Here is a 72,089-nt window from a genome sequence, read left to right as displayed (position 1 = left end):
ACATACGTAGTCACTAGTAGGGAGTGCTTGCAAAAATGTACGCATTATACCTTCCACGTGGCACATACCAAATCAGTTGGAGGCCAAATATTGCATGGATGTATGTCTAGGGTAGCCTAAGAGCCGTGCAAAGTTTCATCTCCAACAGATAAGTGCACGTGCGTATTTGGTTAGTACGTATGCCATTTTTCATGCGTAGTCACTAGTAGGGATTATAAAAATGTACGCATTATAGCTTCCACGTGGCACATACCAAATCAGTTGGAGACCAAATCTTGCGTGGATGTAGGTCTAGGGTAGCCTAAGAGCCGTGCGAAGTTTCATCCCTAACAGATAAGTCCATGTGCATATTTGGTGAGTACGTGCGCCATTTTTCATACGTAGTCACTAGTAAGGATTGTAAAAATGTACGTATTATATCTTGCACGTGGCACATACCAGATCAGTTGGAGACCAAATCTTGCATGGATGTAGGTCTAGGGTAGCCTAAGAGCTGTGCAGAGTTTCATCCCCAACAGATAAGTCCACATGCATATTTGGTTAGTACATGTGCCATTTTTCATAAGTAGTCACTAGTAGGGAGTGCTTGCAAAAATGTACGCATTATACCTTCCACGTGGCACATACCAAATCAGTTGGAGACCAAATCTTGCGTGGATGTAGGTCTAGGGTAGCCTAAGAGCTGTGCGAATTTTCGGTTAGTACGTGTGCGAATTTTCTTAGTCACATTTTTAAAATGTCCTAAAGCACAAAACACAATTACAACATTACTACTAATAAACAATTTTGTGTTTTACAAAAGCAACAAATCCCATTGAGAAGACAATGGACATCATGTATAAAATAGAATCTAATACAATGATGTGTATGAACGTGTATCAAATCATCATAGTGAAATACAAAATATGAGTCCATGAAAATTACAAAGGTACGGTCACACATTGAGCCTATACATATCGAATACAAAAATATGTAATCAACTAGTGATACCCAAAAAAAATCTATATGTATCAACTGATGATCCCAAAACTATAATATGTAATGTGCTACTCCTCAGGATCGGCTCTCATGCCAATAGTTGCAAGTATGCTCTCGTGATCCTCCACTGCAAGGCGCCATCGTGGAGTGGACGTCGCCTTGCGAGTGCGAACACGACTCAAAGTAATCTTGATCGCAACAACAAGATGAGAATACATGTATGCCTCCTGATCCGCCATATACTCCTGGAACTCAATATAATGACCACGCCTCTGTATTCGCTGAAAATAGTGGCCACCTACGATCATGCTATGAGCATTGAAGTGCATCCCATGCCCATCCACTGTATCCTCATTTAGCACACTCTTCACCATAGAGCATTGCAACAAGTAATCATCCACACCCTCCTCATTGCCCTCCGAAGCAATGACCGCGAAGATATCACCAATACACAAATTATCTGTAAGCTGGTCATAATCTCTAGAGGAACTGAATCCCGCATCCTGATCATCATGTACCTCCTCCCAAGGCTAGAAGGGAGAAAGCACTCGCCATGCCCATGGATCAGCCCATGGTATCATGGAGCACACTCCCCAATCATCATCAATGCATGCGAAGCAAAAACATGCAAACCGTCGACAAAAGATCGCAGGGTGAGACTCACCTATGCTCCTGATGGAATGGAAATCAAGAGTGCCAGACACTGAATGATGATCAAAAGGCCTAGACCGATCAAGACTCCCAATGTCCACGCACCAAAAATACCGGCTCACCACCCTATCATCATGTGACTGAAAGGAGGACATAGCACTAGTGGATAAGTGCTGGCTGCACCACCGCACCACATCGTGTGCATCCTTGAAGCGATCGAAAATGTGATGCAACTGGTATCGATGCAAAGCATGCTTCACGCAAGCACTTGCACCATCGTGCTCTCCCTTACCGTGCCCTGTCTTGAAATAGCTCCATGTGATCGAAATGCCTGTCTCACGGTGCCATCTGCAGAACTAATAAAACTGTCTAGCAGATTTGAATTGATCACCACAGTCGTCTGACTAGATCCAGTGCCGCTGCCATGTGACACCATGATCCCTCAAGAAACTATCATGCAAAGTGAAGCAATGCTGCACAAAATGGGCATCATGTGATCGATCATCACTAATGTAGAAGTGATACTCTCGCACAATGACACGTGAGTCCATGGTGCTATCAATGCCATCCACATGAGCCTGTGCATAACGATAGCCAATGTACACAAATATAGCAACCTGTAATATGGCATTGAAAATATGACTATTGAAATAATTCAATATAATGAGGCCATAAAAAAACCAATAACTCAATCACACGTCACCTGTTTCGAGAAATAATACTCTGATTAGATCTCATGCTATGGTGCAAAGGTATAATTCTCCACAAAGTCCACCACTGAGACAACCACCCCTATAGGAAATGTCCTCAAACATGCACGGAACTGATGATCCTCCCACTTCGCAGTGTGCGAGTGGCGTATGTAGCCGTACAACTTCCCTTGAAAAGTGTCAATGAATACAACACGTGGTGTCTCCTTCCCCACAAGCTGCAACCTCCTCGACTGTGCACCACCATCTAAAGTTAGGGTACTGTACTCGTACTGCTGCCAACAAACCATCTGCACATCACAAGTATCTAGTGCAACTCGTGGCACTCTAGCAAAGTCACCACACAAAGTACACCTGCCTTCCACACAATCAAGGGAGTGGAATAAAGCATCGCCATCTCATGTACACAATATGAAATGAATGAAGTCGCGAGGGCTAGTAGGAACCACTCCCCTATGACCATCAAGGGAACGGAATATGTCATACATCAATCCAAAATCCACATGGTAGCGACAATAGCACGTGTCACGCTCCTGAGAGCATCACACAAACCATGGCCTACATCACTCAAATGACCTCTGCCCAATCCTAAACTCTAGGTGCGCCTCTACAAACTGAGTGTACAACTCAATCTGGGTACACTCCAAAAAACATGCACCATGCTCAATGTACACACCGCGTGACACCCTCTTCCACAATGCCTTCTTAAACATCGAAGATGCTCTGCAATGCTCTGCCCAAAACTGTTGTATGAAGGACCTAGTGGAATCATCCAACAATCGACCACTGCGAGGTGCATGACCACTCGAAGCCCAAAGAGCATCAGTCTCACTATCCTCTAGACTCTGCCTCCTAATCATGCTTGCTCACAATGTGTGCGATACAATCTGAAGAAGACGTGAAGCGGTACGCACATGGCCTATCATATGAGGTCTACTAATGGCAGCCACAATAGCAAGACATGCTGCCAAGGCATCACTGGAGTTCCTATGCTTAATAGAAGCATAGGAACGTCAAACACTGCTAAGGACCTCGCTACATACAACCTTATCTCTACGTGCACCGACCAGCAAGCCTCCTGCACTCTACCAAGTCAGGGTGATCAATCAGGGACGTGAGGAGAGCAGACTACGAACCTGGCATGAGGTCACTAAAAAAAGATTGCACGATCTTGCTAGTACGATGACGGATAGTGGACTTCGGCAAGTCACGTCCTGAAGCAACACTACTGCTGCAAGGTGGGGCAAGGGGATCAATGGGAGATGGTAGGGTGGAGGGGGGAAGGGAGGCGCCAAGGGGAAGGGGGGGAGGGGGACGGGGACGGGGAGGGTGGAGGGGGAAGAGATAGAGGTGGAGGGCAAAATGTAGGTGGCTAGGGGAAGGGCGAAGGCTGGAGGTAGGGGAGTAGATGAGGATGTGAAGGGGGGGACAATGGAGGTGGGGGTGGGGGTGGAGATAGAGGTGGGATGTAGAGGTGGAGGTGGATCGGTGGTGGCAGTGCAAGCTCTAGCTCTAGAGGCTCTCTTACGCTCACGAGCCTTCTGCTTGCACTCCTCGTCAATGAGATTTGGGGGGGGATTCCTACATCTTTCACGTCTACTAGCTCTACGGCTTTGAGAACCCATTCTTAATAAAAGTAGGATGGAAGGTGTGACAAAGTGATGGGGAGGCAAGAATGGCTAAGAATGGGTGAAACGAACCAAAATGTGGTATCTTATAGAGAGCCTCAACTCATCCACTAGATTGCCCTTCATTATTATTGGTGGAGAAGGTGCTAAGATTGAAAATAATTGGCTACTAAATTACGTTGGACTTTATTTTGAAACTAATTTTTGTGGTTACTCCAAATACCTCGATCGTGGTCATAAACCTCGATCGAGGTATTCTATGCTTCGGTCAAAAACCTCGATCAAGGTATTCTATGCACCCCGTGGTCATGTGGCTCACCATCATCATGATATGTATACATGTGGCTGATGTGGCACCATGCATGGTGGTGATGTGGCAATATGGTGTGGAATATATGAGTCTCTTCCATGACGTGGAAATGTGATGTGGCATGATGAGTTGGCATTCATGAGGTGGTAGATTGACATGGCAAATTGAGGTGGAGGGATTGGTGATGTGGCAATGTTAACGAGGTATGCCAAGGTGGCAAGGTGTGATGACATGGCTCCAAGAGTCCCTATGATGTGGAATGATAAGGTGGCACATGTGGCTGATGTGGCAGCACGTGTGGCAATCTAAGGTGGCATGGCAAGGAGTGATGTCACATCTCGTTGATGACATGGCACCATGCGGTCTAACAACGTGGCATGGTTGCAAGGCAAAAATAGATGACTCAGCCTTCCACATGGGCAAGATGCACACTCCAATGGCTTGACACTAGGGTCAGTGATGCTCCTAGCCTACCTCACCAAGCCTAATACCAAGCCTATCTTGTCTTGGTATTAGGCTTGGGTGGCCCTTTTTCCCCCACAAAAGGGAGATTTCACTCTTGGAGGCCATACTGTACATTTCCCTTACTCAAATTTAACCAAATTTTTTTCCTCTTATTCATCATTCGGAGGACTAAAAATATTGACATTTTTGAAATGTTTAGTCATGTTTGAGAATTACTAGATTTATTTTTAATATTCTTTATTGATCCTCTAAGGAGTAAAAGTAAAAATAAAACTTCAATCTTCCTAAATCTAACCGTTGGATTTGGGATTTGATGATTGAACCACACACCCTTATGTGCCTACTAACCTTCCACCGAATTGGATTTGCTTAATTATTCAAAATACTTAAAAAATGCATGTATTTTATGACTTTATTTATTTTAAATAATTATTTACAATTAGATAAATCATTCAAATAATTACCAATAAATCAATTTAAGCTCTACATAATGTAAAGAGACCACCTACAAAGTTTCAATAACATTTAATCTAAAATGAGTGAGAAATTTAGAATTTAATATAACACTCTCTGTTCGTAAGGTGTGACCGCCTTGGAACCATGCGCGACACAAAGAAATTTTTTGTGTGTGCATCAAATTTTCGATTAGGCTATACCATTGTGTGCACAATAGCATGTGTGATGTTGTGTCTGAAGATTTCAAAGACTAGATCCATAGGAAAGTACATGAGATTTGCATTTTTGTGTGCTAAAAAGCTTGTTTTACCACCTCCTAAGGATTGGGGAGTGAACAAAAAGTGGAGACCCTTAGCTTGCTACTTCCCTCAAGTTAGCTTTCAGTGAAAGAAACGAGTTGAAATTAATTTGCTTCACAAAGGGAATAAGCATGGAATGAAATAAAAAACTTAGTTTGTGGTACTTTAAAAAACATGACAAAGCATAAGTCTAGGGGCTAACCTTTTTATCTACTCTAGTAGTGATTCATAGTCACGAATATAAAACTTGTGCTTCTTTTGAGATGGAGCTTGGCCTACAGTAGTGATGGGAGCCATGGTAGGTTGAGGGATCATTGAGATCTTCTTCTTCATTTGCAGATGGCGTTTGGCAGTGCGTAGTCGTCTTGACTTCACGTGAATCCCTCCACAGCAACACACTATATGACCTTGGAAGTCAAGCAAAATGTTAGAACAAAGAATACCCCTTACAACTAGATATTTCTCAATCAGATAGTTTATGCACTCACAAGGTGGCTCAACATATTGCATGCTTCCTATTAGAAATGGGCAAAGGAAAATATCCCAGGCAATGGCACTTTCACCAATTCTTATACTTCCTCAAGCCAGGGTGTAGCTGGGAAGATCCAAGTGCTTGCATTTTGATTGGTTGCAACACAATCCAATGGAATGGACTGTAGATTTTGCAGAGAAAGGCTTTGGAGACGTTGATTGTTGGTGGAGAGAGTGAAGGGCTTGGAGATGGATCAATGGTGGAAAAAGTCGAGAGAATGTTGTTAGTAAAGCGGTGGGTGCACTGGTGTTTAAGGGAGTTGATACGCATGAGATAGATGTACAATGACACCTAATGCGTGGGCAAGAAGTTGGAGGCTAGTTCGGAAGCTGCATTTTGTTGGTGGCCTTGTTGACTTTGGCGGGTGCCCTTTTATCAGCTCGCTTACCCTAGTATGTCCAATGTGTGATGAATTTGTGGGTTTCGTAATGCATTAACTTTTGTCCAGTTCCACAATGTCTATTTAGCTATATGCACTTCCTTACTAATAATAAATTTTGAATTTTCTCCCCCAAAAAATTATGGGTGTTTGCAAGAGGCTTTTTTGAAGGCAAATGATATAAACTTAGGCACTCCTTTGGGTTTGGGACAAAAACGTAGGGACCATGGCATTCTTTTTTTTTGAAAAATCTATGTTGTATTGCCAAAATTTGCCAAACTTTGACAACGTATATCTTTTTCTTAACAAATGCAAATGGGGTCATGATATATTCAATATGTTGGTTGCACCCATTTAATAAAGTTACACGAGTAGAATGACCCTTCTACGATGGGTTAGAGACCCGCTCTGTTGGGTCACAAAGTTAGGATCATAGGTGGCCTTCAATTTCAAGGAATAAAATTGATTTAGGGTGTTTAGTTGGGAAATTTGATTTTTCTAGCATTGCATCTCTCTCTCTCTCTCTCTCTCTCTTTCTCTTTCCCCCCCCTCGTGAAAGCAACTGACTATATTTGACTTAATAAATTTTCTAATCAAATTCCAATGAAGCCATAGCCGTGCAATGTGATCTATATTAATTAAATTAAGTCATCAACTCTAATCAATCATCACATCAATTAACTTAAATTCAATTTTCATTTGAAGCTATAAATAAAACTATATATGGTAGTATGTTTTCTAGAAAGGTCGTTGTCCTTCAAAATATATATATATATATATATATATATATATATATATTCCCTTCTTGAGATGAATATGCAAGTAGATCATTGACCCATATCACAAAGACAATAACGGAATCTTCATAACCATTTAATACTTAGGATTCAATCCTTGATTTCATTAACTTATCAAAATTTAACATATAAATCTAAAATCTTGACTAAGATCCATTATATACACACGTGATCAATTCACACACACACACACACACACACAAACGCGCACACACACACACACACAATAATTTTGATTTAGCAAATGTATCTCACACACACAAACACTTCACACACACACACACACACACACACACACACACATACACACAATAATTTTGATTAGTAAATGTATCTCACACACATACAAACACTTATTTCTTCACACACACACACACACACATGTATACTTTCCCAACTATGAATTATTCTTTATATAGCCCCCGTGAAATCTCCCCTCTACACTCTCTTTCTAGCCACCCCACACACCAAGCACACTAATCCTCCCATACCTCCTCTAATCCCTTCTCAACCCATGCACTCATTTGCTCCTTACTCCACTTGTGACTTAAACTTCACTTGTGACTAAAACTTATTTTAAATTCTTCCAAGAATCCATATGGTTGTTTATATTCCTAGGTAAAGCGATAACAAGTCGGGAAAAACAAGCATTACTTGTCTACCAAATGTAATTATAATGTTCTTACACCTAGTATGTTTAGATCTCGTTTGGATAGTGGCAGATAAGTGGACCCTGACCTCAGAACCTAGACTACCTGAAGATTCAACATCTTTTTTCAATATTGTGTTTCTCAAATTGGAAAATTTTGCAAACTCTAGTTGTTGCATTTTTTAACTTAGATGTCTCAACATTTTGTCCTTATATGTTTTCCTTTTTTTACTTTTAGCCAATTGATGGAATTAATTGTATGGCTCATTTATGGATGGGAATTTTAAATCTAAACACACTTTGATTTCCCAACTAGCCTTTGATCGAGCTAGTGCCATATAGTTAATTCACATCCATTGGATAATTCTTTAGCATATATAATCCCTAGTATTTTTGTGATCCGCCTCATTTTTTACTAAACTTTATGTCTATTTTGTAGAAATGGTTTATGCATTTACTATTGGCATCAATTTTTCATTTTGACACTTATCATACAGATCCACTTTTGTTCACTTATTTTCAGTAGGTGGGGAATAAGTTCCACATTGTGGACTTACTCCCCACCATGTCATCTTACCCTCTAGGTTGGGGGTGGCCACACACACACACACACACACACAAAATAATTTTGATTAGTAAATGTATGTCACACACACAAACACTTATTTCTTTACACACACGTATATACTTTCCCAACTATGAATTATTCTTTTATGTACTCCTCGTGAAATCTCCCCTTTACACTCTCTTGTTAACCAACCCACACACCAAGCACACTAATCCTCCCATACCTCCTCTTATCCCTTCTCAACCCATGTACTCATTTGCTCCTTACTTTACTTGACTAAAAGTTTTTATAATTATCTAAGAACCCATATTGTTGCCTATATTCCTAGGTAAATCGATAACAAGCCGGGGAAAACATGCATTACCTATCTACCCAAACATAACTATGACATTCTTACACCTAGTATGTTTGGATGGCGGCAGGTAAGTGGAACCTGACCTCAGAACCCGGACTACCTGAGGATTCGACGTCTTTTTTCAATATTGTGTTTGTCAAACTGGAAATTTTTGCAAACTCTAGTTGTTGCATTTTTCAACTTAGATGTCTCAACATTTTTTCCTTATATGTTTTTCTTTTTTTATTTTTTATCCAATTGATGGAATTAATTGTATGGCTCATTTATTGATGGGACATTTTAATCTAAACACCCACACACACACACAGGCTTCACTAAGATATCTGTTACACACACCACAACAAATGCCACAAAGAAGAGCCAAGATCAACTCAATACACCAATTGATTCTCTAATACCATAATGAAATAAGATCTTATGGTGGAGCAACAAACACTACTAACAATATGTGTAAGTGGTACTATAATCTTGAAGTTAGAAATGTTATAAATGGTGACTAAGAGACATGAAAGTGGAATGTGTTGTCATACTCTCCCTTTGTCATGCTCTCCCTCTATCGCACTGCTCATTGTCCCTCTATCAACATTGCTTTTGAAGCCTTCAATTGTTTGATGACAATGTGATGTTGCCCATTTGGAGAGTAGTCTTAGGAGGCCTTCCCTTTAGAGAATGTTTGGGAGAGGGGTGTTTGGTGGTTGACAAAAAGACTTTAGATCTACAGTCTCATCCATAAATTCAAGAGCCTATGCAAATTTAAGAATCTTTATAGATGTAAACACTGCCAAAACTAAGTAAATATGAAAATGTAAATAGACATAAATTCTACGAATGTGAATTCTTACACGATGTTTTTTGGTCAAATGCCTCATACTTGGGTAACTGTATGTGTTAAAGCATCATTCATAAGATATTTGCAAAGATGTAATTCACCAAGCAAAGGGCCCACCATTTACCCTATGGATTACCTACTTGCAACTTGATAATCACAACATTGCCCCAACATACCTTTAGTTTCCTTTATTTCCTTGACACCTGTCCTCCTCCTCTTGATTCTTCTCCTCTTCCGAATTCACCCTCACCTCTCTTGCTTCACACTAGTCACAAAAAACCCCTTCCAAGGGGAAAACCATCAAAGGTGTGGAGTCGAGAATTGTAAGAATGATGCACAAAAGACAAAATTGAATGAATCTACAACAATTTGGGCACCAAAATTGAATTAATCTACAACAATTAAAAAGTGTTGGCATGTTGGGTAAGGAGGGCATGTTGGGAAAGGTGTCTCTTCTCAGCATGTTGGGCAAGATAGGGCTAGGGCAAGGAGCGAGCATTGCATGGCACTACCCTCTTGATGCCAAGTGGTGCCTCACAGATAAGAAAATATAGAGCAAGTATGAACCATCTCTTGTGCATTTGGACCAGCCTCACTAAAGCAACACTATGAGCCTTAGTGACAATCTTTATTTTAAACGCATCCAATGGTTGAGTACAAATGCACACAAATGTAGACGCAATGAGTTGGATCCAAGTGGGCACCATATTGTCACATAAAAATGCTACCATGAACTCACCATGTGGTTAAAGCCTACTCAATGCAAGCTCTATTTCAAACTATAATTTATCTTGACCCTTGGTCCTTGGGAGGATCCTTTGATTTTGACTTAAGGCTACCTTTGGCATGTTGATGATTCTTTATCTTCTTCTCTTCATTGTCTAACAACATTATCATTAAAAAATCAATACAACCTTCCATACAAGTGGGGTGTTTCCAAGGACTCCTTGAATGGATTAATCTAGATTCCATGCATATGTAAATGCTTAGATTTTCTAACTTTATTCACAATTGGAATAGAACCCATGTTTCTTTATTACTACAAAAACATCCCTCCCCAATGATTCACTCTTACATCACTCTAATCCAACTAGTGAAGTAAATTGATCACAAATTCATATTTTGGTGCATGAAATTTTACTAAATGGGACAAAAAGTCATAATAATCATCTAAATCATGCCTTGCCATTTGAATTGAGATACAACATGACCCCATTTGGACTTGTAAATCAAAAGATATAGGGATGTGAAAATGTCATGTTTTGGGCCAAAACAGGGAGCACGTTAATGCGCTCCCTGTTTTGGCCCAAAAGATGACATTTTCACATCCTTGTATCTTTGCAAGTTGTCTAAATTTGGTTGTTTTGGACTAAAATACAAAATTTGTCATCCTTGCATCTTTTGATTGTCAAATACAAATGGCATAATGTTAGATATTAAATCAAATGACAAGGCATAATTTAGATGAATATCATGCCTTTTTGCACCATCTAAAAAAATTGTCTAGATCAAAATATCGTCCTCTATCTTTTAATTGCACTTGAGGGGTCACTCTTCATAAACCCATAAAGCATGTGTAAGCAAGCATGTGTTATCTTAAAAGTGTGACACCCCTTCATAAATCAACACATATAAATTATGTTAAGCTACTATGTTATAAATCCCCTCATGCACATTAACGACATGTAAGTCACCCCATTAAAGAAATACCTCTAAGTGCTATGTTACATGTTTACCCCTCGGGGCAATTGCTAAACCCAAATGGGGTAACGTTAAAATAGTCCTTAATTTTAAACTACTCAATTTCAAGAAATGTGACACATAAACCCCATTTTGAATACTTTCTCCTTCGAGCAATTATTTTATGGGACACTTAGATTCTTTCTTTGATTGCTTGATTTTCCTACTACTTCAACAAATTGTCGCTCCCTTTTTCTTGCTCACTCTATCAACTACCTCAGCACATGGTTCCAATGTGTGCATACAGCAAAATGTAGCTTGCTACACATTACATCAAATTTCTAAATAATACATGAGATAAATGAATGGAAATAAGCTCTAAATAGACCATCAAATAAACTCTAAATGGACGATCAAATATCTAAATAATGCATGAGATCAATGAATGGGAATAAACTCTAAATGAAACATCAAAGCTAACAATTAATGTCCATATAAGGTGGAAGCCTCCTAACCAAATATATAGGTGCCCATCACAGAATCCTTCTCCATCCTTCATGAATTGTGCCTGGTGTATCAGACACAAAATGCATGACAAAAGGCTAAAGTCAAAGTAGATAAACCACCCATCTAGCTGAACTAAAAAGGAAAGTGAGGTACAAGTACAAAGCCAAAAATAAAATGAAGAGCTTACATAGCCCCATGAGCCTCCTCTAATCCATTGACTTGTCACCCTCATTGTCATGATCGCCTTAGGAGCCATCATGAATCTTATCCACTGAAGCCATCTACATTGGTGTCCTCATCCTTAATGTCATCAGTCTTAAGCTCCTCATCCTCATTCTTTGTATCCATCTACCCCTCATTGTAGCTTGGATCATCATGGGAGGAGATAGAAGAAGAACTGGACATGCGGTGAGGCCCTAAATTACCTCCACTAGACTTGATCAAGCATGTATCGATGAGGGTGGTGGAGGAATAACATCCTTAGGAACATTAGTAAAGATGAACTCCTCCAATGTGTAATCCAATCCTAGGTATGCACATCAAAGGTGAGCATCTAGATCAAATTTCCTCCTAGTGGCATGAAGTGTTAATGACTTCCCATCCATGTAGGAGCTTTGTAGTATGTGCATCTTCTGTGTTTTGTGATTACAGTGTTTGGATCTCGGTCTCAAGGGTCTGGAATCAAGGCTAAGTGCTCTAAAAGTGTAGAAAAACACTATGCTACTGAACCCAAATCTCTCTCGCTCAGTGTGTATCCATCATGTGCCCTTGATAGCTCATGAGTGAGTGAATCCATTAGGCCCAATCATGTGGAAGAAAGGCATGTCAATGTAGAGGGTGAAGTTCGCTACGTGGAGAATGTAGCAAAAATTGATATTCCAAGTCCACAAATTTATTAGCACTAAAATCATGATCCAACGGACAACACAACCATGAACAAGGAAGAGAATAGAGCGATGCAACATGGGGTCCAATTTGCCCCCTCTAGATGGTGGCTTTTGCTTACCATCTAGAGTATTTATAAGTGTATATTCCAAAAGCAAAGAGCAAATTATAGTACATCCAAAAGCATATTTTTTCCCCAAAGTAAGGGGTTACTTTTTACAAAGCCCTCTTGGGCTTGCTTTATCCAAAAATGGTTTATATCTTCTATTACAAATATTAGCCAACGTTTACAATATCAAGGAAACGCAATAGCTCAATCAATAGCCTTGAACTAACTTAAATCCTTGCCATTTGTTCCATCAACTATACTCAAGCCACCAATCACATTAGTTATTACAATCAATTGAACAAACCACCAAATGAATCGATCCCAATTTAATTGTGCTCAAAGTACAATAATCAAACACAACACCAATAACACTAGCAACATCAGTAGTAACATGGAATCACCCACAATAACGACCATCTAGCATGGCAAAACAAGGGAAAAACAGATGCTAGTTAGATATCCCCGATTGAACCACATAAAGCATCCACTAGAACCCCCGTCATGTCCTGTGCGATTCTATGGTATACTTTGCCATGTCAACATGACCAAAATAGCATAATATCCATAGCAAGAAATATAAAAAATACCATTTTGTAATAGCTTGGATTGCGATTGAACTCACTTGCATGTTTGATTGGGCTATGACTTGATGATTAATAATGCATTCAGGTTCAAGTGTCATCATTAAGAGGGTCATAAGTTATATTTAAGAGATCTTAAACATTCATTGCTTATGTTACTTTGGTACAAGTCCAAGCATAATACTTGTCATATTCCTCAATATCTATTCTAACCCATACCAATATGATATGGAGAAATAATAATAGATATAGCACTTGATTCTCCAAGTCAGTGCCTTATAATGTGAGTAGCAATAATTGACATATATTAATATGTTTCTAGTAGAAAAATATGTGCACATCATTGTGCAATAACACTTTAAAGTTTTTTTTCTAATTTCTCCAATAATTAACTTAATTCCTTAAAGTTGTTTTTCTAATTTCTCCAATCATTAACTTAATACCTTGGTAGCCAGTAATAAGCCAATATGTATGTTCTTTAGCTTACTAGAAAATACATAGAAGACATTATCTAGCATATCAATCTTCTTCAACCTTCATGTATGCAATGTCATAAATAATTTTTTCAAAACTATGTTCTTATTTCACATTCATGTCTACCCTCTCTTTCTTAGCAAGAAATCTAAATCAATCATATTCTTTCTTTGCTCTTTTTTTTTTTATAATCTCGTTTAAAATTCATCAAAGCATACTATGTATACCAAGCAATATCATGTATAACAATTTGAGAACAATTTGGATTTGTCTATTCAAATAATTATGAGTAGGTACAATCTTTTCAGTTGTTGGTACACAAGAATCATTATCTTCTTAGAAGTTTCACTTATATGACTACACATGTAATACAATATCGATTTATTGCTCTTAAAATGTTTATAAAATGATCTCACATGTTATCTTAAGCACAAGAAATGCTTTCAATGAATTATAATCTCAAATTGATTTTAACTCTATGATTTTCAAAATTCTAAAGTTGTTAATCCTAGAGTTTGTAGTGTTCTGATCCCTATAGAAATTTATGAGTTATTATCTTTCTTTTTCTTATGCTTACTTAGTTTTGGCAAAACTCTTGATGCTATATGCATCATTCTATATGTAAGAACAAAAGAAAAATGATTTAAGTAAGACATACGAGATAGAATGCATATATGTGTTTTCCATTGACCATCCTTGAACCACCTCTATGTAAAAGTTTTTTGTTCCTCTATCACTTGCTTTGTTATAATATTGACAAGCTCTAATTGCATATCCGAGAAAACTTGGTGAGATCTAATTGGAACAAATTCATGCTCAACACACGTAGCTTCCCTAAAACTTGACCCCAATCTTGTTACCACATTGGTCGCCCTGAATATAAAGAATTTATCTCATCTTAACAAGCCTTATATCACATTTTGCATCACTTCTAGAAGAAGAGAAATGGCTTTTTTGGAATTTAATGACAGTGCTCTCAAGCAATGGGCCATGAATTCTAATAATGGAGTCAAAAGGTAAATGAGAAGATAAAGGATATATGATGATGTTCTTCATTATCAGATGAACCTGTTTGCACCTTGATAATTGTCATAGGATCTCATCATCAAATAGAGGAATTAGGATATATTGCACCTCCATGAAGAAATTCTCAAAAGCTACAACTGTCTCACAAACGATTCCTGGAAAGAACTGATCACTAAAAAGAATTCCATCAAACTCGGAGGAAGATAATTAAAGGAAATTAGAATTTAGAACTATTTTGGTCTTGCTAATACAAAAGCAAGTTCTTTCTTGAGTAAAAATAGGAACATGATCCTAAAAATCCCACGTCTCTCGTTTATGCAATACCTACGTAACATCAAAATAGTGATCTAGACCATCGAGTTGGAGCTTGGAAGGATAGTAGGCTTTAGCAGCATTCAAAGCAACTACCATTAATAGCAAGGAACATGATTCAAAGCTGTTGAGACTAAGAGTCACATTGCTCATTCTGTTGCATGTCCTCTTTTAAGGCCGGAGTAGTGGGTTTAAAAAAAAACATGCAATGATGTCAATATTAATTCAACTTGAGAAATTATAACAACATACCATGTTTCCAAGATGTAGAGGAGAGCTTTATCTCTGCATCATCAATTCGAAAGAAAAAGGGTCATTCCTTCTCTCATTGTGTTTTTGGATCCATGAAAGGACCTCATCATGGGACACTTCAAGCCATCTAGGATCTAGCAACAACTAAAGCATTTAGACTTTTTGTAGCCCCTCACTGTTATTAGGCTAAAACAACTCTGTCTTTACTTCTACTAGATAAGTAGCACTATTCTTATTTTTGTTAATGATTGTGAATAGTGTTTTTTCTAAGATTGGGCAAATAAATAACAAGGCATGCTAACCCACTTCTAGCAATATAAGTGGTAAATAAGATAAAGTTTAAGGGAGTAGTAGCTAATGCCAAAACAACAACCATAAGCAAGCAAGTACAATAGGATAGGACCAATAGAGACTCCTTATGATGAACTCAAGAAATAGACAACAACTACTCAGACAATGCAATAGTACAAAAAATATAGATTCTATAATATTTGAGTTAGATGAGGATGGTGTTACCAATAGTCTCCACCCAAGTTGCTTGTTAATTCGAAGGTGTGGCTACCACAAGACTCACTGACTTGCATATTTTCCTTCTCTTTTCCTTACCCTCTATAATTGGTGAATGTGGATTTTCATTACCCTATGGAGCTTGAACATATGCTTGGGGAGGTGAAACAAGAAGCAAAGATCCTATACAATCTTGGGGAGGTGCTTCTTGAGGTTCTCTAGGTATTACACTACTCCTAGTATGTAGAAACACATTCCATACACATGTCAAAGAAGCTAAGGCATGAAGTATATGTGGAAAACTTATCAAATCAATAAATTTATGCAATAAACACTTTGTCTTTTAACCACAACTTGAATTGCTATGCACATTTGCTGTTTCTACATAATGCCAACATGAAGCTATTTTCCACCTAATCTGTCTCCATGATCATGCTAAGCATGCACATCTCACAAACTCAGTACTAAACTTAGGGCTTATCATTTTACCGGTGGTCATCAACCAAAAACTCTTGAGTTTCAATCAGGATGCACCAACAATGATCAAGAAAATTCACAATCATGAGAGTTATAGCCATTTACAATTTCCTACACATTTGAAACTAAAATTTGTAAGCAACAAAAGTATTAAATTATCTACCCAATCCCACTTTCTTTTCTTTATCTTCTGCACCTTCTTTCCCTTTCTCTCTCTCTCTCTCTCTCTCTCTCTCTCTCTCTCTCTCTCTCTCTACCTCTACCTCTACCTCTACCTCTACTTCTACGTCCCTATCTATTTATCTATCTATCTATCTATACATACATACATTCATATACATATATGAAGGAATTCACTCCAGCATAGACTTTCTAGGCAATGATGGAGTAGTTAAAACTAGTTGAGGGTTGTGTTAGGTTATTTGTTGCATAATGATTTTATTTAAATTATGAAACATAAATTCAATTAAAAACACACAAAAAACAATTAGAGAGTTTATTTAGAAGGTCCATTACATGATAGAAACATTAAATTTTCACTAATGAGCCATAAACTAATGAAAAACAATAATTGAAACTTGGCATTGAACAATGACAAGAGAATGATCAAAAGGGAATCCATGTAGTAATCATAGTAGAGCTTATTACAAGGAGGCTTTGTAGCCTATTTCTGTTCTTTTCTAGTTTGATAATATCTAGAATATTGGATTTGGAATCCAAAGTAGGCTCCTAGATCTAAATTTATTGACAACAGTAGTTGGAGGGGCTTTTTAGAAGCAAAAGACATGGCTATTGTCATGAGTGCCAAACGCATCGAGGGCATGGCATGCAATCCAAATGTTATGTTGCAACTTACTGAGATTTGTAAGTTAGGAGGGGAAGAAGATGTAAGTAGAAATGAACAAATATCTCTTCAACAAGGAGGGTTGATGAGAGCCTATATGAAATGAGAATGTGGGGGTGACTTAGCACATGTTTCTAACATCCTCTTGTAAGTCAGTATCTATATTATTTTATTTTTTGATTGACCAGCAATCTTTTTGATTAACTATTGGATAGAAACACTAGAAAATTTCTCTTGGTTGTAGCTGCATTCACTTCACTCCGCCCATTTCTTATGTCTTTAACACATTATTCTAACATCCACTTGTAAGTTAGTATCTACATTAGTTTATTTTTTGCCTAACTAATAATCTTTTTTACTGATGACCTAAAAGCCACATTATTAAAATTCTCTTGGTTGTAATTATAGGATCTAAGAACTCGCCTTTTTTTTACCTTCCATCTTTTCCTTGTAATTGCATGCAAAGTGTCCAAGTTTTTCACCTAGAAGCATTCAAGTCTACATTCGTCAACCTAGCCATGTATGCCTTCATTCCATGAGCTAGAACTTGCCTTCTATTGGCCTTTCTTCTTGAGTTGTTTTGATCTTGCATAAAATGACATTGCCATGATTGTACCTTGAGCTTTAGGATGTTGCTCCTATAGGATCAATTCTTGATGGAGTATGCTTTCTGTCAAAATCATCTTCTCTATAACTATGCACATCATCACATTCAAATGGTCATAGGAAGCAAGTAAAGTGTTCAAGAGCTAATGCAAACCTCATATTAGCTATTGTAATTCCAATTGAAGGCAACTGATTAGTGTACACTTTCAATTTTATCATGTGACTAGTGATAGATTTCTTGTTAATCAATTGACACTTGAGATATGTTTTGTTTGCCATATATTTTGTTTCATGGAGAGCTACAAGTGAATCCCAAGCCTCCTTTGAAGTTTGGCGCTATTAACTTGTAGAAATGGTGTAGTAACAAGTTGATGGAAACATTCTTAGTTTGGCTTTAAGATATTGATGCTCCCCCAATGCAAGCTCAATTGCCTCTTCTTTTGCTCGATTTGATTCATGACTTATCACAATTTCCCATAATTCCTTTGCTTGGGAAATTGAAGTCACACATCTTCCACAAATGGTAGTTTTCTGCATCAAATCCCTCTAAAAGATGAAACTCAATGTGGTATGGAGTGTTTATTGAGGAAGGCTTGCACTGGAAGTAGCACAATAAATCTTGTTAATCATGTCATGCATTCTCTACGAATCTAAATTCTCATCTTGGCTTGGTCTTTTGCTACTTGTATTGATGACTTGTACTATTTAGAAACTTAAATTCATTCATGGGCATCAATGACCAATCCACCATCAATCTAGTCAATCGCAATCTTTGCACACCATTGTCAAACACTTTCATGGGTGCTTGACCTACATTTGGATAAAATAGGCTTTGATAGCATGTTTGATTTCAACTTATCATGCAAGTTCTAGTGTAGGATAAATGCCTGAGATTCAAGAGAGAAGAGCTAGGATGTGGGTAAGAGAGGTAGCTTGACTTAGTAGTGGACAACTTGATATAAGGAGAGTGCAATACACGCCAAAGTAGATTGGGTTGTGTGACATGAAAAGTTGAGAATGTAGAGGGACTAGCTATCATCATCAAAACTACTTAGAGGCCATCCTTCCTCACATCCAACTAGTTGGAAGGTGCTCCAAAAATCAGGTACGGAGGTCAAGGAGACTTAGGAATGTGCCAATCATGAACGATGGTTTGATGGCTCAAGTCAAAGAGATTGAGAGAGCTAGGGTCCTTTGAAGAAGAAAAGAATAACTTGGATTGGCAATCGACAATGAAGACAGATGTTGACTCCATTAAGATGAACTCGATCTCGAATCTGGTTCTCAAGAGTAGCCCAATGTAATATCATATGGGGCTAGTGGATCTACAAGGTCAAATATTAGTCATATCAAAACATTGGAAAGATACAAGGCTTGGTTGGTTGCCAAGGCTTTGCACAAATGGAAGGGTTAGAGCTATGATGAAAGCTTTGCTCCCAAGGTAAGGATGGAAATGATCCAAACCACATTTGCGACCCCATCAGAGTGGTTCACTTATCAAATGGATGTTAAGTTAGACTTCTTAATTGGGGACCTCAAGAAGAAGGTCTATGTGAAGCAACCTCCAAATCTAGGATGACAAGGTGTCTAGGCTCCAAAAGCACGTTATAGGCTACAAATAGGCCCCACATGCGTGATATGAATGGATTGTGAGTATTTTGTCCTATATCCATGCAGAGGGGATAGGAGGGTGGTGGTGGTGATCCTATCCATGCATGACTTGATCATCATAGAGTCCATCAAAAGAAAATTTAAGAGGTGAAGATGTAGCTAAAGACAAAGTTTGAAATGAGTGATGTCAGGCTTCTTCATTATTTTATTGGAATCGAGACATGGAAGGGTTAAGGAAGGAGCAAGGCAACACATAGGAGAGCAAGGAGATCGTGAAGCAATTTGGATGGAGAATTGCAAGCTAATAGAAACTCCCATGGAGGTCGAGGCTAAGTTGAGAGCAAGGAGGATGTCACACTAGTAGATTCTACCAAATTCAAGAATTGGTTGAGATCATACTGTAATTTTCCCAAACACCCAACCAAACATCTCCTTTCTAGTTAGTTTGTATCTAGAATGAACTTCCATGGGTATTGCAATTTAGATTGGGAGGAAGACATGAACACTTGGATTTTCACATATAGATATTTTGTTATACTTGGTTTCATGGAGATCTCATGTCTTAGCAAGAAGCAATTATAGTGGCTCTATCCTTAATGGAGGTGGATTATCAAATCGCATGCATGGCAACTTGTCAGCAAATGAATCCTTTGTGCTCTCAATTCATAAGCTCATTTGGCCGTTATTATTCTTCAGTAAGACGTCCTCTTGAAGATTCTCTTTTGGAATATGTTTGATGCCTTTGCCTTTGCCTTCACCTCTAAGATGGGGAAATACACCCAAGGTCACCACAAAATATCCCATACAAATGCATGGGATGCTCTGACTTGGTCCTAGCTAGCTGAGGGTTTACACCAATTGCATAGCCCCTAATACTCTTTCCTCTTGTGGGGCAAGTAGCATCATCTGCATTTCCTTGGTGAGGCTCATTGCAAACAACACTGCATTAGAGTATGTAAAGGCCAACTCTTATTATAACGTATTATAGCGATGGTGAACACAAAAAGGCTAGGATGTTAGTGGCTCTAAAAAATTAAACTTAGAGCCTACAATGGATGACTAAAATGTGCTATAGCCGCTCTAACATGCATTCACTCGACTCCTCCTTTCAGTTTGCATGCCCTTCTTTTAGTCGAGCTAAACCCATGTCATGATTTGGGATCAATGACTTTCCACTAATTGAAGAAGTTGTTTTATTTTGGGAGTGCAAAGCTCCCAGTTTTGGTATCCTCCCTTGGCTCCACATAGGGTTGCTAGGCACCTTCCAAATGGAGGCGTATGGTTCAAAATCACAAGATCAAGCACAAGCAATGCTACATTAGAATGCACATTCCCTAGTTGTGTCTTTAATAGTTTCAACTATCATGATAGAGGCACAAATTGAAATCCAACATGCAAGCCATTCCATCATACTTTCCCTAGTAACTGCTCAAGGAATGTTTAAATTGGTCCCATACGGCATAAATCTAATAAAGCAGACAAATGAACTCATATTCTCTTGCTATGTCTTCAATAGTTGCAATTATCATTGAGCGGGGTCTTTTCAATTGAGGAGGCAGGGGAACAACCACCTAGCCATTCTTGCATGCTAGTGAAGTGAAGCTCAACAACAAGAAGTTTTCAGCAGTGAAGTGTAGGTGAAGCTCTTGCATTGTAAGAATGTTTCCGAGGTGAGGAGTTGTCCAATGTTTGAGAATCGCGATGGGTAAAGTTAATCTATAGTGAGCGAGTTGTAGTGAGGCATCGTAGGTGCTCTAGGTTTGAGGCACTCAAGAGGTAGAGCGTAAAATTCTTGGGTGACTTGTTTAGCTCCAAGTATTGAGTGAGGCACTTGCTTGTGCATGCACTCCCTCCATTAAACATGTGTCCCACCATCCATGATGTGCTTTATAGCAAGTTGCCAAAGTGTCCATGACTCAAAATGATTTTTTTGGGGTTACAAAAACATGTGTTTGTTACCCCATGGTTTAAGGTTGGATACAAACATTGTTGGTTGGCTCTTGTGAACCGGTACTTCTTTGGTTAGGAGTTGGCCATTTGGATAGAGAGGATGGCTGAGCTTTTATCGTGTCCAATGAACCTATATTGGCGCGAAAGGGAACGTGATCCTAGGCAAAAGGAGTCCGATATAGAATGAGAGAGAGCTTGGGCTCGAGCAAGGTGCGGTGGACAAGAACGAAGCTGGATGTTGAGAGGGTGGCTTGCCTTGGTGAGATTGAAAAGGGAAGGGGAGGACAAGAACAACTGAAATGAATGTGGTTCATTTTCCACATTTACCTAGAAATGTAAAATGATGAGGATTCGGATCACCTTACGAAAGATTCATCTCAGTACCCACTCTCATCTCCATCACTGGGGTCTGCGAGTCCCGCACATCGCTTCCTTGAATTGGAACAAACCCTCTAAGTTGTTTCCTTGTCTTTAGTTCGTTGGATTGGACAATGGGAGTCGAGATTGAACCAAAATTGTGAGCTTGTGTTTGCTTCCTTCTCGTAGGCATGGCTGCGGAAACTCTTTCTCTGGGCCACCCCGCTGTCTTTTCAAATCGCAGGAATTCATCTCGTTCAACTTTCTTAAGCAAACTTGAAGATGGTGTGCAACGTCGGGTCTCGGAAGCCTATTGCGCGTTCCCCATATTAGATTCGGATTCCACGGGTCGAAGAGCTTTCGTTCTGATCAATAAATCCCGCGTTGTTCAGAGTTTCCTCTGCCCTTATAGGACTAATACATCTTCAAAGCCTTTTGGAATTTCGAAGGTCAATAAAAGGTCACAGACACTGGCGAACAGAATTAAAAAGGGCGTTTCATCATTGACTGTGGCAAGTGATCGCTCGGCGAATAATCCTCCTGTGTTTATCTTGAATGAAAAGCCCGAGAGAAAGCTCGTGCTTGAGAAGCCTGAGAGGAGGGTCTTAAACGATAGGCCGCAGACAAGGGACGAGGAGATGGCGGAAGACAACGATTCTTCACCATTAACCTTCTCTCCCGACCATAAAAGTGGTTTGGTCGCATTGCCTTTCTATTGTTTCTTTCACCAAGTACAATATTTGGTGTGGACACGTAACGGTAGTCATTTTTATGTTATTTTTCTGCAGGTTATGTGGCTTTGATTGGTAAACCCAATGCTGGGAAAAGTACGCTTATGAATCAAATAATTGGCCAGAAACTATCTATTGTTACAAGCAAGCCACAGACTACACGACATCGAGTTCTTGGCATCTGTTCGGCCCCCGGTTACCAGGTGTACATATTGCTTTGCATTACTTCTTTTGTTACTCAGGTTTAGTTATATGTTCCTACGATCTATTTGGCAACAGCAGCTTGTCTTCTTCCATCGTCTTTTGCTATATTTGTGCAAGCCTTTTGCTCAACGCTTGCTATTGAACGTAATGGTGATATTGCTTTTTGCAGATGATTCTTTACGACACTCCTGGGGTGGTTTTGAAGAGGATGCATAAATTGGATGATATGATGATGCAGAATGTACGGACAGCTGCAGTTAATGCTGACTGTGTGCTCGTGGTAGCAGATATTGTCGAAACACCTGAAAAGGTCAGCTGTAACAATCATTCGTCAAGACCTTTGCTGTTACTCCTGAACTCTCCAAGAGTCCATCTTCAAAATGTGGTCATTCTTGCCAAAAACAATTACGAAGGAAGCCCACATAACTTATATAAAGATTGGGACCAAACTACAAGAGATATACATCATGAAGTGGGACTAAACAATTGTACATAAAACTCATGCCTAGCTGCTATACTCTTCCAGATGAGGAGTCTACTTAACCACCTTTGGTAGAACACCTGGCTAAGATAGATCGCTAAATAACGAGAGCTGAGCCACTTATATAGCCAATGGCTATCTAAATAGTCACCTTAGACTTCACGTAAGATGTTAGTGTAAGAAAACAATACAACGTCTGTGCTCAACAGATAACAGGATCTCGTATGTAAGAGAGAAAAGTAGATAGTATGGAGGATAAAAAATTTGATTACTGTAAAACTGATACAATAGATGGCGCTGCCTCCCAGCCGTGCGCTCTTGTGTGAGAAGCTTTGATGGGGTGCTGGAAACAGTTGAGGACGGAGGCTGGATGCTAAGGAATCAGGGTTGCTGTAGCCAATGATAAATATGGGCTTCACGGGCTTGCTCTTATATAGCCACCAGTCGTAGTTGGTTAGACCCAATTGGGAGACCGACCTAGTCGGTCCAAAACAGTTGACTAGAGGTCGGTCCCGAAATAGGCCACTGATCACACGTTAGAACCGTGGCGCAGAATAGAGCAACTAACCTACAGTCTTTGTTCGGCCAAGAGCCATCCGGGATCACCTGGGGCTCCAAACGGGCCTCGCAATCCGAGAGTGGGCTGTCCCGAGAAATGCTCTGTCTACCCTCAGTGCGGTCAGTCATGGGATGCCTTTCCGCACTTGCATGTAGCCTAGTTGGCAGTGTGCCAACTCTATTTGAAGCCGTCCAGCCATCAGGCCACACATGGCCCCCATCTGGTATCCAAACCAGGACCTACCGGATAACCGAGCTACTTAAATGCCTTGTCCTCATATGGGGGGCTTACAAGTAGAGTTAGCTGGTTCCCGCGTAGTTACATGAGAGTGGAGCATTGATATCTAACACCCTCCTCAATGTCCACCCGCAAGTGAACTTACTTTTTCGGCCCAATGCCAAGTCGATGAAGATGCCTCTCCAGCAAGTCTCTTCCAAGAGCCTTCGTGAAGATGTCCGCAGCATTCTCTGTAGTCGGACAGCACACCAAGTCGACATCTCCATCCATGATAAGCTCGCGTATAAAGTGATTGAATCTCAATGTGTTTTGTGCGAGCGTGGAACACAGGGTTCTTTGCAATTGCCATGCAACTCTGATTGTCACATGATAACTGCGTAGGCTTGTTCTGCACTGCACCCATGTCCCCTAAAATCCTCTTTAACCACATTGCCTCACAAGAAGCAAAACATGCTGATTTGCACTCAGCCTCGGTAGAAGAAAGAGCAACTGTAGGTTGCTTCTTGCTGACCCATGACACAGCTCCAGATCCAAGTGAGAAACAGTAACCTGTCACTGATCTCCTGCTGTCCACGTCTCCTGCCTAATCCGAGTCACAGAATCCGGTCAAGATGTTGCCCTTGGTATAGGTGATGCCATAATTGTAAGAAATCCTAGATTTACTATATTTAGAAATGTGCTAAGGAACAGAAAGGAGACTGAGATAGCAGAGAACAAGGAATAATTATATTGCTTGAATGTCTGTAGGGTATCCGTTGTGTTATCATCCATACAATTGGGCCTCTCTTATATAGAGAGTGAAGAGTCACACATGAAAAGGTGTGTACTCCAAAGGGTATATGCATGAAGAGGTGTGTACCCCTTGTGAAGGGTGCGACCCTTGATGAGAGGGTACATTACAATAGAAATGTCTCTTCAATAGGATGTCTCTTGTGAAGGGTTGTGCCTCATAGGAAGTGTCCCGTCGAAAAGGGCATACCCTTCCACAAGTGTCCATTCATCAAACCATCCATAAGTCTAGAAATAGAGAAAGGAATACGTCACAGATCGTGACATCCCCTCCCACTCAAAAGAAGACCCTGGTGGAGATAATGAACTGATGTAGAAAATATCACTGTAAATTCTGAAAATACTGCTGTAAAATGTCAGGGTACTGCTGTAAGTCTTCATCAGATTGCCAAGTAGCGTCGGAGTCGTCCAGATCTCGAGCGTTCATGACTGGCTGAGTAAAGATATACTTTAGAGAGTGATGGTCTGTCTTGATCACAGAGTCGGCTCCCATGAGATAATGTTTCCAAGAGCGATAAGCATGTACAACGGCAAGAAACTCCTTATCATAAACCGGGTATGGGTTTGGATATCAGAATGTTTATGGCTGTCAAAAGCAATAACTCTGCCTTCTTGCATCAAGACTGCTCTTGTAGCGATGTTGGAAGCGTCGGTCATGACCTCAAATGGAAGGTTTGGGTCAGCAACAGCCATAACTGGTGTGGTAGTGAGTGCTTGCTTGAGTTGTTGGAAACTATACTCTGTTTCGGGAAGCCACTGAAAAACTGCTGTGCTTTTCAATAATTCGGACATAGGAGCTGCGATTTCAGAAAACTGATAGACCTTTGTATGGTAGAAGTTTGCCAATCCGAGAAAAGAGCGGACATCATTAACATTCTTAGGAGTAGGCTAGTTTCGGATTACCTCGACCTTCTTGGGATCCACAGAGATGCCTTGAGCTGAAATAACATGTCCCAAATATTCGAGTTGGGTCTTGAAGAACTCACTCTTCTCAATGTTGATGTAGAGAGAATTTGCGCGGAGAACTTCAAAAACTTGGTGAAGATGTTGTTTGTGCTCATGTAGGGATCTGCTGAAAACGAGGGTGTCATCGAGGTAAACGATGACGAACTTATCGAGGAAAGGCCTGAAGACGTCGTTCATTAGTGTCATGAATGTGGCCGGGGCATTGTTTAACCCAAAGGGCATGACCAAACATTCATAGTGTCCATACTTTGTTCGAAAAGCTGTCTTGTACTCATCGCCTTCTCGGATGCGAATTTGATGATAACCTGAACGAAGATTAATCTTTGAGAATTGTGTTGCATGTAGAAGTTGATCGAAAAGGTCATCGATGCGAGGCAATGGATACTTGTTTTTGATAGTGAGCTTGTTGAGGGCTCGGTAGTCGATGCAGAGGCGCATTGACTTATTCTTTTTTTCCACAAGTAGGACAGGAGATCCGAAAGGGCTGCGACTGGGCCGAATGTGACCTTTGTCGAGTAGTTCGATGACCTGTCTTTGGATTTCTTCAATTTGAGTGTAAGAAACCCGATAAGGAGGTTTCGACGGTGGATTACTGCCGGGAATAAGTTCGATTGGGTGATCCACTGGTCGTCGAGGTGGTAATTGCTTTGGCAATTCCTGTGGAAAAATATCTAGGTAAGGCTGGAAAAAAGGTTGGTTGAGGTATTCAGGAGCATCCTTAGTTGGTGTCTCCTCTACTGCCGTAACCAACAGAAGTGAAGTCTTTACTTGGCGTTTACGGACCCACTTCTTTACTTGTAGGGCAGAGGCAACTGGGGTTGAAGGAGAGTCCCTAGAACCAGTTAGCTCAATAAGTTTTCCATGGTGGACAAACTAGATAGTATGGCTGCGAAAACTGATTGATGGATCATAGTCGTAGAGCCATTGTTGTCCAAGTATGACATCGTACCGAGAAAGAGGCATGATGTCGAAGTTCAACTTGTCCATTTAATGTTGGATGCAAAAATGACAAGTTTTTGATCCTGGTGTTGCACAAGAAAGTAGTTCCATTTGCGAGTTCAATCTGATAGTCCATGAGACTAGGACTGGTGGTCAACCGAAGTTTGTCGACCATAGAACTAGCTAGGAAGTTATGAGAGCAGCCACTGTCGATGAGGATAGTGACCGTTGTTCCACGAATCGATCCTTGAACACAAAGTACTTGAGTGGCCAGGGAAGGTTCGGGGTTGCTGGCAAGGCTCAGGTGGATGCTATTTGCCATTCAAACAGCTTTGCCTTTCTTGTCTTGTGCTGGGGTAGCATCTTCTCTTTGGGAAGTGCTAGGTTCCACATTGGAATTTTGCTTTGGTCGCTTGGGACAATCGAACCATCTATGGTCGCCTGTACAGATGGTACAAAGTCCTTTTGTGCTGGAGTTGTTATTATTGTCAGTGGCCGCACCTTTATGTTGGGGATGTCGGTAATGACTTTGTGAAGAAGAAGAGGCGCGATCCTTGGAGGAGTGCTTCTGTTGGAATCCAGCATATGATTTCTGAGTCTTCTGGGGATCTTGAGACTGTCGCTGACCTTGATTATCGGAGTTTTTTCGAAACCTGGTGTTATCTTGAGGGCGAGCACTTTTGGCCATAGTAGAGTTTTGTGTGCGATTAGCACTCTGCTTTCCTGTGTTTTGGAAATCTGTAATGCGCTCTGCGTAAGCAATAGCGCCAGCTGTGGTGGTGATGTTTTCTTTAAGGACATCAATGCGTAATGAGGGATTTAGGTCTGAGATGAAAGCATGAAGGCGATCATCCTCAGTTAAACCATCAATCTCCATCACCAATGTGGTGAACTGAGAGATGTAGGAAGACAGGGAGCCCGTTTGCTCCAACTGTCGGAGTTTTGAACGTGCTTGGAAGGCCGCATTAGCAGGTATGAACTGCTTATGGAGCACGTGTTCAAAACGTTCCCATGTTAACACACTTTTGCCATCCTTTAAGCGTCTTTGCCACCATAGAAAAGCTGTATCCTTGAGGAGGGAGGCTGCCAAGGTGATCTTTTGCCTTCAGTGAGGTCAACAGTATCAAAATACATGCGCATTTTTACGAGCCATTGGTCAACTGTTCGGCGATTGCGTTGACCAGTGTAGGCTTTCGGAAGTTTGATGTCAAGTCTTTTAGTTTTGGAAGATTGAAGTAGCCTCCATCCACCTATCATCACCCTGTGCCTCTTCAAGACACTTGGGTTCTTCAGCACGGATCACCTCTGTCATCAAAGCGTAGTTGACCAAGTGTTCCTGCGCCCTTCTTTGCTCCTCTAATCTCTTGGAACAGCGGTGTTCGGATGATTCCTCCTCAATGGCTGGAGGTTCTCTGCCGTCCAAAAGCTGCTTTACGCACTTCGGGAATGGCCGTTGCCGTTGTGGTTCTGTAGGCTCTTCTTCCTCTTCTTTATCTTGAATCCTCCCAAGCACCATTAGGGGAGTTCGGTCTGCTATTGGTAGTTGTACTGGATGGATATCCTGGTCCTGGTTGTCTGGGAAGGAAGCATTTTCCTCCAATTGATGCGGCTGTTCTGAGAAGACCACATCGCGACTTACTATTATCTTCTTGGTAACAGGATTATAGAGACGGTAACCTTTCGCCTCTTCACTGTAGCCCAAGAAAATACACTTTCGGCTCTTCGGTCCCCATTTGGTCCTGTTAGCATCAGGGACATGCACAAAACAATCACATCCAAAAACTCTGAAATGTGCAGCTGAAGGTTTCTTACCAAAAAAGGCCTGTAGTGGAGTCATCCTGTTCACAGCCTTTGTGTAGCTATGATTCAGAATGTAAACTGCCGTGTTACATGCTTCAGCCCAGAAAGTCTTTGGCAAATCTTTCCCTTTCATCATACTCCTGTCCATTTCGTAGATGACGCGCATCTTGCACTCTGCTACTCCATTTTGCTGTGATGTATGTGGCGGGGGTTTCTGCCTCTTGATCCCGTGACTTTTGTAGTAACTTTCGAATTCACTTGATGTGAACTCACCACCTCTGCCTGATCTCAACTTCTTCACCTTCCTCCCCATTTCTTTCTCGACCATTACATGCGATTCTTTGAACTTACTAAAAGCCTCATCTTTAGTCTTCAGGAAGTATATCCATATCCTTCTACTGTAGTCGTCGATCAACGTCTTGAAGTAGTAGGAACCACCCAAAGCTTCCGTCTCCATCTTTCCGCAGAGGTCCGTGTGAAGGAGCTCTAGAGGAGCCTTTGCCCTACTGGCCTCTTTAGGAAAGGGTTGCCGATGCTGCTTGCCCATCATGCAAGCTTCACATACATCGGGCAGATCTGTCATTTCTGGTAGGTCTGCAATCATTCCACTTTTATGCATCTCCTTTAAAGAAATATGGTTTAGATGACCAAACCTCTCATGCCACAGCTTAGTGTTGCTCACATCGGCTTGAGCAGCACTGAAAGCTGAGAGTTCGTAGATATTGTGCCGTGTACCTTTACCAACGACCTTCCCTTGAAGATCCAAAATCTGTGCGCCATTCTTATCGAATTGAACTTTGAGGTCCCGATCCGTGATCGCAGAAATGGACAACAAGTTCCTCTTGATATTTGGCACATAAAGAATATCGGACAACTGTTTTACAACTCCATCTGACTTGAGAGCAATCGTACCTTTTCCTTTTGCTCGACATTTTGCATCATTGCCGACTGCTACCAGGATGTCATTCCCTACCGGATGTAGAGAGGTATACCAATCCTTCCGACTGGTCATGTGGCGCGATGCACCATTGTCAATAATCCAAGGTTCATCCGCAGGTACATGAATTGCCTCCGTGCAAATCTCCTCAATTGCTACGAACAGCTCTATTGGTACTCTACCTGCGCACTATTGCTGGACTCTTTCTTTACTTCATTCTTCTCATCTGCGGTCCTCTTTCGGCACTCATTCTGCTTGTGCCCTGCCTTGTTGCAATAGAAGCACTTGATCTTCTTCTTTCTCTTTTTATCATCAGAAGAAGATGGGTTACCAGAGTCCTTACCCTTACCTTTCTTTGATCCAGTCGAGAAAGCCGAATCTTCTCCAGTCCTCGTCTTTTGACGCATCTCCTCCTCCAGAAGCATCGCGCTGAAATCCTCATAGTTGAGGGACGGATTTCTGTTCTGCGTATTCAGCGCCATAACAAGACCGTCGTACTTTGGTGAGAGAATCCGTATGCACCTTCGTGCTAGATTCTCGCTGGTGATGGTGATGCCAATCGCAGTCATCTGATTGCGCAGATTCTTGATCCTGATGATGAACTTCTTTGCTCAGACAGTTTCTCGTTCGCGAGTTGAGTCTCCAGATTCTGAATCCGCGTCTGATTCGTGGTCTCGTACTGATTTTTCAAGACCATCCATGCCTTCTCCGTTGTGGTGACATGTTGAATTAACGCCATGACAGAATCACTTACACTGCAGACAATAGAACACAGCGCATCTGCATTTCTTCTTGTCCACGTGAGAATCTGATCCGCAATTGGTACTATTTGTTGTCCTGCATTGGCTGTATTCGGTCTCGCAACCGGCTTCACGTCCATCCCAGTAGCAGTATCCCAAAGCTCGTATGCGCTTAGGATGGTCTTCATCTTGAACTTCGAGAGTAAGTAGTTAGTGCCGTCTAACTTTTCGCTTTCGTCAAACAGTGGGATTCGCAGTCTTGCGGGCTGGGCCATCTCTCACAATCTGCTCGCAAACAAAAACACACTACCAAATCTTCTTGCTAGAGCCCAAGCTCTGATACCATGTAAAAAAACAATACAACGTCTGTGCTCAACAGATAACATGGTCTCGTATGCAAGAAAGAAAAGTAGATAGTATGGAGAATAAAAAATTTGATTACTGTAAAACTGATACAATAGATGGCGCTGTCTCCCAGCCGTGCGCTCCTGTGTGAGAAGCTTCGATGGCGTGCTGGAAACAGTAGAGGACGGAGGCTGGATGTTAAGGAATCAGGGTTGCTGTAGTCAGTGATAAATATGGGCTTCACGGGCTTGCTCTTATATAGCCACCAGTCGTAGTCGGTTAGACCCAATTGGGAGACCGATCCAGTCCGCCCAAAACGGCCGACTGGAGGTCGGTCCCAAAATAGGCCACTGACCACACGTTAGAACTGTGGCGTAGAATAGAGCAACTAACCTATGGTTATCGTTCGGCCTTGAGCCATCCGCTCCAAACGGGCTCCACAACCCGAGAGTGGGCTGCCCCAGGAAATGCTCCGTCTACCCTCAGTGCAGTCAATCATGGGATACCTTCCTGCACTTGCATGTAGCCTAGTCGGCAGTGTGCCAACTCTATCTGAAGCCATCCAGCCATCAGCCACACACGGCCCCCATCTGGTATCCAAACCAGGACCTACCGGATAATTGAGCTACTCAAATGCCTTCTCCTCATATCGGGGGCTTACAAGTAGAGTTAGCTGGTTCCCGCGTAGTTACATGAGAGTGGAGCATTGATATCTAACAACTCGTTACTACATCCCTAGCCACATGGGTTCTTTACCCTGATTACGCCCAAGAGAATTGCAATAGACATGGTTACGAAGATGACATTGCCTTTTATGGGTAATCCTGTTGGACCAGCTCCTTCTCAAAATAGAATCTGCTGATGAGCCTAAGGCAATTGAGAGGCAAGATACAACCGATCTTCCTGTGGATTCATCTCCGTATGCATGCTGAGGATCATGGAATGTTGGAGCGAGTGGGGAGGCATGGCATGTCTATGTTTTCGGAGCATAGCTGCGATTGGCTTCTGTTAGCGTATGATCCTCTGTCCATGGCATGGCAAGTTCATCAGTCTCCTAGATGCATCACGTGAACACCTTTAGTTGGATGACTTGCTGGATGATGTAGATCTTGGTCATGTGTTTGATTGTTTAAGGTGGTGCATGTGCATCTGTGTGTGGGGGGAGAGACAGACAGACAGAGGAGGGGGGGGGGCTTTTGATTATTTAACAGAGGGAGTAATACAAACCTGATTCTATAAAATGGGCATGTAACAGGTGATGGACACGCTGGAAGAGGGTGCCAAGACCATTATAGAAAGCAGGCCAACTCTCTTAGTCTTGAATAAAAGGGATTTGATCAAGCCTGGAGAAATTACAAAGAAAGTAGAGGTGATTGTGCTGTACAATGGACTAATATGCTGCTATGCCTTGTTCTAACCTCGTTTGGCATCTGTTTGCATCCAGGAAGAAGTTGATCTCCCTTTCAAATCTGTATAGTTGCAGTGATGAGGCTTTGGATGGAGTGTGAGGATGCCAAAGGATTTACTTGTAATGTAATTGTTTTTAACCATGTGTTTTTGGATGCAGTGGTATAGGCAGTTTGGTGGTGTCAATGAAGTCATGTCAGTCAGTGCAAAATTCGGACATGGAATAGAGGATTTAAAGAGTTGGCTTATGTCAAAACTACCCTTAGGACCTGCTTACTATCCAAAGGTAATGCGAAAGGATTCCCTGCAATGAGTCGTTTTCACTGAGTTTGATTTGATATAACTGATTTTGCAGATGATTGTTTACAATTCGACTTTTGTGGCATATAGGCAGAAAGAATCTCCCTGTAACACCGGGGGCTAATCCAGGGTTAAACAAAGGCTGTAGGGGCTAACTCTTTCCTAACTTTCTGTTTATAGTACCTGGATATGCATAGTTATAAGTCTCATACACCACTCCTTATTAACAGTTATCTTCGTCTGAGAATTGGGTCTTCTCAATACAAAACCTAGTGATTGGGAAAATATGCAAAGGATAAATAGTTTGAGGTATGTGAACAAAAAGAGACTGCATGCAGAGAAGTTGCCACTTAGAGCCCCTGAGAAATTTCAGGGCACCAGTGTGGGAGAGCCTGTGAACTTTGATCTTCAATTTAGGCCTTTTGTGGTCTATACATACATGGCATCCTATACTAGATATGTAGAGGGTTGGCTTAGTGGCAGATTATGGCATCTTGTTGGACAATATAGAGGAGGCTGGTAGAACAGATTACAGGTAACAGTTCATGGGTAGGTTGAAGAGGCCTCTTCGAGAGGATTGTACACTAATAAATTTTGCGTCGCATATGTTGCAGTATGTCACGTTTCTCCCTAGGACTTAATCTGCTCTCGGGTTTGTATGAAATCCATTGTTTCTTTGTATTTCAAAGATGTGTGCAATTCATCTCAGCTTCGCAAGTTTTCTCCAACATTGTGTATTCTCTCGCTGCTCTCACAAGCTTCACAATAATGTCAAAAGCAATGTTTGCAAGGACGTTTTCAGAGTTTTCTTGCATTTCTTAGCAGTATTATTCAAATCATCAGAATTTGACGGACACCTTGATCATGGCATCCATAAGCAACATCAACGAGGAAGCATTAGCAAAGTTGGATAATAGCAGTTTTGAATACACAAAATGGAAATAATTCCTTTTTTAGAAGAGATGCAGATTTATTGATGGAATAATAAAGAGGAGTCCAAAAATGCAAAAGCCTCTGTATGTGCCAAAGACAAGAAGGATAGCTATGTAGGCATAGTCACAAGAACCGTTTCATTTGTTTCGTCATTTTGTTGTTTCGACAAGTTTCGTTTCATTTTGTTTTGACTTTTTGGACGAAATGGATAGGTTTCGAATTGATACTTAATATATAGCCTTATAAGGGCAAATAAGATATGTTATATTTCAGTTAGAGTGAATAAAGAGAAATACAAGTCAAGACACCACCATCCAAACTCTTACTAGGTAATCTGTTGATCACATGCACTGCAGTTTTCATTGCCTCAGCCCAAAAACCACCAGAAAGACTTGCATTGGAAAGCATACATTGCAACCTTTCCTTAATGGTGCAATTCATTTGTTTTGCAACTGGATTTTGCTCTGGAGTACGAGGAGACGTGAGCTTCCTCTTGATCCCACGTGTATCACAAAAATGTTGAAAGTACCATTTTTAATCATCGGTAGGCATTTAAGCGTTTTACCCGACTGATTTTCAACCAAAGCCAGCCATTTTTGAGAGACATATTCTCCACCATTGAAAGTCACGAGAGAGATATTCTCCACCATTGTCTGAAAAGGAAATTCAAAACACAAACACATTCTTCAAACTTGGTTACGAAATGATGCTTAATTTCTACAAGGATAGGGACAAATAAGATATGTTATATTCAAGTTTAGAGTGAACAAAGAGAAATACAAGTCAAGATACTTGAAAATGAAATTTCAAAATACAAACACATTCTTCAAATATATTTAAGTGTTCAATCTCCTTTCTCAAGTTTTAACTTTAGACCATTTAATATTTATGGAGTCAAAACTTAAAAGCATATGGATTCTAGAAAATATGAGGCAAAAAAGTGTATTTTGATTCGGATGAAACAAAGGTTTCATTCAGAGTGTTTCGTCCTATTTCGACACGTTATTTCTGTTTCGCGTTTCGAGGTTTCAAACAAGACGAAATGAGTTTTCATGTGACTATGTATGCAGGTAACCTGTTAAAGCATGATGTTCAAGATGTGACTCCCCTCTTCAGGCACGATATTCAAGATGTGACGCTGGGACAAATTATTACGGTCTAAACATTCAAGAAGGATGGGAGACATACCATTGAGATAGGATCTGAGAACCAATATATCAACTTACAACTTGTAATAGATTGAGAGACCATTAGATTTTATATAAGGTAGACAAATTAAAAGGTTGTTTTGAAGTTGAGAAATCGAAGGGAGAAGATTATTCAAGCTAATAGATCCATTCTAATTTTGTATGCAATGTTAACACATTACCTACCAGTGCCACTTTTAGAGTCGTGGAAGAAAGCAATGCGGTCATGTCAACCCTAGAACTTTTGCTTAGCTAAGAAATTACAATATGGTCATTCATTTACTTAGATAGAAACTTATACAATAAGTTTGTGAGGCATGTTAGTCTGAAAAATAAAATCTAGAGAAATCAGAGACTTGATATATCTAGATGTGTGAGGATATGATTAAACAAGAAACATAAATGGTTCATTGTACTGTGTGACATGTGTGCTCATGCATGCAAAGAGAGAGAGAGAGAGAGAGAGAGAGAGAGAGAGAGAGTTTATTAAAAGTCTTCGAAAGACCAAAGTGTCCATGAGACTAAAAGAGACTTGATACAATGAGCTGAGGGGTGGAGCCACTACGCGGACATCAACACCCATGATGAATACAAAAGGAAAAGCCCATAGTCATGATCATAACGACATCAATACATTGAGATAAAAAACTCTCTGAGCTCAGAGGATGGGAGTTGGCGGGGTGTCAACCCTGAGAAGGAGGCATCGCTGTGCGAGGTTGCTGTGGTGGCATAAAACCTGTGATGGAATGCTGGCCACTTTGCCAACATGAGTGGCCCGTTGTGGTCTCTTGGCTATGGCCATACGATGAACAAGCACCACTGTCACTCGTGTGGGCCATGTCTCTGGTTTGGTGAGCATGGGGGGAAGTTCTTCTGATATGATATGTGTCTCAGTCCATTGGTTTGTGTGTATCATATCTCAGGCTCAAGTCCTCGTGTTCTTCGTCTCTGTGAATCTTGTTGGTCAGTGTTGTCTGGTTGGAAGATCATGCTCTGAGAGGAGTCTGGATAAACGACCCCCAAGTATGTGGTAGGATGCAAGCACTTCCACCGGCAAACCCATCCAAGGTGAAATGCTCTCTTTGCATGGCTTCCGAGGACGTGTTGAAGATCTTGACTTTGGTTTTACCAAGGGTGGCCTTCAAGTCATTTTTCTCACAAAAGGTATGAAGTGCATCCAAGTGTCGCTGGAAACCCTTTGTTGAGGAAAAGAGTAAGACAAGAGAAGCTAGAGCAAGGATTCGGCTAGAGAGGAACCAGCCCCTCCTCCTAGGATCCCGATAAAGGTCTTAAGGTTGGTGATAGCGGACAACCTTGTTCAACCCCAATGGTGCTCATGATCTCTTCTATCCACCGTGCACATGTATGAACCCTACCTGAGACTCTCATAAAGTGCCATGACTACCCAGGTGATCTCCTAATTGTATCCCAACTCCTGTAGGCATTTGATGAGCCAGGCTCTCGGCACTATGTCAAAAGCCTTGTGGAAATCTACAAAGCAACAATGGACCCTCTGCCTCCGTGGCGTTGCCTCCTCAATGACCCTTTGAGAGTAAGTATACGATCCATGGTGCCATGATCCAGAAGCCTGCTTGTCCCACGGCTTTGAAATGGTCCTGTAATTATCCGGGCTCATGGATTCTCCTGCCTTGTGAATCGGGGCGATAGTGTTAAGGGTCCAAGTGTATCGGAAGCATGTGCAAACAAGTTCGTGAAGAGCTTTGCTAGGATCAGGGCCAAGGTATTTATTCCATATGCAATGAATCCCATAGGTAGGCCCTTATGATTTTTTGCTCGGCTATCGTGAAGCTTCATGGTTTCGTGTGTGACACCACCGGCTGTGAAAAGTGTGCATGAAGTGGAGTGTGGTACATGTGAGATCGTGTGCTGGCTTGTTAGGGACGTCATACAACATGTGTGCATAGGAGTGCCAGGTTTTGGTTTCCGTGAGAGGGGATGGGGCTCGCCGCTCAAGGAACCTCCGCCAGAAGTCTTTAGAGTTGTCACTAAACAAAATGTTTATAACTCCTCGTTCTGGCAAATGAGGCCTGCTGCTTCTGGCGAGCCAAACGGTAGTACTCGCATATGGTCTCGGCCTTGCTCGAAAGTTGATGCTTAGTTTCGAGTCGGAGTTGTCGGTGTAGAGCCTTAGACTCGCATCGTACAAGCTATTGCAGGTTACTGAGCCAAGAGGTGGGGGACTCATGGATCGAATGGTGTGTAAGAAAGTGTGTAAGGCGGCCTCACGAAGGGAGCGTGTGATCAAGGCGGATCGATCCTCTAAGAGTAGTTTGCGGTCAATGTCTCTGAGTAAATCGAAGAGACATCTTTAGTATTCGGGTTTTAACTTGTGATGATAGTGTATGTCATGGTGAGTATTGTGTGTGGATGGTGTCGTAGTATGTGATGTAGGAAGTAGTTGATATACTAAAATGTAGAGAAGTGTGGCCTGCTCCTGGGGTGGGTGGTGAGACGAAAAACTCAATAATATGTGAAGTGAAGGTAGGAGATCCCATGAGATAGTGAACTATGTTGGAGCCCCCCCCATGTGGGAAACAAGTGAACCCGCCTTAGGAGGGCCAGCGATCTAAGCCATTATAGGCCCCGTCTGTCTGCAATGACTGAAGACATCCCAGCCTCATCTATATCAACATCTGGTAATAAGATAGAATCATCGCAAAAATCCAGAAGTGATACCTAGCGTGTACCTGTCCTTGCATTGAAGTCCCCAACAAGGAGAACTTCCCGTGGCTCAAAAAATCCATGATGTTTGGATAGAGGGCTGCATACAGTGAGGTCTCAGCTTCCTCACATAGAGTCTGTGGCAAAATGTGAGGTCTTGGGAGGGAAATAGCAGACTGTGATGAAGAGGTCCTCTCAGCGGGGGGCAGGAGGTTGGATCCGAACGCATAAGAACCTCGCATGTGTATCTCATCTCTTGATGGAAATCGTCCTGGTAAGGGATGATCGATATAGTACTACTACTACTGCCGATCATCGAACTCTGCCTATCTCCCGGTTCTCATCCTGGTACTTCCTCCCATATGTACCCAACTAACTCTCGGCAAAGGGCACTCTGGACTCTTGTGTGTCTCTATGTAAAACGCTATATGTTGACTTGTGTAAGACTTTGAGAAATTCCTTGGATAACCATAAAGTACCATTGCAGTTCCAAACACTGTAGCTCAGGGTCTTGGTGCTCTGAATCTCATAGACCCTGCCCCCTATGTAGGGAGGCCACAAGATGCCCGTCAGAGACCTATCAAGAGCCGCCCGTTGGGGACATAAGAACAGAACATATCATGTGGCAATTTTACAATTATCATGATTTGAGTGTACCTTTGATTGAGCAAAGGAGGCAGCATGGGTTTCAAACTTTATGTAGATATTGAGTAGAGGCATGAATGCGATGAAAGTTGAAACCATTTTGTTCATATCCACAGATCTTGCATGAAGAGTAAAGCTTAGGGTTTAATATCAATTTCTAATTCTCCTTGTGTCACATTTCTTTAATCTGTGGGTTGATGCTCATCTGGTTTATGGGAATCGAATTTCATCTGCTAGTGATGCCAGTCTTGTTTGTAGTGGGCTTTATATGTAAGGCTGGGTACTATGTGTCTATTTTGCAATGTTAAGGCTACTCACGCGATGGTTAGAACTGACATTTTGAATATACAGAGCAAGATATTGCAAATCCTTTCGATGCATCCATGAAGAAGGTCAACTGCTGAAGTTTTCATGTAGTTGTTTTAGCGTCATGAAGGTGCTTATGCTTGAATTGTGAGAAATACAAACAAGTAATTATAGAAAATAAGGATACCGCAGATTTTTCACGACTAGGTTATTTGTTTTGTTTGTTTCAGATGCGCTGTTCATTGTTCATTTGATTTAAAATATTTAGAACATGACCATCTTGTCAATGCATAGTTTTTGACTTTGAATCAATACATTCAGTAATAACAGCTATACTTTCTTAAGTAAGATTAGAGTATGGATCCCTGCTGATGGATCTTGTCTCAATATTTTGTAGGATCATGTGAGCAATCAACCAGAGAAATTTTTTGCATCTGAGATAGTACGTGAAAAGATTTTTTTACAATACGCAAAGGAGATACCTTATGTGTGCCAGGTGACACGCTTTAAAATGATACTTGTTCCATATGTGCTTCTATGAATTTTGTGCATCTGATACCTGAGTTAGCATCAATGCTGCATCTGATTAAGTTGATATTGAGTGGTTTTGTAGGTCAATGTTATTACTTATGCAGAACGAACTCCACCGGCAAAGGATTTTATTGAGATCGAGATTGTTGTGGAAAGAGACTCTCAAAAAGCTATTGTAATTGGAAAGGTTTGTGCATGTAAGAGTACATACAGAGAGAGAGAGAGAGAGATTAGCATCTGCTGAAGGCCATAAAAACCTAAGATACCAGAGAAACTGAATCCAACAAGGGAATACACCCTCCATTGGGAAACTGGGGGCTTCTATCACGCCACCTGGAACGATTGATGATGAAATGAAAACCGAGGACCAACATGAACAAGAAGAAGCTCCGAGTGTCGAGAGGGGTTCCCATCCTGTCATGTCCTGTCCTGTGTCATCCATGAGTAGTCTAACCTTTGTGTGGGCCCGACTAGGATCCCAGCAGGAGCTGTGCTGTCTCTCAATATATCCGAGATCTATCATTAGCATCCTTGGCTCAGCTCCATGGGATGTACTTGTGGGCGACGCAAGGCAGCGTCAAGATGCCACAATGATAGTATCTGGATGGCATGGGTACTGGCAAGACCTATGTGTAGTATCCTGCTAACCTAGCATGTGTGAAAGTTAGGGTCTCTATCACAGGTCTCCCAGTCATAACCTTTGCTATGAAGAAGTTTGTGATCTTATGTTGTTTAGATTTGTGACCCATGGTCAAGCTCATGTGTCTAGACTCCAATAAGGTGACCTCATGTATGAAGAGTGCGGCACGTCTTTGGTCTGGGTAGTTGATGACTTTGCTCATGTCTGTGTATCCGCGGGTGAAAACACAATTTACTCTCCCTCGGATGTCATAGTATTGTGGGGCATCACATAAAAAATGCTCCTCGGTCTCCACCTTGTGAGTGGCACAGAGAGTGCAGAGTCTCAGATCTCTGCCATGTCCATGTCTGCGGTCTCCCATCTTGCCTACCATCTGCAATTGGTGGGATGAGATTCTGACCTGCCCCATGGTGATACATATTGCATGGGAGAGGTGGTTCTGTAGGTATCCTGGTGCTTGGATGAAAACTGCCTTGCTCAAGTGAAGGAAATACTCTTTGTAGAAGGCGATCTTGGTTTCATGTGGCTGTGGGGTCCATTCATGTCCTATGCATGTCTATCTGCCATGAATCATCTCGTATGATCTAATAAATCTCCTGCTAAACAATTGACTATCAAACTGGCAAAATTAAAGATTCTAACAACTGACGACCAACCTGGTGACTAAATGATTGCCAATAAACAGCAAACCTGGTCGCAGCAGCGGACAGACCTGACCTAACGTCTAAATGGGCTGGCGACTCATAGATAGATGGACGTCTGATAGACTGATTGACTACTGACCTAATGTAATGACGGACTTACAATTCATGACAGATTGACGTCTGGTTAGAGCTCAAGTGCTCGCTGTAGCACTTGTATGCAGCGAAAAACAAACGTCAACTCTTTCCAATACCCACCCAATAGTGGCAACAGTTTGCAATAGGTCAGCTCAATTAACTTGTCCATTATCAGCTCTCTAATGCAGTGGTAGTGAACCTCGTTGTGCTTTGTCCGAGCATGAAACATGAGGCTCCTTGCAATCACAATGCAATTTTGATTGTCACAGTAGATCTTCACAGCTTCTTTTGGTAGAACCTCCATGCCGCCTTCAAGGATCCACCTGAGCCATATGGACTCGCATGTGCCATGCAAGCCGCTCTATACTCTGCCTCTCAGCATAATAAGAAGTAAAAACGTTCCCAGGTCCCTCTGGACAGAGGTGGTCAATATGACTGAAGCAGCAGAAGTCAAAGAAGGTGTTGGTCAATAGGGAGGTAGTCTTTCAATTGATTGAGCCCTATCTAGACAATGAAGTAGCCTCAGCACTTGCATTACCCCAATGGTGCCCATGCTCAAAGAAAAGGAAATGAAAACAGGTTCAGCAAGCTCAAAAAAGCCAGAATCGCCAAAGAAGAAAACTCCTGCCATTCTTTAAATTTCTCAAAAGCTTATGATTTTTTAGACAAACATTAGACCCAAGTCATTTTATTGAACCATCAATAAAGGCGAGAATGTCCCTACAGGGACATTCTTATGTCTCCTTGTACCATCATTGCACTAATCTTGTAGAGTCCTTTTTGAGTTTGATGATCAATTCGTCGTCATTGAATATGACTCTTATCTTGCTTTTAGCCAATTGACTAACATAAAGCAAATTTTTATATAGACCAGGTACATAAATGACATTTCTCTATACCTTATCCTCACCCATACTTGTTGTGAATGGAACACTCCCAATACCCTTGATTGGGCAGCACTGATTGCCACCCAATGTAACAGATGATCCGGCAGTAACACTAGCCAGGTTCTTGAACCATTGCTTTGTCTTTGACATGTGCTTTGAGGTTTCGTGGTTGGCATACCAATTATCTCTTGCATGTGTAATTGCAAGTGAGAAACCACTCTCTTTGATCTTGACCATGAAGAGTTCCTTCTTTTTTCGGCATTCCTTTGTGAAGTGTTTTAGAGTCTCACAGTAGAAGCACTTCTTCCTTATAATCCCCCGACTTGTTGCCATCAAATTGGGGCTTACCCTTGTGCTTTGTCACTGGATTTGGTGAACTCTTTCTCCCGAGCTTCTTCTTGTAGAAGTAAGAGGTGTTATAGAATCTGCTGGTGTCACCACATCGGGAGCATATAAAGGGGCCTCTACTCTCTTCGTGTCATAATCTCCAAATGACCCTCACCACAAGATGGCTTCAGATCTTCATCTTCCAGAGTTGACAATTTGCTCTGTCAGGCTTCCCGAAGCCCCAAAGCTTGGCATGGGTAATTTGTTAGCTATGACGAGGATGTGAAAGTCTTATGATGGGGAGTGAACACCGTTAACATTGCTGAAAATGGAGTCACCTCTTCCTCTTGAGGGGATCCTTCCTTCAAGGCTTCGGTGTATCACAAGTCACAGACAAGGCTGTGCTACCATGTCAGATGTCAAGTGCTCAGTGCAGCACCTATACGCAGGAGCAAACGAATGCAAATTTTCCCAAAACACATCCAACAGTACACTGTAAATGAACCAACATAAAATGCTGATGTGCAGAAGATATGACAGCAAGTAGAATTTCAAAAAGCACTCCAGATATTCAGCCATAGAAGTGGAAAAGTGTTGCTCAAGTTAGAGCACAAACTCCAGCAGGTGCTGGGGCCTGGGCAAACTACAGCCAAAGGATGCTATGTAAAGACTGAGGGAGATGAAGACTGCTGCTGGTCAGTGTATGCTCCTGTGTGCCTGTAGTGAAGAGGGCTTCAGTTGGATGCAAAAGATTGTAGTGGCCTCCTTTATATAGGGCAAGCCAGCCCTAAACCTGACCAGGGCCAGCCAACCAGGCTGTTACAACCGACCAGATTAGGAGGTGAATCAACCAGAACAGGTCCAGGTTCAGCCAACTAGTTGAGGTGGTACTTGGTCAAAGGTTTGTCCCAACCAGCAGGTCAGGTCTGCTGTCTGTACTTGTCTGCCTAACCTATAGATCTACTTCCCTTTGTCCTCCTCTGCTAACCACCTCTGCCTTACCCTTCCTAACCTATAGATCTACTTCCCTTTGTCCTCCTCATGTGGGGGCTCAAAGATGGGGTTAGTGATCTCTAACATGACTAACCTAATGGACTAACGACTGATGACAGACAACGGGCTAATGGCTGACAATGACTGAAGACTTAGGATGACAAGGAGAGAGAGCTGAACATAAAAGGCCAAGGAGGAGTGGCTACCTGAGCGGATCAGAGCCTGCAGATGCATTACATATGCTTGTAGTATACTCGTGTAGCTTATAGTGCTTAATTAAGTATACCATACAGCCCACAAGTGGTCCCTCATTCTCAGGGATGAAAGAGGCATATAAGGCTTACTTGAGGACACCATTGTTATGCTTTTAATTAAGGCAAGCACTCTTCTATGGGAGGTATCCCGACTCCCAGTTACTTTATGTACCCAACCAATGTCCTGTGCACTCTTTCTCTCTCTGACATGTACTACAAAGTGTAGCCCATGTTGAAAAGGCAAACGACCATACATTTGGGATGGGCTTAGGATATGAGTTTTTACAACTAACTAGATGTAAAGGCTATGATGCATGTACAAGATGACAGCTCCAGATTAGCTAAGCATACACTGTTTCCATTTATTATACTGAATGTCAGGTGTCAGCATTTATGAATTGTGAGATACATAGACAGGTGTGCTCTATTGTAGACTCCCTAAAACTGCTTGCCCCTGTGCTATGAGACGGTGCGCCTTGCACCTCTTCGTGGATATCAGACCAATGATGTGTGCAATACCACAATGATGTGAGGAGCAACAGCTTATTGGTTTTCAGCTCTCAATCTAAGCAAAACTATTTCTTTTGATCTCTTGATGAATGCAAGGGGTGTTTACAAACATCTATACCACTCTAGAAGACATCAACGGTGCTGGGATCTATATACTATATCTGTAGATCAGTTGGCTCATCATGGATTCACTGTGGTTTACAAATTGGGATGTGTTGCATTCCAAATACGTGCTTACACTTTCCAATCACCATATCAGGTTCAAGCTTGAAATGTGTGTGGGAAGATAGAAATGGGAAGGTGGCCATAGCATGCTGTGTTACAAGAATTGATTAATCGGGTAGGGGCAGGACCACTTATTTTTGTGTATAATGCATTCTACAATTACATCTTTTAACCAAATCCAATTTATTTTTTGAACAAGTGTTTGGCAATCAGTGACAAGTCTCAGTTTTGGGTGTCCCTGCTTACTAAAAGGGAAGGAACTGGATGCTAATTTGTGTGACTATTCCATTTTGCCCCTTTCTTGGATTCGAGTGCCATTTTTGTTTACTGATTAGTTATATCTTCCCTGCACATTATCTCACTGCAATATGTTATTGGAGTTGTGTAGGATGGATCAGCTTTGAAAACTTTGGCGACAGCAGCCCGCCTTGAGATTGAGGATTTTGTTGGCAGGGAGGTCTATCTAGAGGTATCCTATTTGCCATAAAATGAAAGGATATTCTATTTTCCTCTTGTGCTTGCAATTATTCCCTACTATTCTGAACGTACTACAGGTTCTTATTGAAATTTGGTTTGATGAATGGGCAGATTAGAGTGAAGGTAAAAGAAAATTGGCGAAAGAATGAAGACCTCTTAAAATACTACGGCTACAGTGGTCAAATAATCTGATGAAGTTTTTGTTCCATATCTGTTTTCGGAGTTTGATGTGGGTTACTGAAATTCCTGGAAATACCATAACAGCTGACTTGTATAGCTGTTCGCTGGAAGAGAATTGTGAGTCAAACCACCTGACTCTACTATTTCAGTCTGAGTGGGGCCTTTTTGAAAGGAATTATTGCGATGGTGAGCACCTACAATCGACCGGTGTGGTGAACATGTAAATAGAAGGGGATTCTCTGTAAACTATTGGCTTGCATATTTTCACTCCTATGGAAAGGGCATGACTACCGACTGGTTGTGTGCTGCTGTGTTTCTTATGTGCTTCGCTTGGGTTTCTAGTTGTAAGAAATGAAAGAATGTACAATTCAATGGCTTTTTTTTCAAGTGCCCCCTTTGAAAAATGATAGCCCAATTGGGCGATCCTTCACTAAAATATAATGTGATGTATGTATAGTCAACCTATTTAACAAGTTCAAAAATGTATTTAAATTTTATTGAATTACCCTAAATTCAATGTATAGAAAAGTATGTGATGTATAATTAGATAGATGTTCTGATAATAATTATGGTATTCTAGCATGATATTTGTTTTTATCCATCATAGCTCAACAAAGTTTCATTTTATATAGCTCATAAAATAGAGATGTGCCGACCCCCTATACTAAGAATACTTAAAATTTAGCAAGGTCGGGGGATAGTATGATTTTGGGAGCTTAAAAAGGTACCTAATTTGCAACAATTCGCCCCGCCCTCCTTCGAAAAAAGCTGATCAGGATGCCTCATTTTTAAATATTGTTGTGATGATTTTAATCCAAAATGCCCAGTAAACCAATAACAGCACGTATCATGCAACTGTGGATACTGACCACAAAATAGATTGTCAAACCAGTCGGGCACAATGCTCTCAAATCATATCACTAATACCCTCTCACAAAACAAGTGGTCCAACACCCACTGGGAATCACAGAAGTTCAAATTGGACACTGTTATCTACCACTATTTTGAAAGCCGCACAATGCTTACAAAGAGAGAAATCAAGATTCCAAACATCATTATTGAAAGAAAAGCTGTTCCCAGACTGCTAGCAGCGATTACATGGCAGGTTATACAAGCTCTCACACCCTTCCATCTCGCCATTGGTTCTGAGTTTTTTTCTTATCTAGGCACCGTAGTTCTGCAATCTAACCCCGATCTACCAGAATTGGGACAAAATTATGCCAAACATCTGGGCACCGCAGTTCTGCAAGTCTCATTTGCTAACCACAATCTAGCAGACTTGTGATAAAATTATGTCGACTTTCTAATCTTGCACCGATCTCATTACATTGAGAGATGACACTTCAAAATAGTCTCTAAGAAATTCAACATGTAGGAGAAACGCAACAAAGAAATGAAGTGACATGCAAAAGACAAATTCCATCACGGACTCAATTTTCACTAATCTTATAGAAGCTGTAACTATTGATCGAAATCTCAGTTTGAAGCAATATAAAGAGAAAAAAATATAGCTCTTGAAGTCCTCTATAACTTCCCTGAAGACCCCAAGTCGAGCTTTTGCCTCTAGCTCACTATGAGACCCGCGATGCAGGCACGCTTGAGTAGAGGGTATGCCTCATTGGCCAGGCTAGAGAGGCAATGCTTTCGCTCACACTTTCAGGATCCACGCACCAAAGGGTTGCTTTTTGACTCCTTGGCTTGCCCAGCGGGGATGTACGACAGCCCTTGTTGGGGGCCAGACTTGTCGGATGCAGAGTGGGCCTGTGTCGAGCGGCTACAGGTTCTCATGCTATCACAGATGATTCATGGTAAGTCATCCGTTCCTCACCAGATCATTGAGGCTGAGTTTGCTTTGGCTGCCATGGATCCACGAAAAGTCTGCATTGGCCCACCTTGCACCTTTTATGCATGCCATGTGCCTCCTCCGGGCCACGTGCCACATGGCATCCCCTAGTCTCCACTCCCGCAAATGATGGTGGTAGACTCTCTTGCGGTTCTATGTCTGACAAGGGCCACGGTAACCCCTGTCGGTCATGCTTCGGTCCTGAACATGGATGGGATGTCCCCAAGCATTATCTGTGCATCTGCCATCTATCAAGTGTATTGTGTCAATGGCTCTGGATCTCTACCTCGCCAGCCACCCATGATCTGGTGGTTCGAGTGTGTTATGTTGATGGCTCTGGATCTCTACCTCGCCGGCCACCCATGATCTAGTGGTTTGTGTGGTCTGGCTAGAAGAACTTTATAATCATACTCTGAGATGAGTATTTGTGTCTCTGTGCCTAACTGTCCCATGGATGAAGGTGGTCAGGCATCTCTCATCTGGATAAGAGAGGAATCTGAAGAGTAGTTCGAAGCCATCTCTGAAGAGACAATGATAGTGGCCTGAGAGATCGACAATGCTTACAAGGAGAGAAATCAAGATCCCAAACATTATTATTGAAAAAAAAATTGTTCCTAGACTGCTAGCAGCGACTACATGGTAGGTTATACAAGCTCTCACACCCAGCTCCTCAATCCATGAGCCATTGGTTTTGAGTTTTTTTCCAAGGGAAAACATCTGGGCATCGTAGTTCTGCAATCCAACTATGATCTACCAAATGACAAAATTATGCCAAACATCTAGTCATGTGGTTTTGCAAGTCTTCTCTACTAACCACAATCTAGCAGGCTTAAGAAAGATTGTGTCGATGTTCTAATCTTGCACCGATCTCATTATACTGAGAGATGGCACTTCAAAACAACCTCTAAGAAATTTAACATGAGTGTGTTGATCAAGTTAATTCAATAAGAAATATGATAGGGTATTGACCTTATTCCACTGTGCCCATGTAAATATCTAAATCTTAGGTGAAAGTAGTTACTCTCCTTTGGTCCTAAATCACATACCTGGCACAAGCAAAACTTTCATACTCATTAACACCTTCGAAATTGAAACTATAAGTGATAATATGAAAATGAGTAGCATCCGTCGCACTCATGAAGTCTCTTGAGAATATGTACCAGCTTGTTATAAGATCTACTCTAAAAGGGTCAGTCATGGTGTCTATTCTAGAAAAGCTCATTGAAAAGATTTCCAAATAATGAAAAACTGCATTCTGAACCCTCCTTGCCCTTCCATCATCGAGTTCGAAAGGCTTTTCTGTATCTCTTCTTCAGCATTTCCCATAACCTCCCTAGCTATTCGGAAGTAAGTCAATGTTCTTACGAAAATCTTGAAAATGAATTCTCGATGGAATTGAATGCAATTGATGAGTTGCACCCCCACAAATAGTGGGTTGCTATAGCATGTAGAGAAATAGATGATCATAGCATCCAATACCAATGGGGCTATGTATACCTAAGTGGAGTGTCTTGTCTAAGGTTATAGTTATGTGCTAGGCTAATGACACATGTGGGTGCTATGTGGCAACTAATTGTAATCACTCAATGCATGTGAGACAGTTGGAGGTGGAGTGCTTGTGTTAGACAAGTGGACCCTTTCCCTTGCCTATTTAAGTCCTTGTACATGAGTGTGTGAGAAATCTTAGTGATTTCTATTCTCTTTGTGATCAATATAAACTTTGTTTTGCTTTGTGACATCTTCTCTCTCATCTACATTCTGCTTTAGCTTGACTCTTTAAGTTTTAACATGATATCAAAGCCATGTTTGAGGCTCACCTTACAAGCTTTTCTTCCTCCCTCTATTGCTTTCCTTTCTCACTTTTGGGTCTTAGGAGTCAAGATAAGGAGTCCCATTTAGTGAGAGAGAGAGAGAGAGAGAGAGAGAGAGAGAGAGAGAGAGAGAGAGAGAGAGATTCGTTCTCTATTCATGGTTGGCGGCCATGAACAACGTGGTAGCTAGCATAACACTAGTTTTTTGACATGTTTTAATCTCTGTGTAATGTGGTGAGAAGTATATGTATGCATATGTGTGTACCATGTCTTATCTTCCATTAGCATTCACACTTCCACTCTCAAGAGACAATACATGCAGGCTTTAAAGAGAGGTAGTTCTCTTGCCTATTATTTGGGCATTAGAGATTTATAATTTTTATTCCCTGAGGTTGTGAGTAGTGAGAGTGGGGGTTGGGAGTGGAAGTATTGGTAGTCTCTTCATGACCCCCCTCCACCCTTAAGCTTTAGTGGGACGCCAATAGAATCTGACAGTGTATGGGATGACACACTTGTATAACAATGAGACCTACAAACTTAGCTAATTCTTGGGAGAATATGGAGGTAGAGTCCACCCTCACCTCCCACCATGGAGGCACCTATCATGCCTTTAGCAATAATGGCAGTGATGTTGCAAGCCAAGATCCACCAACCTGTAGAAGCCCTTGCTTAAGAGGCCAAAGAATACCATGACCACAAAGAGAGGGGACAGATCTACCTTGCCAAGGATTCCAAGGAAGAATGGAATCGAGTGCTACTCCTATCTTTGATCTAAGATAACAGAGAAAGTGGAAATTGTTCAACATTAGTCTTGTGCTTTATTTCATTTATGTAATATGATGACAAATATCATGTATGCATAGTTGGGTTCGCTATCATATTTTCCATTAGAACTCACCCTTCTGCTCTCGTAAGTCATAACGATTTCTTTGTTAATTCACCTTTATGTTTTCATTGAAAAAATTTGGAAAAAAGGGAGCTAAGTATGATTCTTATGTACCATTAATAATCAATTCTCAATGCACATGTCTTCATGAAATATATACAAGCCCTTTCGATATCATCCTCATGACATTCAAACTAGCTTGAGACAAAGCAAGGTAGTTCTCATGCCAGCTACAAAGAGGCATGATTTGAAGGACATGAGCACATAAAAATGCTAATAAATTGGATTTTTCTTGCCTAATTTATAGTTTTCCTTTTATTTTCAAGAGAGCATTGCTTTTGCTCATAATTACATCCCAATCCATTATACTTAATTCTAGCTATAAGTTCGGGTCACTATTTTGCATCCCATAGGAACTAATAAAAATGGACTATATTTTGGATACTAAAATCACATTATCAAACCTAAACCAAGTCTTGAATAGGTACTATGTAGTACATAAAATGCAAACAAAAACTAGTCACATCTGATCTACTATATGGATTGTGCACTAAACACGAACACAATTAGTAAGAAAATAACCAAATCTCTCTTTTCTAATTTTTGAAATCCCATATATATGTCCTTATAGAAATCAAGGCTAAAAGCAAGCGTTGATATGGGCCAAGACCTATTATCTTTCAAGCATCACAAAATGGGTTGGACAACCCATATACCAAATGTTAGCGGTTGGTATTTGGCTACATAACCCATGCATTAGAACATGGCATTTATAGCTCATACATGGAGACATATCTGATGCACAACCCATATACCAAATGACAGCATATGGTATATGGGTCACAACCCACATGGAGGCTTGATATTGAACCCACCAATATGTGTAGTGCCCAATGGGCTAGGTGCTAGCATTGGATATTTATGTTGCCCTTCTCAATATATCTTTTGCACACAATGTGCATGAATATAAAACAAAATTAGGGATGGGTTTTTGAGAATATTCTAAGGGAAAGAGATGCCCATACATCTTGCTTTGTCTTATTGTCTATGCATAAACATTTTTGCTTTTGAATTCTAGCATCCAATAGATACATTGTAGGGTCAACATTTAAGCTAATGTATTCACTAAAATTTTGAAAGGTTGAGTATATAGACTTCTTAGTATATCAACACTTTAGGTTTTTCTCACTACTCTTGTAGATAATATAGAAATGTTGCTATTTCATGGGTATGAGAATTAGCACCTAAAAGGATCAAAAAATTAGAAGTATACTAGGTTTAAGATATTTGAGTCAAGGAAAAAGAATTTAATATTTCTAAAATTACATAATCTTACTAATTATAGTTAAATGTAAAATCAATCAATCTCAGCTATTGTACTTAACAGACTCCCTTATTCGAGTAAAAAATAAAAGGAGGGGAGGCTTTCAATATGTCATAGTTTAAAGCTAGCATGGGCCTAACCCTAACTAATCCACTAGGGTTTAGATGGTCTTAGGCACCAATTGTACACTCCGTATTATGGCAAATCTAAGGTCTCAAAGGGGCCAATTCTTTTGATCGAGAAAGGGACTTAATGTTGACTAACGGGAGATCCTCCTTTTTGTGAGATGCGACCATGAGGAGATGGCACATGGGCATTCATGCCGAGATTATTATGATGGTAAGCACTTACAATCGACCAGTGTGGTGGACATGTAAATAGAAGGAGATTCCCTGTAAACTGTTGGTTTGCGAATTTTCACTCCTATTATCAAAGGGCATGACTACCGAGACTGGTTATATGCTACAGTGTTTCTTATGTGCATCCTATATTCAATGTATAGATAAGTATGTGATGTATAATTAGGTAGATGTTCTTATAATAATTATGGTCTTGTAGCATAATATTTGCTTTTATCCATCATAGCTCAAGAAAATAGAGATGTGGTGACCCCCTATGACACTTCAAACTGAACTTGAAGAAATTCAACATGAGTGTGATGATCAAGTAAATTCAATAAGAAATACGACGAGGGACTGAGCCTATTCCACTGTAGGCCCATGTAAATATCTAAATCTTGGGTGAAAGTAGCTGCTCTCCATGGTCCTAAATCGCATACTTGGACCAAGCAAAGCTTTCATACTCATTAGAACCTTCGAAATAAAACTATAAGTGATAATATGAAAATGAGCATTCATTGGTGACATTACCCATCTGTTACTCCCTACACCCAAACCATTCCCCACCACTCTTACCATGCCTGACCCTACTCTAGTCCTCTAGCACTTGCACTTACGGAGACCCCCCACACTCTCCTTGAATATTTTTGGGTAAGGGTGGTACTACCTCCTCCTCTACTTAAGTTTTTGAAAATTTTGAGCATAGCATCTCCTACGGCTTCTTTGCTTCCTCCAAATTGCATCCTCCTTCCTTTGTTGCTCTCTCTCTCTCTCTCTCTCTCTCCCTTGCTCTCGCTACCTACCTCTCTCTCTCTCTCTCTCTCTCTCTCTCTCTCTCTCTCTCTCTCTCTCTCTCTCTCTCTCTCTCTCTCTCTCTCTCTCTCGTTCAGAAGGGCTTTTGGTAATTTTCCTTTCAGTCGCCATTGCATTTGAGCTTCATTAGCCATCTTTCAATTAGTTGAGTTCGTAGAGAGACCTTTTCATTTCATTTTATTTCTAGCATCATTTCTAGGTTAGCCCCAAATTCCAAAGCCTCTAGCCCTACACCCTAAGTTGGGCTAAAACCCTGGCCCACCAACTTGGGGCTAATTACAGCTTTGGGGTATTTAGATTTACACAAGCCAACATAGGACTTCCCAAGATGATGTCATTTGCTAACTCAACTCCAGTAAGCAAGCCCTTATATTTTAGCATTTTAGCATTATCAACACCCACTCCCTATGTGAAGACTCATTTGAAGAAGTGGTTCATCTTAGACCCACATGTGCATATCTATTACCTACAATGCAAGAAATTAGAGAGCTTAAGCTTTAGCTTGCAGCCCATGGGAGGAAAGTGCATGATATGGATAGCAATGGAAAGAAGGAAATCATCGCCGAGGTCATACACAAATTTAACGCATCTCCGTCAACACTGATACTTTTCACTATTGATATGATCACCAATCAAATAAGCTCAATCAAGCAGGAAATGGCTAATTGATGTTAGCAACAAAGTCATTATAGTAGATCTTTATGTGAAGGTAAAAGAGTAGGAAGCTAGAGCACACAACACGATGATCTTACACATTGCAAGATGGTTGCCTTAATGATGATGAGGATAAAGATATAGATAACATAACCATATGTCTTAAGAAGGAAGTACCACAAGTTGAATGGGATGAAAATGATATATGCAATATTAGTCAAAATGGCACACAAGCACAGGTCTACTTCTGAGAAAAAGGTAGCAAGATTTAAGCTTCTTACATAAACACATAAGTTGAAGGGTACAAAGATTTTGATATCTAAAGATCTCACTTTGATCTAGCTCAAACAAAGAAATAGTAACTTCACCAAAGTAAAGGGAGTATGCAAAGTAAGCCTCTCCACTCAGCTACCTTCTGCCCTCTCCTATCAGGGACTTGCTGTGGTGTTACCTACTCAAGGACAGGAGGTGGATGAGATGTCTATTGACCCTTCTCAGGGAGTTGCTGGTGAACCTAGTCACTCTTTTGATACTATTGCTGCTACCGCTACAGATTCAGTACACAATGACTCTAAGGAGGAAGCTTCTAGCTTCTCCTTCCATTTTTGAAAAGCTCCTCTCAATCTTTTTTGAGGAACCTCCTCTCTTTGTTTTTTGTCTCTCTTGTGGTAAGAAAGGAAGTGCATATGTGAATAGAACTTCTTATTTTGTTCATCTGTGATGATGTACAAAAATGCTTTAAATTAATATAATCACTTTTTCCTACCCAAAAAAAGAGTAGGCAACAGCTGGGTGATTTTTGAGATGGGCAAGCATAGATTAGAGACTTGAAATCCAAACCCAAAGACTCTCAATCTTAAACTAATGTTACAAATGCCACTTTATGATAGTATTAAGACGTAGCTATGCCCTATAATAGTTTGAGAGAAGTTGAGCCTTGTGCACTCCCCCGATTCTCTAGTTATCTAGATGGATTTTGTCACTTTTGGGTGTTTGTACTTTATCTCATAGACACGTGGAGTCTTTTGCAAATGTTAATCTCTCTCTCTCTCTCTCTCTCTCTCTCTCTCTCTCTCTCTATGTCCCTCCCTCCCCCCCCTCAATCGCTCCCTCCATCCTTCCCTCCCTCCCCCCCCCCCCTCTCTCTCTCTCTCTCTCTCTCTCTCTCTCTCTCCCTCCCTCCCTCCTCCCTCCCTCTGTGTGTGTGTGTGTGTGTGTGTGTGTGTGTGTGTGTGTGTGTGTGTGTGTGTGTGTCTCCCCTCCATCTCCTTCTTTCTCCCTCCCTCCTCCCCTCCCCCCCCCCCCCCCCTCTCTCTCTCTCTCTCTCTCTCTCTCTCTCTCTCTCTCCCCCCTCCCTCCCTCCCTCCCCCCCTCCCTCTCTCTCTCTCTCTCTCTCTCTCTCTCTCTCACACACACACACACACACACACACACACACACACACACACACACACACGTGCGTGCGCGCACGCACGCACACACATGCACCATGCACACACACACACGTGCCTGTACACACATGCACACGTGCATGTGTGCACACACATTGATACCCTACCTACTAGTATCATCTAACAATGGCAGTATCTTGATGTAATTGTGTCCTTGAAATGCCTAGGGAGGTTGGAGAATTTACTATGCTTTCAAGAACAAATGATGCAAGCTAGCATTTGGTGTTGGAAGTTCAAGAACCACCTCTTTCATGCTTCAATCATACCAATGGTTTTATATGGAGTCAAGGTTTGGGGATGCCCTTTGGGTGAGATGAAATTGAGAAGATACAAAAGCTATTTCTCACAACTTTCTTTGGAGTGAAGAAATCCACTCCTTAGTTCATCTTGCTCCTAGAGATAGGTACCATGCCCTTAGATCTCCTTGGCATGGGAAAATAACAACACAATATCTAGCTTAAATAATCTAGCTCCCACATGACTAGCTCCCATTCTTTGCATGGAAAGTAAGCATCCTACCCCCAAAGGACACGTAAGAGGAAGCTCCTCCAATCTAGCTAGATGATGCATATAGGGAGGTGGTTTCACTATCATGGGGTCGATATCCTTGTGATGGACCCATTGGCAGACCCACAAGCCACTGAATCCTTTCTCTAGTGACTTCTCCTTCACAAATGGGAGCAAGCAGAGCACTACACCAATTTCTCCACTACTATCAATACCTATTCCCTACACTACTAGGGCATCTTCATGGTAGCTCTAGGAGGAATTGCATGCAGCTCTACCTCTTAGATCTAGTACCTTGATCAACTCAATAGATGTTCACTACCATGTGCATTAAATTCCATAGGCTATGTAGTGAGATTGAATGTTGGCAGAGTGCGAGATACCTTCAACCACATCGGGGACACTTACACATGTTTTGACTCCCAGTCAAGGATGATCAGCATACACAAATCACTTGCACCAACCACCAAGATATCTCCAAAGTCCATGTAGAAGTACCAATTTCATCCTTTTTGCAATACTAAAGATAGTAAACAACATGTTTGACTATAAATTAAGGCTGGCTTTATGTGAAGTTAAGAGTTATCATGATATGTGATTTGAGGTGGAGGACGAAATGTTCTTAAAAAATATGATGTATTTGACTTTGTTATGCTCTTATTGTCATCATTAAATAATAATATTTTTGGGATTATTTGTATATATAAGGATGAGGCTTTATGTGAAGTTAAGAGTTATCATGATATGTGATTTGAGGTGGAGGATGAAATGTTCTTAAAAAATATGATGTATTTGACTTTGTTATGCTCTTATTGTCATCATTAAATAATAATATTTTTGGGATTATTTGTATATATAAGGATGAAAGAAGTAGGCATTCTTTAAATTTACTCTTCTCAAGGTGGATTTCTCCTACTCTAGCTTTTTCATCATGAATTCCTTCATTGGTCTTAGCAGCCCTCCATATTTGACTACATCGTTGATGGATCTTGAACACAAGAAACATTCCATGAGTTTATCTCACGAACCTCATTTGTTGACAATAAGTATGAGCTATTTAAAGTGTTCAATAAGACAACTAGACATACTAGGAACATACTCAAGAGCTAGGATGATTCTAAGGATAGCATCAATAAATGCAATATTGATGAAGTGGGGGGAGAGAGAGAGAGAGAGAGAGAGAGAGAGAGAGAGAGAGAGAGAGAGAGAGAGGAGTGTAGCACACGATATGGATACCTCTACACTATGTTGTATTGAGCATGAACATGAATATATACATGAGAACCCCTTAGGGTTAGGATTAGGGTTTGCCCCTAATGCTCTATCTAGATGGTGCAATTTACACATCATCAACACCCCCTCTTAAATTGCACTGGGTAAGTAGAGGGTTCATGTACAAGAATCTTTTTGTGTTTTGTTTGGTGCATAAGATAGCATCCAAAATTGAAAAAAGAAAGTGGAAAGACTCAGAGTAGTATATGCCTGTGTGAGCACAGTGACTACGTAGTGGAAGCAAGTACATTGAGTACAACTTACTAGATCTTGTATATAACGTGCATTTCCCCCTTTTAAGCTGTGGGTCATCCTTTGCCATTGGGAATAAAACCCAAAAGATAGGTTGAAGGGAAGAGGAAGGAAATATTCATCATAAAATAAAGTCCACCTGGATCAAAGAATGGTCGATCGAAAGATGACTGCAAGAAGAACGGTGTGTATGGCTGCATGCCGAACATGTCAAAGTTGAACATTTCATAAGTCATCATGGACTGTGCAACTTCTTTGTAAAAGAGGCATCCGAATGTGAAGCTAGTCAGTGAAGATGTGATCCGGTAGGTTATGACATACAAGAGTGTCACCAAGCCAAAAGAATTGACAACAATGGCGAAGGTATGCTATAGTAGAGCTATGATCTCTATCGAATGATGCGGGGCGGATAGATTGATGCAGAGGCTAAAAATATGGGTCCGAAGGTGCAAGTATGATACATTGCTTTACTGATGAGGAGGCCCATTGAACTGACAAGGTACGGCAACCTATCAAACCTGTATGCTCAACTGTCATGAGCTAAAGGTGATCTGATGTGTGCATGGCTAACATTCGTTGACATAGGATGTAGCATCTGGCACAGGCTCATCAAGAAGGAGCTAATAGTATAAGGGCCTATAAACCTGAAATACAACTGAGCATGCATAAGATGTCCCTGAGGCATATGAGGTGTTGAATGCTGATGTCAGGATTGATCTAAAGTCCACTGAGGCTCTCTAGGTTGCGCTAGGGCTGAAGCTGCTGATGTCCATTGCACTGGGGTAGGACTGCACTGATGCATAAATGTCCTCATGCTTAGGAATGATCTACTGATCAAAACATGTGGTAATGATAATAGGATCCAAGTACGATGCAATGCAGCATGATTGAGCCGATGTTGGAATGTCCTGGAGACTATTTGCCAATCTGTACTACTCGTGGAAACTGTGTCCAAGGATGTGATAAGATCTGCATCAAAGGTGAAAGCATCAGTGACCGATGCTGGAAAGGAATCACCTAAAGAGTCGAATGCACTGTGGCATATATCAAAGATATAAGATCCTTGTACTGAGGGCTTACCTATTGAATAACTACATGGTCATAGCTGAACTCCTAATGTGTATCTACATTTGGTAGGACAATAGATGGAATCGGTGGATCCATGCATGAAAGTGATGGTTGTACGTCACTGAAATTAGTCTATGTTAATGTAGATGGGACTGCCTCGTGCTGAGGGCTTACTATTAAATGTGCATTGAGGGCTTACTACCAAATGTTCCTCGTGTGGTGAGGGCTTACTGATAAATGTGCATGATTAGAAAGCATGGGGTGATCCATGCTAACATTTGAAGCATCTATGTCAAATTTGTGAAGACCAATGATCGAGCCTGCAACATAAACTGGAACATACCCTATGGCAATGAATGGTTGAAGTAGGTTTGCTTTCCACTCATAGATCTCATCCGAGTCATGACTGTTATATCATCAATTGTGTGATGTGGATAAATCCATGTTGGAGGTGGTCTGGTGCTTTGTGCAAAAGGCTTGCCCATGAATCGGCTAGAGTTTCTGCCCATGAGAACACTACATGAAAGCTGCCACCACTGGGGGCTTATGCTCAAGCTATAAATCTAAACCAAGTCATGTGATGGAAGAACAACTGTGTGCTAAGGATGAAGCCTGTAATGAAGTGATGATAATTGCGTGTTGGGCGTAGCCAAGAGGCTATACAAGGTTGATGTATGTGTGTACGAACCAATGCCAAAATAGCCTTCAACAATGTGTGACTTTACATGGGTGACGTGTGTACAAGATGTGTGCAATAATCCCAAATCTGAGGAATATCACTGCCAAGTGTCACAGTGTAATGAGCTGCGAATGCCAAGGGACTGAGCTGGTGATAGATGTGTGAACATATGTGTACACCGATGATAGATCTGATGGGACTAACGTCATTGGGAACTAATCAAGTAATACGACAATGGCAATACTTGGCTTGGTGGAGTTGAATATACTCTATGGCTATGGTAGTCTACAATTGGACTACATGTCGAAGCGTGAAATGTAGTAAATGAATTTTATCTCATTCATTTTTATGTGTTGGGTGGTTGCAATGGATGAGGAGGTGGTTTTGATGATGAAGATTGAATGTTTCTAACCTATGGAAAAGTCAAAAGTGAGATTTGAGGTGCTTAATATGTAGAGCACAATCTGGCGATCATTTTTGCTGTTTGGATCACCTCCAAATTCCACCTGGATAAAAATTTATGGCTCTCGCAAGAATAAGCCAAGAGGGTGGTCAAAATGATACGTGATGTGGCACTGTGGGTCACATGGTGTTTACAAAAGGGTGCCTATGTGGCACTGTATGTTGAGATGGCATTGTTGACATGGCACACTGTATTCACATGCAGATGCAAGGTGTGCCTATGGAGAGGCAAGTATGCCTGGCTAGAGCTATGCCACATGGCTTGATGATGTGGCATTGCCATGTGTCATGCTGATGTGGTAACTGACTTGATTGTAGTGATGACATGAACTGGCCAGGTGGCTGCTGAGCTGGAGGTATGATGTTGCAAGGATGTCGAGTTTGCTAACGTGACACATTGCCACGTGTCCTACTGACATGGCAAGATAGAGAAGAGTGATGACATGGACTACCACGTGTATGAATGGGTTGCCACATGGCCCAAGTTGGACCACTGGCCAAACCTAGGGTAAGTTCACCTGATCATAGTGTGAGGCTATCTGCCACGTGGCAGAAGATTGAGCCAACCTTATCCTTAGGTGGCCCTCACCCTTGTTGTGGTTAGATGAGTGCCACGTGGCCTTATCCACTTCCCAAACCCAAGGTCAGCGTGACTGAACCATAGTAAGATGTTATCCTCCACATGTCACCATGAGAGGCACCAAAATCTACAAAGATTCCATCGACGAAGATGCTGATTTTATTGACAGCATGCATTACGTCGCATGGAGATGTCGAATAACTGTGGGGAGACTCATTGTAGGCTACTGTGGCGCTGAACGTTGGTGGAGCATAGGGAGTTGAGGAGAGTTTGGCTTGTGGTAGCCGTCATGCTGTTGGTGGCTATTCAAAGCTCGTGGGTTGATGGAGAGTTGCGCACTGGTTGTAGGGTAGGGGGGCCGGTACTATGGAGGGCTAACTTTTTAGCACTAATCTATGGCGGAAATGGCCTTCCTAAAATCAGAAATCAGATTTGAAGCTATCGCAATCATAGAGTCGTAATAGGGAGCTAATTTTTATTTTTGAACTTTTCCAAAAAATTGTGGAAGATAGAAATCTATGAGTGCCAATGCTTAAGTCAAGTGAGGGCCATTACTAAGGCACTGTGTGTCCAAAAAATGGTGAAAGGAGAGCTTGACACATCATCTTTTTCTATGAAGAGCATTGGGTGGCACCTGCCTCCCTATTTGCCTCTTTACTGGTCCCTTTACCCTAGAGGTCGTGGGCGAGTTTTCGATTGATGGAGGTACGCCTTGGTTAACTGCTTGTTTGGAGGTCTCATCGATTGGACATTTGTGGATGGCCGTTGGGTGGTTGTGGAGTCAAATTCACTGGTTGCACGGGCATTGATGGAGTCGCGGGCTGTGGCACTGTAGAGCCACTTGTAGGTAGAGGCTAGGAGGAGTTGGAGTTGATGGAGGTGGCTTGGCATTAAAGTAGGAATCGTGTTGGTGCTGAAGGCTTTGCGCATGAGTGCTAAAGGAGTCGTCAAGGGTGTGTCAGCGTTTGGAGCTCCGTTGAAGGTCTAAGTCGATGGAATGCACTTCAGTTGAGTTTGTTGGAGGCCTCTTGGGTACTGTGGTTTGAGGAGCTTGTGGGCGCACCTGTTGGTGCCTTGCTTGATGGTCATAGAAGCCTCTATTGCTGTTAGCCATAGTTTACGCCGCTTGCTTGCAACGCTTGCTTGCAAGGCGTTGATGCTTCTTTTGTTGATGGGAGGCATTGATGGTGTAGACACTTGTTGGTCGTGTGGAATTTAGCCGGAGTTACTGAAGCCTGCTTTGTCATTGTAGCTGTGGGGAGCTTTGAAGCATGAAGCCTAAGGCTATTGCAGTTGTTTACTGAAGGCGAGCAGTCACTGAAGTTACTGCTTCCTTTTGGGTTGGTCTTAGTTGCTTGTTGTTGCAAAGGTTGTTTGGGTTAATCCCTTAGTAGTTGCACTGTAGATAAGTCCCATAAGAGATTAGAGAAGCAAGTCGGATTGGTCGAAGCTAGATCATTGGCTGGAGACCATGTTGCGTAGGCTTGTTGTAGAAGCAGTCGACTACCTAAGGTAGGCTCTGATACCATGATGAAATGGGGAATGAGAGAGAGAGAGAGAGAGAGAGAGAGAGAGAGAGAGAGAGAGAGAGAGAGAGAGAGAGAGGAGTGCACAAGATATAGCTACCTGTACACTATGTTGTATTTAGGGTTAGGGTTTTCCCCTAATGCCCTATTTAGATGGTGCACTTTACACTATCCTCAACAAAGGTATCATAATGCATTCTACAAATTGAGTTTGGGAAGGGAAGGGTTTCTCCAGATTACTTTCCCTGCTTTTCTCCTAAAATTTTCTTTCATGTTTCAAATGGTCTTGTAATCTAACTACATGGATGCTCAACTTGTTTAAGGATGTCTTTGAGATCAATGAGTTTTCTTCGTAGAAAGGTCGCATTTGCAACCCCTTCAATTGGTAAACTACATTGAGCATCTCCCCATAGGCTCCATGGTAAGTGTTTGATAACCAGTTATCACCATGTGGACCAATATATCTCATGTTCAAGGTATATTATGGGTGATAAGGCATTTTGAAATTACTCAAATGCTGAAAAAGTAAATTTAATCCACTGCTTAGCTACCCTGAATGCATTCACATCAAACATACATAGCATGGCACTTAGAACAACCATATGGTTTGCTATCAAGAAGACACTCATTACTGTCATCAATAGATTTAGGTCTAGGAGTCTCCTTGGGGATACTAGACATTATAGAACTTGTGAAGAAGAAAGAAAGTTTTTGAAGAGCCACTTTGTGTTAATAAATTCTGTAGTTTTTTTGTTTCTCCCCAAAAGATGAGTCTATAAAGTATAAAAGAAATCTAAAACTTTAAAATAATGTTCTGATAAATTTTGCCTTGTGAGACGAAGTGAAATTAGTTTGTCTTCACCAGTTTTTTTTAAAAAAGGGTTAAATCACTAGATATTATACAAGACTCAATGTAAATAAATGTAAGATGCAAAATAAATGGGACATAAGAGAGCAATAGTTTCTTGTATTCAAATAAAAAATGTCATTACATCAAGGTAAGGATAAGCAAAAAATTGCATTCTCAAAAAGGGGCCTACTCAAAGGCACTTTGTAGGAGTGAGATAAGGTGGAAGATGGAAAAACAACGCTAACCTAAACTATTCAGCCCAAAAAGCCTTTAGCTCTCAAGGAAGAAAATTGTGAAACTTAGACAATGATAGAGGAGCAATTGCTAGATATGGGAGCTGGCATGCAGATGCAAGATCCACTTAGTGTAAAAGGGTATATGGATTTCACCTAACAATCTTGAAATAGTTGAGCATAGATTGGAGAAGAAGGGAGCCCATGAATACCAGAGCACTAATTCACAGCCCATGGGGATTGGGGGTGTAAAACAAGGCGAGGCCTTAACACAAATCTGCAACAACTTGAGAAGCTTTTGTGTCTAGTTGTAATTCTTGCAAAGGATGTAGGAAGACATTGAAAATATCAATTTGCTTATCCTAAAGAATGTCCTTCATGATTTCTTGTAAAATCGTAAGGGAGTGAAGGATTGGATGCAAGTAATCAACACTAGTATAAAGTTATAAGAGGAATAGGTGTAGATGACAGAGAATATCATGAGGTGGTCAAATATTAGGCAAGAAAAAACTAAGCCCGATGTAAGGAATTGAGTGATATGAAGTCACCCTTCTTTGCAATCAATTTCCCTAGGTCAATACCCTCTTATGGTTGCTACTTGCACCTTTATTTCCCTACGTGTCCTGTCTCTCCCCTTACTTGGGTAGGAAGATAGCATTATGGGTATCTCTTTTTGTATAGAGCCAATAATTGAACATTGAGCATTGAAACTAGCTTGATATGCCCTGTCTGAGGTAGCCATCATGACCTATGGTTCCTTGTTTATTGTCACCTCCCTCTTTCTCTTGTAGCTTGGGATTTTGTGTAGGCAAGTTCCCAATGCATTTCAATGCTTTGAGTGGCCATTTCAAGTAGTGGCCATCATGATTGTGCTCTTCCATACTCAATTACCCTTTTCATTTTGTGGCAACCAATGAAGCTTCATCTCTTGGATCTTTATCTTGACTAGTTTGAGCTTAGGTGTGTGGGTGAGAGGAGACCTCTCCTTCTCGCCATGTCCTTTTTTGCATGATCTTGCATTTGCTTAGCCACCATGGTTCAGGGGTTTTAGAGTGGTTCAAGTTATGGTAGTTATGTAAACCTTGCCAAGAGGAAGGAAACTCACATAACATTAGGCCCATGAGGCAGATGCTATTCAGCTTCAAGAAACTAAAATTCAAGATGACAAGATCAAGGGAAAACATGGTGAGAAAACATGAGTGACAATACCCAGGGGGGCACAAGGTCTTGCAATGGGACAACTATTATAGAGCACAAAAACACATTCCCTCTCCTATAGAGAGTTTAGAGATGCAAGATTTATTAAGATTGATAAGAGAATAAGAGTCAAACAGTGTTATACTATCAACATCCAAGTTCCCAATAATAATCATGATAGAATTTGTGGGTAAACTATATTGCCTAGCTTTTAGCATCCATTATAAGGTATTTAATTTGTCACTTTGAAGGATAAAGGGTTTCAAAATTGTCAATGATTTATTTTGGGGTGAAATGAAGAATAATTTTGTTAAAAATGTATTGGCTAAATACAAATTTTAACTTCTAGCTATGCAAGACAATTGAAGTTACTTTGGGACCTTTTTTAGCTCATTCTCTTGTACTATTAGTCTTTATTTTTTCTTGAAATCAAAAATTTAAGAGATCGTGAAGATTTGATGAATCCTTACTGACATTCTCAATTGTTGTGATCAATGAGAATTTGGATGTTGCTCCTATGAGAATGCTAGGTGTCAATTCCCTTTGCTAATATTGGGACAATAGCATGTGCATTAAAGAGGAAAAAATGTGATTTCAATTGATAAAAATATATTGTAATTTGAATTTATAAATAAAAGGAAAGTAACATCGTTAAATGAATATTAGGAGATTGAAAAGAAGGTGATAACTTTGATCCTATCATTGTGGCTCTAAATGCTAGTGAGCCTCAGCCTCTAGAGTTTGTGGTTTATGAGGGGATCGAGAAAGAAGACATGGTACATATCATGGCATCATTATTATTTTCCACCCTATGCAAGAGATAATACCGATTGAGTTGGATTTCTTTAGTATGTCTACTAGTGTCACCAACATGAATTTAAGTCTGAATTAGAATTAGTATATAGGTACCTACTTAGATTTGTATGCTTGAAAAATATTGTATCAATCATGATCATCGATGTCCAACATGAGAAAAAGATGATGAGTCCCATGCCTACCATTTTGAGTCGCAACCCTATGATTATGAGTCTCAACCTAACAGTTGACTTGCAAAATACTGTTAGCAATAAGGCTCTTGGGGAGCCTTGGTGATGGAGCCTTAGGCTAGAAGACATAATAATTATGGTGCATGGTGATTAGTGGAAAGATGTGGTTGCATTATGGTGTTCATTTGTAGGTCAGTGATTGGTCCTGGAAGCTGCTCGACGTAGCCATCCAGTAGGAGAATGAAGGTTACTATGAATGCGGGTTCATGGCGGCTTATTTCCTTCTTTCAAGCTGCGAGCTTGCTCTCTATGTGTGGTAGATATGGATGAGAGTTGATTGATGTAAAGCAAGCTTGGCTTGCATAGGGTCGTTAGTAGAGTTGATTCTTCGAATCATTTTAACAGTTGCATAAGGCAAAAATCTATGGTAAGAGTGGACCATGTCTGAGTCTTTTTATTGGAGTTTCATCCCTCAAGATTTTCAATACAAGTTGGTTTTTGTGATGCGTCAATCTCTCTATAATAGTTTGATATTTCTCATCACGGGTTTCCTTCAGTTTCATTATTGTATCATTATTGTATGTGCTAGTGAAATCTTTAGAGAAGGGGTGTGATAACATAGCAATCTAAGTCCAATTTCCAATAAATACCAATTGAGCTTGATACTCTAAATTGGTAAAATGCCTTTATTTGATTGGAAATTTAAATGGAAAAATTTGCAATGGGTATTGTAAAACATGTAAATAAACTTTGTCATTAGCCAAAGTGGCCAAAACAAACACTGAGTAGGTCAAATTTCAGGCCTAGCATTGAGTTGAATTTCCAATTAAGCCTTGTTAAGAACTCATAAGGTTGAAAACCATTTAATCCATATGCATAGCAAGGCTAGGTATTGTGACATCCCCCATTGACATCATCAGTACCTGTCAACGTTACAAAGGTCTCAAAGTATATGTTGACACATCGAAGGTAAAGGGAAAACCCACCCGTGACAAAGGCTACAGCTAAAGAAAAGGCTAATAAAAAAGTAGTCCACATTCTCTTCATTCAAGCTTGCTTGTGAAGACTACAGTTTCAATTTAGACTCTCCCAAACGAGGGTTAGAACTAAACGAAAAGGCTAATGAAAAAGTAGCCCACATCCTCTTCATTCAAGCTACAACTGCTTGTGAAAACTATACAATTCCAGTGTATTTACAACCATTCAACCCATTCGAGAATTACAATACTTTACAAAGGTGTCCACGTTTAAATGATTATCGTTTAAATGATTATCCTTTCACTTAATTCTTTACATGAGATTGAGACATCTTCCCATTCCTCACCCACTCTTGATCTCTTGCACTCGATTATGGAACGAATTGGAAAAGTAGGGTGAGATAGCAAGCATTATCCTTTCACCTCATTCTTTACATTAGTGGGACATCTTCACCCACTCTTGATCTCTTGCCTCAATTATGGAACAAATAGGAAAAGCAGGATGAGATAGCAAACATTAGGGACTATTCTTAGGTGTCATTTTGTGAATTTATACATTGGAAAGGTATCCATGCATGAACCAACCTAGTTTTGACATGATAGTGGGCTTTATTTTTTGTGGAAAGAAGGCCAAGGATTGTCACCCACCCCACCTTGTGCATGTGGGATGCCAAATAATTGATGGAAATTCTGCCCATGGTTCATACCATACATGTATATGCCGCCATTCTCTTTAATTAAGCTATGTGGGGTATTCCAATCCCTCCTTCCTCTCCATCTTCCTACACGAGTTAGATGAAGCTCTAGTGTGGCTCGAGATTCATCACTAAAAAACCTCCCACCAACAACCTACAAGAAAGTACTACAACCATGAGCGCACCACCTTGTGCATGTGGGATGCCAAATAATCGATGGAAATTTTGCCCATGGTTCATACCATACATGTATATGCCGCCATTCTCTTTAATTAAGCTATGTAGGGTATTCCAATCCCTCCTTCCTCTCCATCTTCCTACACGAGTTAGATAAAGGAGCTCTAGTGTGGCTCGAGATTCATCACTAAAAAACTTCCCATCGACCACCTACAAGATAGTACTACAACCATGAGCACACCACGGTAATAATACGGAGATGCAGAGAAGAAGACATTCAAGAGAGCATCAGAGGCCATAGAATTGAATTTTAGTAGTCTACGAGTTTGCTGCAAATGAAGATAATAGAGACGTGTCTCTTGAGAGGAAGTTTGCTTGGCTTGTAGGGGGAGATGAGTAGAAGGGGAGAGAGAGGTGGAGGTGACCAGTTTGTAGGGGAGGGCAGTTATTTCTCCGCGATGATGGAAAGAGGTCAAAAGAATATTAAAAAAGATTACTCTTGATTATTTATGGAGCATGACAAGTGGCTTAACAAGAGGTCAGATTTTCATTTCATCCCACAAAGCTACCTGCCTAAAAAAGAACTATTATGTTGACTGGCAAGTGGGATTTAAGATTTGAGTGCAGTTTTTATCTTTCAACTCTTTTCCCAAGGCATATAACATCCTCTCAAATGGGAAAGAAAACACTCTCCTTCCATTTCATACCCCATACCCTATGCACGATCAAGCTCTGGGAGGCAGTGTTGCATGAAGATGCCTTTCCAATTTGCCCTCTTCTAAAGTTTGTATAAATCTCCTTTCTAACGTAACCAATGCAAACAGTTTGAAATAGTAGAAGTAACCCATGAAAGCTGACAAGGCATTTGATGAAAACCCAACGGTTTAGAGCTATTTTGGCAAATTTGATTTGTTTGACAATCAGATATTTGTTGGAACTCTCTCGAGCTATTTTGGCAAATTTGATTGTTTGACCAATCAGATATTTGTTGGACCTCTCTCTCTCTCTCTCTCTCTCTCTCATAGTGGCCAAAAGCTGACCCTGAAATGAGCAAGGAAGGAATGAAAGATGTAGGAATAGGGTATGGGGGTGCGAGTGTGTGTGTGGGGGGCGGGGGGAAAGAGGAGAGGGAAAGCCCAGAAATGTGCACCATAAGATGATGAGCTAAAGAAAAACAACAGACCTCCATCATCTGGTAGTGAACGCATGTGTCATATCATTACTGGTCGTAGATCTCTGAGACCGATGGCTTTCTCTCATACATAACCGTATATCAGATTTCAAAGTTGAGGAATAAAATCTTTAGTGGCAGCTCAAAGGTATGCCATGATCTATGTAAACAGAGAAATAAGAAGCCAATCTGGCTAGTACACAAGGCTGAAGCATACGGGAAGCAAATTTGGTTCCATCCACAGCACCCATCCATGAACATTGTATACTGATCATTTCCAGCAGTAATTCAAAAAACTTCAGCTTCACCAGAAATCTCAATCCCTCGGCCAGGTTTCTGCTTTTGAACTCTTCCGTCATATTAAGAAACAACTCATCAATAGGTTCAATCTGTTCAGCAACAGAGAATGAGATCAGAATGTACCTTCCAGGATTATATAAGGCTAGAATATACCTGTAACAAAGTCAAGAATTTCAAGTGGAGTAGGCAGTAACCAAACAAGGCAGTCCATGCAACGAAACCGGGCAGATGTAGAGAAATTTGTTGCATCTGTGCCAATCCAAACCAGCACACAGGCCATATGAATAAGGATGTATTGTCGAAGAGGATGAGTTGTCCAAGCTGCTCATTACAAGCAGCACCCAGAAGAGAGAGAACAACTAGCACGAAAGCCATATCACAGAGCTTCCCCAAAGCCCATTTATGAGAAACATGCACTAAACCAGCTAAGACGTACAAAACAGTTCATAGAACAAGCATCCGAGGATCAAATGCAACACAAAATACCATTACAAAAACCCTAAACCATTTGCAATAAGATTACCAGGTCTCAGTAGTATGAACCAGCACCACCACCAGGAAGTCCATATCCAGATCCAGAACGGCTTCCATATAAAGACGAGGAATAAGGTCCTCCCCTCAGCTGCACAAGCAGACAACATGATTACCTTTTATACCTTTTATGACTTTGAGCACACCTATGATAGCTGCTAAAGAAGAAATTACATATAAACATGTCAAGTCACAAAAAAATAAACCCCTGATAAGCTGACGGTCTAAACACAATGACCAAAGCACTGCAGCATAGAGCCCATCAATGCCATGAATTCAAAGTGAGCCTTCACCGGTTGGCTCACCAGTTCTAGATACGATTGACAATTAGTCCATACAAAACAAGTAAACATCTGTACCTCTCCAGCACTAGACACATAATCAGCACTTCCTGGAAGCATTGAGGAATAGCCATGCCCACCCGAACCGTACAAAGAACTGGACCCCGTATTACCTAGAGAACCTACAAAGGAGCAACTTCAGGTATCAATATATGTCAAGTCTCTCAACTCACACTCCTAAAATTCCAACACAGGAATGCAAAACATTTAGTGTTGTGCCCTTACTTCCACCCAGTCCACTGCCTTGATCATAAATAGAAAGAGATGTCTGGGACACTGAACCGCCACCCACTCCAGGCAATGCACTTCTTCCTCCAAGCGAAGAGCGTCCCAGAGAGGCCCTGAAACACAACCAAGCATTGAGAAACATAGTTGCATGTGTTTGATATAGCATCGCTACATTAAGGACAGAGGCCGACACTCTTCTTCAAAGGCAGGGATGACACCCTTGACAGAGTACCTAGCAGGTTCAGAGTATCCAGTGACAGGACCAGGATCGGCATAATCAATCCGAGCTCTAGGATAACCTCTGCGCCCTGTCTCGTAATAAGTAGCATTTTCATCCTGTAGAAGCAATAGCAATTGGAGTAAGACACAAATGTAGCTAACTAATATGTAAGAGCCCAACTGGAAAAGTTATCCTTTCTTACCAAAGCAGCATATGGTCTCTTGATTCCAGGACCAGCTTCATTGTAATCGCGAATACCAGACACATACCCCCCATCTACATCTCGCCCATAACCCCTGTCTGGTCTTCGTGGATAGGCATCTTCTCGGGGGAGAGGGCGACTAGAGTATCCACGAGGTCTTGGCAAACCAGAGGAGAGTCTTGCACCACGAGGAACATAGTCATCTCTATAAGATCCCCCGCCTCGCCTAGACCCCCTACCTCTAGGAGAGCTATAGTCCTGGCTAGGCCTGCTTAGCTGACTTCCACGCACATGATTCAATTCTTCACGCCTCGAATAACCACCCCTAGCTGTCCCTCTTGATGGACGGGTGGCCCCAGGTCCTGAGCAATACCCAGCAAAGACAGAAAACATTTAGTCCTCCCATTGCACTTGCAACTTTGATTAAACATTTAGTCCTCCCACTGCACTTGCAACTTTGATTAAACATTTAGTCCTCCCAATGTACTCGCAACTGAGCACACTAAGCTTTGCTTTGATTTAACATTTAGTCCTCCCACTCCACTTGCAACTGAACAATCTAGCAATCAAGCTTTCATAATACAAACTCATACCGGCTCCTGCAATGTTCCGAGCACCCCTGGCACCAGGATGCCTCTCTCTCAGCCTTTCATCAGGCACAGGTTGCTGCTTGATTGCCCTGATAATCTTCTGCACACTGGCTTCATCATACAATCTCCTCCCAGTTCCCCGGCCCATCCGGCCACCACGAGGCAGGCCTCTCCCACCTCGGCCCCTTCTTGGAACAAAACGACCACCTCGCGGGACCCAACCTATAAAATGTTGTCAAATGATTAGCTGCCAGCCCCATTACAGCAGAAAGGAAAAGGACCCTCGGGGATATCTACAACTCACCTTTTCCCCGTCCCGCAGGTCGGCCACCAACTGGATAGTTACCTCGAGACCCCTTCATATGTTTCTTCCTCGGTGCAGGCTTTGCCAGTGCTACTTTCACTTTCACCTGTACCAAGTGAATCTGCAATTGAGAACCTTTTGACAGAAAGATGGAGGATACACAGATCAACTGAAACCCTTTCCTTTTCTCACCTTGTTATCTCCATCAGGAAGTTCTGAATCTTTGAGGGCCTCAACACATGCGAGAGCCCCCTCCCGGGTCACAAAGTTCACAAAAGCAAAATCATTTCTTTTAGATCTGGGCATGTTTTTGGCCAGAACGACACGGTCAATGTCGCCGAACTTACCAAAATGTTCCTTGACCTTTGTGTCATCCCATGATGAGGGCATACCATCAACAAACACAGACTTAACCTGCAGGAACAAGGTGTCCCATATTCATCCTCTACCTAAAGAGTGAACCACATAAACCCCGCTTGCAAGCCACCCATGAGGGTATCTCTTCAAAGCAACACAGAAAACTAATGAGAACAAACATATATAGCAAAGGGGCCAACCTTAGCCATGACTTCCACATCTGGCTCATTGAAAGGTTCAGCCCAGGCAATCTTTGCAGACCTGTCAGAGCCAAAGATAGCATCTGGTCTGCTGAGTCGTTTAAATGCCTTGACTGCATCATTGTGAGTTGCCAGTTCCACAAATGCAAACCCACGATTTAAGCCTTCATTCTTGGGATCATCCATCAATGCCATCTCCTCAATACCATCAATCCCATACTCCTTTAGCTTTTCAAGAACCTAGAAGGCAGCCATGGCAGCATGAGTCAGCATACCAATTCTGGAATTAGGTAGGTGATAACCCAAAATTTGCCAACAAAAGGAGGCCTACTTGCTCATTCTTCCAAGTCTTGCAAATATTTCCAACAAACAATGTATCATTGTCCTCGCTAGGCACAACTCCACATTCCTTATCCCGAATCTGTCCAAATTACACAATTTGCCAGACTTTCAAGACACACAAAGGGCAAAGAGCACAATCATGAACAGCCCAACTCAATCGGCTATATAAGCAATGCCGTAAAACATTCAAACAATATACTATAAAGTACATGCAAGACAGTACATAAAAAAGGGGGAGGCCAAAAAGAAACTAGCATCAAAAAGGCAGAAAAACACACAAATGCAGGAGACTGGAGGCCAACATACCTTGGTTCTTTCGAGTTCAGTAGCAGCCCTTCTGGCTTGGTCTACATTGGCAAAACGAACAAAAGCATACCCCTTATTTTTCCCTGTTTGAGAATGCCTCATCAGACGTACTTCTACCACCTCACCAACCACCTCGAAGGCCTTCTTCACATCATCCTCAGTGGCATCCTTATCCAGACCACCCACAAAAACCTCGAGCTTCTTTCGTTTCTGTCGCTCCGTGACTGGCCTCTGCTCCAGCAATTCCTCCTCGCCCTCTCCATCATCACCCCCTTCTTCCTCACCCTCTGCTTCCTCATCTTCTTCGTCTTCCTCAACTTCCTCTTCTTCTTCATCATCATATTCTTCTTCGTTTCCTTCCTCCACCCCTTCATTTTCAGCAGCATCCTCATTTTCCACACCTTCGCCCTGGTCCTCCTCCTCGTCAATCTCATCTTCTGCACCTTCTGCTTCCTCTTCCATCTCTTCGTCCTCTTCAAGCGCCTGTACTTCCATATCAGTGGGTGCATCCACCTGCGTCTTGGATTCCTCAATATCCTTGGCATCCACCTTCACGGCTTCTTCGCCAGCTTGTTTTACCTCCTCTTTTGGGGTTTCATGAGGTGACGCTTGATTTACAACTTCTGGCTCAACTTCTACCTTCACTACCTCAACAGACTTTGCTTCTTCTTTGACAGGCTCAGCTTCCTTTTCCACAGGTTCAGATGCCTTCTTTTTTGGTGTAGCAGTCTTTTTCTTCGGAGCTACAGTCTTTGTTTTTGGAGTGTCCTTCCCAGCTTCTAGAGAAGCTGGCGCTTCAGCAGCCTTGGAACGGCCATTTGCATCAGGTGCATCTGAAGCACTAGGTTGGGAATCCTCTAAATCGATGTCAAGTGTAATGACTTCAATTGTCTTAATCTCCTCTGTCACAGAAATTGGCTCTGCCTTGGGCTCCTGCTCGTTTTTCTGGACAGCGGCTTTGGCAGGAGTCGTCGCTTTACCTGCTTTCTTGGCAGGAGGTGTATTCTTGGATGCATTTCGCGTAGCCCGCATTGCTCCTGGATTGTTGTTCTTCACTGGAGTGGGTACTTATATCAAAAATAGGGTCTCGTCTCTGATTGTTTAAAAGAACATATAACCGTACGTGTTAAGTTAACAACCGAAAAATGAAACCGCCCGATAATGGCCCAAGGTCTCAAAAGGTGGGATACGGAAAGCGCTAGGAAACTCAAGGAAGCCCACAGGCCAACAAAAAGAAAAAGGCTGCCCGCTGCAACACAGGGACAGGAGCCCTCGATTAAAGCAGAGGAAACAAAGCCCCTTCAAACCCAGGTCCCGAAGTTATCAATTTCACATATAAGCCAACCGATCGAAAAAGAGAAACAGTGTAACTTTTGGATCTAAGCGCACCTGCGTAGTAGGAAAAGCAGGACTCAGAATCCCGAAGCGACCGACCCTGCCAATCCAGATAAAAGCGCAAGGGTCTCTCAGGAGGAAAGAAGAAAAGGAGAGGTACTGAAGTAGGAAAAGAGAGCTATAGAAGGAGAGAGAACGGACATGAACAAACGAAATTAGACAGAGAGTAAATGAGATAATCTGGAAGGAGACACTGGCGAGTCGAACGGGTTGCGAGCAAGAGCCAAAAGAATTGGCAAATGGGGAGAAGGAAACGGTTAGGGGAGGACGATAAAAAATACAATTAAAAGACAATGGGGAAGGAACTTACTGAGAAAAATCGGGGCCGAGGTCCGCGGAGCAGGCGATGGAGATGGCGAGGCTTGAGGAGAAAAGAGGAACAGAGAAATGGGGGAGGAAGAGAGCAAAAAACCCTAATTGGGCTTTTCCTACTGCAAATTCAGCACACGTACTATTCTATTCCTCCACATTCATAACGCCCTAAATCCTAAATATCATGCTCACATTCACTGCTAAAATATATCAGCTTTCCTATGGACACTCTCACTTTTAGGCCTGCGCTCATAGCCAAACAAAGGGGATTCAACACAGGTCAAGTGGGTGCCCACCCAACGCCTCATAACAAGTATTTCAAGAGCTCTCTCTCTCTCTCTCTCTCTCTCTCTCTCATATTTTTCTTATGAGTTATAAGCAATGCCCTCTAACTCTATAGAAACATTTTGATCCCCTTAGGGTGAACCTAAGGTCTCAATTTCAAGGTAACTTGGCAATGGGTCATTTAATGATAGTCTCTTGAAAGCCACAAGGTGAATTTTCATTGGTTGCAAGTTTGTCACTTTAGTTCAACTTGTTTGGTAATTGTTGATATCCATCACCTATCTTTGCATGTGTACAAAGTAGAGGCAATCGGCTTGCTTCATTCCTTTACTTGTCGTTTGTATGTTTGAATGTTTCGAGGGTCACATATGCACTCTAAGCAAGTGCAAATATATAAATTCTACCAAAATTTCCTACAACAACTGAAATCCTATGTTGTATCATTGCCACAAAATGTATTCATTCATGGACAGATCTACTGGGTGCAATCAGGTAACACTACTTGGAGAAGATCAAGAGAATACCAGCTGCATCATTGAATGGGGGAATTTTCAAGCGGGTGATGTTGCCATTTAGAATGAAGAATGCCCCAATGACATTCCAAAGGTTCATCATGGAAACTTTCCATGAATACATTGATGAATTCCTG

General features: G+C 41.4%; 2 protein-coding genes across 8 annotated transcripts; one reads left to right on the top strand and one right to left on the bottom strand.

Annotated features, from left to right (window-relative positions):
- The first annotated feature begins 21,663 nt into the window (after window positions 1–21,663).
- Window positions 21,664–44,159, top strand: LOC147894775 (GTP-binding protein Era-like protein). The gene is made up of 9 exons (XM_087385161.1): window positions 21,664–22,477; window positions 22,573–22,718; window positions 22,889–23,029; window positions 31,768–31,881; window positions 32,080–32,205; window positions 38,370–38,468; window positions 38,586–38,690; window positions 43,507–43,587; window positions 43,707–44,159. The coding sequence occupies exons 1-9, from the start codon at window positions 21,976–21,978 to the stop codon at window positions 43,785–43,787; spliced, it is 1,395 nt and encodes a 464-aa protein (XP_087241287.1). The 5' UTR covers window positions 21,664–21,975; the 3' UTR covers window positions 43,788–44,159.
- A 21,357-nt stretch (window positions 44,160–65,516) lies between these two features.
- LOC147894774 (uncharacterized) lies at window positions 65,517–71,339 on the bottom strand. 7 transcript variants are annotated; one of them, XR_015542073.1, is made up of 14 exons: window positions 71,154–71,339; window positions 69,449–70,503; window positions 69,132–69,221; window positions 68,801–69,040; window positions 68,436–68,657; window positions 68,244–68,349; window positions 67,943–68,161; window positions 67,350–67,711; window positions 67,160–67,263; window positions 66,925–67,040; window positions 66,718–66,821; window positions 66,351–66,449; window positions 66,022–66,076; window positions 65,517–65,916 (listed from the first exon to the last, which is right to left on the bottom strand). XR_015542073.1 is itself a non-coding variant. In XM_087384402.1 (14 exons), exons 3-13 carry the CDS (start codon window positions 70,478–70,480, stop codon window positions 66,357–66,359), a joined length of 2,688 nt encoding a protein of 895 aa, XP_087240528.1. In that variant the 5' UTR covers window positions 70,481–70,697; window positions 70,838–70,883; window positions 71,154–71,339; the 3' UTR covers window positions 65,517–65,916; window positions 66,351–66,356. The 7 variants fall into 7 exon arrangements, 6 of the variants coding, with proteins under 6 accessions (XP_087240528.1, XP_087240529.1, XP_087240531.1 ...); XM_087384402.1 differs by lacking the exon at window positions 66,022–66,076 and adding an exon at window positions 70,838–70,883 and having other exon boundaries at window positions 69,449–70,697; XM_087384403.1 differs by lacking the exon at window positions 66,022–66,076 and adding an exon at window positions 70,838–70,883 and having other exon boundaries at window positions 69,449–70,541.
- Between the last annotated feature and the right edge of the window lie 750 nt (window positions 71,340–72,089).

The sequence above is a fragment of the Dipteris shenzhenensis genome, chromosome 14, assembly GCF_047967505.1.
Source record: "Dipteris shenzhenensis isolate YYH24624 ecotype China chromosome 14, Dip_SZ_1.0, whole genome shotgun sequence".
Taxonomy (NCBI): domain Eukaryota; kingdom Viridiplantae; phylum Streptophyta; class Polypodiopsida; order Gleicheniales; family Dipteridaceae; genus Dipteris; species Dipteris shenzhenensis.
Note: the sequence above shows the minus strand (reverse complement) of the source record. Positions and strands in the feature narration are given on the sequence as shown.

What these genes read in the sequence shown, in the direction of transcription:
- LOC147894775 (XM_087385161.1), top strand. Translation starts at nt 21,976, where the DNA reads ATGGCTGCGGAAACTCTTTCTCTGGGCCACCCCGCTGTCTTTTCAAAT. An exon ending in GTTCGGCCCCCGGTTACCAG is followed by an intron (nt 22,719 to 22,888) that starts GTGTACATATTG and finishes TGCTTTTTGCAG; the next exon opens with ATGATTCTTTACGACACTCC. An exon ending in GACCTGCTTACTATCCAAAG is followed by an intron (nt 32,206 to 38,369) that starts GTAATGCGAAAG and finishes AATATTTTGTAG; the next exon opens with GATCATGTGAGCAATCAACC.
- LOC147894774 (XM_087384401.1), bottom strand. An exon ending in CTGAACTCGAAAGAACCAAG is followed by an intron (nt 69,222 to 69,448) that starts GTATGTTGGCCT and finishes TAATTTGGACAG; the next exon opens with ATTCGGGATAAGGAATGTGG. An exon ending in AGACTTGGAAGAATGAGCAA is followed by an intron (nt 69,041 to 69,131) that starts GTAGGCCTCCTT and finishes GCTGCCTTCTAG; the next exon opens with GTTCTTGAAAAGCTAAAGGA.